Below are 60,948 nucleotides of genomic sequence, written 5' to 3' on the forward strand. Positions count from 1 at the left end.
TAAGGTAGGCCTGGAGCGCCCAGGACCAGTGACGGTGTAAACACGTGTATACTTTACGTGTATGCATGTACAACAGTGCATACTTTATACGTGACAAGTTAGTCTGTCTCACAGTCCCTGAACCACATTATTGTCCCTACTGCCAAGCGTCTCTGCAGTGCTAAAGCCCTAAATAAAGCAAGTCTAGATTTCCTTCAGGTTCTGAATCTCTGGTCTCCCTAGGGCTCCTTTTCAATTTAAATGGGCTTGTTTGTTACTATCAAAATTATATATATTCAGAGACTAAGCGTTAGTCTTGTGACAAGTATAAAATGAATCTAAAGCCATGATAGTGTGGTTCCCATGGCACAGATGATGTCTTCAATCTACACACATCACAGCATGGTAAACTGGCGTTCAGAAGAAAGTACACAGTCACCTGATTCTTTGGTAAAATGTTTTCTTCAAAACAGTATCAATATTTTAAAAAGTGTTTTGATTCTGCCTTGTCACAAACATTGTGCAAGTGTTTCCAAAACACCAGATATTGTACCCAATTACAACATTGCTAGCGACATATTTATGGTTTTAATGGAAATAGTCCCAAAACACCAGGTGTGTACTTTCTTATGAACGTCAGTATATTTTCAGATTTAAGCTATCGCGGAGGGGGCGGTTGTAAATACGTTTACTGCAGGGAGATATATATTATTATAGGATATTTATATAGCGCACATATCCAGGCAACTAGTGCATGCTCAAGGCGCTGTCTATATGTACATATATATGTACATATAGAGAGATATAGCTAAACAATTTGTTGCTTTGAGACCAAGCGGGGAACAGTCGCCAAGTGGTGTGATAAACTATATTATACTACATCCAACGATAAATTATGTTTATTCATATAAGTGATCGTTATACTGACCTTTGGCTCCATTATTTGTCACACGATTAATTTTGACTGACGGAAGCTCTCGACCCTGTACTGGCTTTGTATAGTCGTATAACCCGCCAGGAGATGAACCGCTGAAGCCATGAACAACGTCTTGCTATCATTTACCTAATTTGCGACATGTGACTTTGCTGGTTACATTTCTTTGTATACAATACAGGGGTGTTTGCAACATCTGACTCTCTGGTCTCCCTGGGGCTCCTTTTCAATTTATACGTGTTTGTTTGTTACTATGAAAATTATATATATTCAGAGACTAAGCGTTAGTCTTGCAACATCCCAGCAATATCATGTTGGTGGAGACAAGGAATATCTTCACACACTGTACCCTTAGGGGAATCGAACCCAGGTCTTTAGCGTGACGACTGACGGACTGAGTTTGGTTTTACGCCGCTTTTAGCAATATTCCAGCAACATCACGGCGGGGGACACCAGAAATGGGCTTCACACATTGTACCCATGTGGGGATTCGAACCCGGGTCTTCGGCGTGACGAGCCAACGCTTTAACCACTAGGCTACCCCACCGCCCCTTTAGCGTGACGAGCGAGGCTACACCACTGTCCTTACAGTACTGGAGACACTCGCGCCTCCTGTATACTGTACCTTACAAAACCTCCCCTCCTGTATCCGTCCTAAGACGACCCTTTCCTCTAATCCAATGCTATTTATTCAAAATAATTCACCCCCTGTGAATATATTGAGGATATGTACACTCTATACAAGAAATATACAAAGAATGAGATTTCTGTGTCTTTTTCAGAATTTAGAAGTCTCGCTAGACTGTTTGATAAAACTATTTTGTATTCAGTATTCAACATTTTCATCTGGATCTAAGAGATTTATATAAACGATACTGAAACATGCCCCTTAATGATGTTGAAGTTTGTTGTTAAGAATTCAGAAATGTAAAGTACCCGAATCTGCGTCTCTGTCTCTTTTCATGGACATAGAAAAACGTCAAGTGAGGAGAATAACCAGACTTGATTGTCGCAGAAACACATTCCATCTGGCATAAACGGTAAATTGATATGAAAGTTGGATGAAGGGGCAACTTGAAACCAGCCATGAGACCAGTGTTGGCGAGAAGAGAAAGCAGGTTCTGCAGGTGGCATATTGAAGAATCTGATTTGTTGATGACTACAGCAGACAAGGCGTGGAATGGTATGACATGTTCCTTGGACGGGATCAACCAGCAGTATGAAATTTGCGTCTTGGTGTGTTGTAAACTACCGGACAAAAGAAAGTACTCCCTAAACGATGTCAAGACGCTATCCGGCTTAAACACTGCACACATAGGGCCAAACATAGATATGTCCAATACAGTACTGTTGGATAGTTTTCCTTGTTTGTTTATCACTGTAGCTACCATCAAGCATACGTGTATACCTTATTTTGTCCGGCAGTGTATCTGCAGTAATGATCATGTCGGCAGTGAGAGTAGTTTGGCGTTATGGACTGTACCTTTTATGCATGTTACTGAATAAAGCTATAATGGACCTTTTTCATACAAGGCCTGTTGTTTGGGTCCTGTTTGCACTATATGATCCAAGCAACTGTGCCAACCAAGTGTTTCATCTTAGTCTTTTTCTATTAATTTTCCTAGTGGGGTAGCCTAGTGGTTAACGCGTCAACAACACTACCCCCCCCATCATAAAACTACATACAAGAAGTGGACAGGTTTGGTGGGAAGTGTAATGATGTGGACCGCCATCTCATATACCGGTAGAACGTGGTACATTATTTGGGCACTTTAATGGCCCAACGTTTCACGGATGAAATTCTTCAACCACACTATCTTCCCCATATACAACAAGCAAACATCTTTTTCTAACATGACAATGCCTGACGTCATAGGCTGACAACGGCCTTTTTGAAGAAGCACAACATCCAAGTACTGCCATGGTCCTCAAGGTCTACAGATCTAATCCCCGTCGAAGATTCATGGGATGCTCTTTCTCGACGTCTGCGTCAGCAACAGCCACAGAACCTCCAACAGTTGGCACAAGCACTGGAAGAAGTAGTGAACATTTCCCAGGCTGCAATTCGTAATCTGATTGTCTCCAAGGGACGACAATTTCAGACAGTTCTTCACTCTCATGTGGTCACACAAGATATTGAGAAAAGATGTCCTTCACCTTGACATTCAACTGTTTCATGTGTGCCATGATGAACCAGTGAAAATGACTTGTCGCAGATTTGAACAAATTATTATGATCTGTTGATCATAATTTAATGCATAAATAAATCATCTGAAAACCACTTTTGCGTTTCTATTTTTGCAGAGTATATTTCACATGATTGCATCGCGTTGTTGGTAGCGCTGTACTACAATTGCGACTCGCTGCATCCTGAGCCGATATGTGTTGGTTATATGGACGACCCTACGTATTGGCTACAACACCAAGCAGCACGCAAGGTCACTGCACTCGGGTTCCATCAAGTATTAATAAAGCTGCTGCTCATTGTAGGCGAACTTGTAACATTGCCCTCAATACACTGTATCAATCTGGGTGTTAGGTGAGGGTTTACAATGGACCCTCTCAGTGACTGAGTAGCTCCGGACGTTTATGTACACACTAATTAACAGGACGTGTACAACAGGTGTTCATGCTAGGAGTGTCTGGCCACTGAGAACAGTGAGTGAGTGAGTGAGTGAGTGAGTGAGTGAGTGAGTGAGTGAGTGAGTGAGTGAGTGAGTGAGTGAGTGAGTGAGTGAGTGAGTGAGTGAGTGAGTGAGTGAGTGAGTGAGTGGTGAGTGAGTGAGTGAGTGAGTGAGTGAGAGTGAGTGAGTGAGTGAGTGAGTGAGTGAGTGAGTGAGTGAGTGAGTGAGTGAGTGAGTGAGTGAGTGAGTGAGTGAGTGAGTGAGTGAGTGAGTGAGTGAGTGAGTGAGTGAGTGAGTGAGTGAGTGAGTGAGTGAGTGAGTGAGTGAGTGAGTGAGTGAGTGAGTGAGTGAGTGAGTGAGTGAGTGAGTGAGTGAGTGAGTTGGGCTTTACGCCGCGTTTAGCAATATTCCACCAATATCACGGCGGGGGACACCAGACATGAGCTTCACACATTGTACCCATGTGGAGAATCGAACCGCTGGGAACAGAGCTCGGGTGATATCACATCATGTTAATGTGGAAGCAAAGCTCAGAGTGATACAGGCCTCAGCCTTTCGCCACTTTGGTGAATCCCACGAACATACAAACACAAACAAGACGACCGGATACGAACCCACGTCCAAGGGACGCAACTCTGGACAACTGCGGTATCGAATTATGACAGCATGGCACAAATATATTTCCAGAGTGATTGGTTTCGTATGAGTTTTTCATTAATGCTGCCTAGAAAATACAGAAAAGATGTTTTGATTTGAGAATCAAAATGAGCTGTGTCTTTTTCATCTTCAATTATGATATTTCATGTTTAGATAAACAGCAACAGTACCATTATCAGCAGTGTGGTACATAATGGCAACAGATGTGTCTGAATAACAAATACTGGAGTTTGGAGTCATACAATTCTGTATTTTCAAATATAATGAAATTTTGTTATCATGATTTGAAACGTAATGACAAGTCCCTATAACTAGAAACAGACCGAGATGTTCAGTACACGTGTTGTATTGTGTTAGATCAAGCGTAACGTCGAATGAAATTGGCCGTCATAATGTGAGGCACCGTAGCACGTGAAACACGTGATTCTGTGATATTAACTGTGTACAGGCCAGTCTTGTTAATTTGTGAGGTGAGGTGAGGTGAAATTGGGTTTAACGTCGTGCTTGAGAATATTTCGCTCATATGACGACGTGCATGCGTGTGTATGTGTATGTGCGGCTGCTTGTACTAGCCCAGACTGAAGCTGGTTTTATAGTGCTAGCCCACTGAGATACCATGCCGCAGTGAAGCATGAATACCCCACTCAGACACATTATACTGACTCCGAGCCGACCAGTCCTTGTTGTACCCATTAATGCCGAGCGCCAGACAGGGACCAACAAATACCATATTTTAACGTCTTTTGGTATGACGCGGTCGGGGATCGAACCCGCGACCTTCCTCTCTCCGGGCGGACGCTCTAACCACTACACCACGGAGGCGGTCTGTTAGTTTGTGAACCATGAATATTGATGTAGGCTATAGCTATCGAGGAAGTTTCGGTCTTGCCTGGTCTTGGATCAAAGAGCAATATATTTAATTTGTCTGTTTGATGTTTACCGCCCCACCTCGCAATATTACAGCAATATGGCCACAATCTGTCAACAATCCAACCTGGACACACAATACAATGGTTGGCACCATGACTCATTGTCGTTACTATTGTATAAACAGTGTCAGCCAGCCTGACCACCAGGTTCCTTTAGTTGGTTGGTTCGTTGGCAGCGTCTGTAAATAATCGAGTCTGGACTAGACAATCCAGTGATTAACAGCATGAGCATCAATCTACTCAATTGGAGATCCCTTTAGACGCCTTTTTCGACAAGCATTGGTCAATGAAGACCAAATGTAACCGGATCTTCTCGGGCATGCGTCACATAATGAAGTACAGGGCTGTTCAGAGGTAACTCTCTGTACCAGTGGCATCTCTGTTTGAGTGAGTGAGTGAGTTTAGTTTGACGCCGCACTCAGCAATATTCCAGCTATATGGCGGCGGTCTGTAAATAATCGAGTCTGGACCAGACAATCCAGTGATCAACATGATGAGCATCGATCTACGCAATTGGGAACCGATGACACCCGATGCCGTTAGTCGCCTCTTACGACAAGCATGGGTTACTGAAGATCAATATTCTAACCCGGACCTTCACGAGTCATCCCTGTTTGGACAATACAAACAAGTCGCCCGTCTTTGTCAATGTATCAAAAGTGTTTTTGCAGACTCCACTTCATAACAACGAAAAGACTTGACTTGTTGAGAGTGATTGCGGTTTTACTCCACTTTTAGCAATATCCCACCCAATGTACCCACTGTCAGAATCGAACCGTTGATGGTAGACTGACTGACCGACTGAGTTTGGTTTTACGCCGCTTTTAGCAATATTTCAGCAACATCACGGCGAGGGACACCAGAAATGGGCTTCAAACATTGTACCCATATGCATGTGGGGATTCGAACCCGGGTCTTCGGCGTGACGAGCCAACGCTTTAACCACTAGGCTACCCCACCGCCCTGTTGATGGTAGAAACTTCTGGAGTACGGGTTGGAGAGTGGGTGTTTGTTGTTTAACGCCGCACTCAGCAATATTCCGGCTATATGGCGGCGGTCTGTAAATAGTGATCAATAGCATGAGCATCGAGCTACGCAATTGGGATACGATGACGTGTCAAGCAAGTCAGCAAGCCTGACCACCCGACTGACCACTTCTCTGATACCACGAGTACACGAGTTATGCTGTCGTGTGAGGAAGACACAATCAGCCGAAGACATTGTTAGAACCTGACTCACATTCTAGTCAGCTCTAACTGCAGCAATGGGAAGCCGTAGGTCTATCTCGACCCAGAATGCAAACGCGGAATACACTGACAAAACGATTGACAAAAACAGAACATTCATCTAAAGTATAACTTTATTTGGTCCCTTGTGACAACAGACAACATGTATATCTACAGACAGGTTTAACGCATGTATATCACAGACGACGCCACTCGGAGAAGGGGGTAGGGCAGAATAGCAGCTGCTAGTTGAGGAGACCATACCGATATAAAATTAGAAAAGTGGCCAAAGGCATCACGCCCGAGGCCAGTCGGCAACAACTTGCTCTACATAATGACTAGAAGCCTACACTCGTCCGGATGGTGATCACGAAGCGTCTACGGTTTCCACAAAGCAATATGACGTCACTGACGCTTTTTGCGCCTTTGGGCATCGACCATTATTTCCTGGGAAGGGTCTGAAACTTTTCCGAAATATTCCGACAAGGGGAAATGAAACCAACTTAATTTGCACCTTTTTTACAAGGAATAGCACATCAGAAGCCATTCCTGATATGTATATTAACCGAAGAAAAATGTAAACGACAGAAACCTTGAGGCAAACATTTGGATTAAAAACACTCTTCTTATCCAAATTCCGGTCCCCTGCATTTTTTCAAAAGCGGTCGTTCTTGTTCTTTGAATTGTACTGCAAGCATCGACAGCACAGTATTAAATATTTCTAAAATTTTCAGGAGAGAGTTCTAAAGAAACGAATGACTAAATGCCAGAAAAACATTCAAACACTATTTACAAAATTAGATAGCTGATAATGCCTAATAGGTTTACTGTGACTTACACGACCACGTGGATAGGTTTTGACCCAAAACAAATTATCATAAATTGTGTCAGAGGTGGGTAATAGGGAATCATTGAATGTATTCATGTCTAAAAACACGTGTTAAAAGTCACAAACTACACAGCAAGTGGATTTTCATAGAAACTATTTGTGACACTGAGGCTGGATATTATTTGATAAATCTAAACACACGTGGTGAAGGAAACAAACACCTGCTATACAGGCGCCACTAGATCACACCGTGTACATCATTCTGTGAATTATGCATGATATTTGTTTATACATTAGCCAATGTCCATGAAGAACAGGGTTGGGGACCGGAGATCGCTTCCAGATCATGTCGGAATGGTGTGAATGCTAGTCGTTCTTTTAATGTGGAATGCAGCCATTAAGTAAGAAATACCAGTTTCAAAAGATTTGGTAAGAGGGAATACAAAGAAAAAACAGTATCAACAGTGGACTTAACAAAGGCTTGCTTATCAGACCATTTCATGTTGCTAAGTACGGTGGAGCAGGATATGCTAACCCTTTTTGTCGAATGTAGTTTAATGTCACATAATTTTCATCTCTATTTTACCATTCGTTCCAAATAGAAATCTGTTTCGGAAGATGATCGAGACTGATTGTCTTCCGACGTTGTAGTTCTAAATTCTGTTCACGAAGGCATATACAAATCATTCTGATAAAGAGGTCCTATTCATCAGTCCTGGAAAGCGTTACGATTTGGTGGATAGCGTTCACGAAGGAAGTTTAACAGATACAGATACCGTAGTAGCACTTTCATTAAAGTACACTTCACAGGAAATTAATTTCAAATGCCATTTTGAAGTAAGAGACAATTTGTCTGCAGGGTCCATAGTGCATCATGTCTTGATGTCAGTTCGCCAAGTTTCTTTGTCCATGTTGGTCGGAAATACAAATCTGACAGTGGATATATTATGATGTAATGTTTTAAGTTTAAGATTTAGGTTCAAAGATACGATTCGTAGATGCTTATTAAGCTGCTAGAACCGTCATACTTGTTTGTTCTGTATGTTGAATGAATATTGGTGTTGCTCGACAGCGTTATCATAACCAGTGAACCGGAAGTGACATAATGATTGATTGTGGTTGAATCAAGAAACAAAACACAAAACAAACTCACTTGAATACAATTAACAGAGAAAGATAAATACACATAAATATTTGAATACTAGTATGTTCTTATTCCATGTCATAATGTTAATATATACAATAAAGTCTTTAGCCATTCTACTTTCATTCGAGACAAAACCATATCAGACCAGCTGTCCTGACATCCTATAGAAAAATAACAACTTAATACCATCAAGACTCAAGTCATCTAAGGAATGAACATAGATATCTTTTTTACATTTGTTTAGCCAGCTTCCTTTTTGTACTCGCACTAATCAACTTAAGTTAAGATGTTGTTGTGGCCGAGAGTAGCGAGTACGAAAACGAGGCTCCAATCTGTGTCGCCATTTTACATAGCTGGACCGTCGGGTCTGTTGGATGCGCCACGTGTTTCAGCTTTCAAGGACAGCAGATCAGCCTGAAATAAGGATCGAAGGACATTATGACTACATGCTTCGGTGAGTGAGTGAGTTTAGTTTTACGCCGCATTTAGCTATATTCCAGCAATATCACGACCGGGGACACCAGAAATTGGCTTCAAACATTGTACCCATGTGGGGAATCAATCCTGGGTCTTCGGCGTGACGAGCCAACGCTTTAACCACTAGGCTACCCCAAGGTTCGGTGAGTGAGTGAGTTAATCCACTATTACGACGTGGGCGGTATATAGCTTTACCACAGTGGGGGAGTAATCGACCCTGTCTAACTTTACAAGCGATCTTAGCACCACAAATGTCCTAAAGGATGTGAACGTTACGATAATCAAAGCATTAGATACTTTATGCTAGCGCCCTAGGGTCTCCTTCCACAAAGCAACCCCCACTACGACTGTCGTTGGCCATAATAAAATGTTACTCTTGCAAGCATGGGATCTTCGGTAATTATTAATAATAAGTGTATAATAAAGTGCCCTAAACTCCATTCACTAGGTCACTGCTCATATATAGCGCTAACAATCAAAGCACAGCAGTTGATGAAACACAAACACGAGCCTCTTGGAGTTTGAAATATTACTTCTTGTCCTGAATTTTTATAGTTTTGAAATATATCACATCAAGATAAACGGTAACCATAACTATTAGATATATCGTCAATAATATTCATGTAAATTGTAGCTAATCCTATATACTGTAATATATTACGTTAATTAAGTTAATTCAAAAGTGTGCTCTCGAGCACGCCGGGCAGTTGATGACGTAAATCCTGTAAAATCTGCATAGTAATAATAAACTCTATATTGCTATGGTCATGTATGTGTGATTTACTGTGTTTGGTTTCAGTGAACATGATGCAGGTTCTTAACAATACGATGCAAACTTGTGTCTTTGCTTATAATTTGTGAGACTATGCGCTCTGTACTACATAACTTTTCTTTGGTAGGGGGCGGTTCGGTAGCCAGGTGGTTAAGCGGTCGCTCGTCACGCCGACTACCCAGTTCGATTCCCCACATGGGTACAATGTGTGAAGCCCATTTCAGGTGTCCCCCGCCGTGATATTGCTGGGGTATTGCTAAAGGTGGCGTAAAATTAAACCCACTCAATCACTTTCTTTGGTAGGTCTTTTTTCATTCTTAGTCTTTGCGATATTGCATGAATTACCGTTCAGCTCATCACAGATAGCAGACATGCATCCTTGTGACTGCCATGCAGTGAAAGCTGAACATGAAGTCATCGTTTCAGGATTGAATCAATAAAACACATAGTCGTAGTTAGGTTTTGTGATTACAACCGAATTAGTTTTCAAACAGCCTCCTCTTGTATAAATACATTAACTTGCGTCTCTAGGAACAAATAAGGAAATGGGAAATCATTCAATCAATCCTGTAAGTCCCATGTGTCTGGCTGTGGTCGTCTGCTTGGATTTCTGACTCCAGCAGACGACACTTCATCTTGTGGGCAACTGGTTGTTCTCTTTGTTCTCAAGAGGAAGCTGCGCCGAAAGGCAGTGAAAGTGTAGCCTTTCTTTCAGTCTATATGTAGCTAACTGGCTATATCACTTTACATAATGCACTTATTGACATAGACAATGTATCGTTTGATCCGCAGAGTAGGCCTGGTCAGTCCGAGCAGTAATATTCCCTGTGAAATCGTCGTGATAAGCAAATCTTCCCTTGTATCCCTCGTACCGAACCCCCATTTTGCATAAACGTATACGTTCAAAATAGTTATCGTTCAACAGGTGGGTTTTCTGTATTAACATGGTATACTTGTCTCAGACCCAAATCTCACCCCTGCCCCCTAAAAATCAAATGTTTGCTTCTTTAGAATACTGTATGCATGCCAGTTCAAGACTTAAGGGAATACTATCTAATCAAAGAAATTCCAATTCTTTCTTGTGTGTATCAACCTGTTATAACTGTGTAAAATATTAACTGAAGCATGAAAGTACCCAGATGTCCATAAGCTTACTGATCGGACTCGAGTGAGTGAGTGAGATGGAGTTTACGCCGCTTTAGCAATATTCCAGAAATATCACGGCGGGGAACACCAGAAATGAGCTTCACGACTGGACTAGAGGAAATCCTGAGTGAGATACATCGAAACGCCAAAACGTCCAAGTCTCTTAACCTGATTTATCATCGAAGACGATGTTGGTTTGTGAGTTTGTTGTTGAGTGCCGGATCAATCTTAGATCATGGCTTCCCCGCCTCCCAATGCATGTAAAAGCATAACTGTTTGTTTATGGTGATCTAAAGTCTATGAACTATTTAGTTACAAGAGTTACCTCATTCTTGTCACCCTCCAGTGGCTGTTTCATGAGCACTCTCTGTTTTGTTGGATCGGGTTGGCTGTAATCATTCACAGCAATAACTTTATGAGAGTTCGTCCTGTCCGTGGATTCGTCACTTTCATCATCAACCTCTTCCTCCTCCTCCTCCTTCTCGCCTTCATCTTCCTCGTCGTGACCCTTCTTCCTCCTCGTCAAGGTCGTTTTCCTCCTCTTCTGTGTCACTGTCTTCCTCTTCCCCCTCCTCATCGCCTTCCTGAGCTTCATCCTCCTCAGTGTCATCGCCTGTGTCTTCATCCCCTTCTTGGTTTTCTTCATCCACATCCTCAGTTTCCTCCTCACTTTCATCATCACCATCTGTCTCCTCTTCCTCAGCCTCTTCTGAGTCTTCGTGTGAGTGTTCCTCTTCATCCCCCTCTTCCTCATCTGTCTCTGTCTCCACTTCCGTCGGTCTGTTCTCATCGCTGATGTTCTCTAACTCTTCCTGTTCATGCTCGCCTTCCTCTGAAGCAGCCAGCTTACCTCCGGGAACTCTCCCACCGTCCTTGTTGTAGTCGTAGTAGTAATAATAGTATGGCACCGTACTTTCACTTTCAACGGGATTGTGCAACATATTAGCAGCGATTTCACTCCCGGTCAGATGATGCGGTGGTTTGGTTTTGGGCGAGTCTTGAACGCTCTCCTCTACAGCTGCTTCTGTTGGCATACTGTCAGTTTCGTCATCCTCTTCCTCCGACTTCACTAATGTGTCCGCTTCTTTGCCCTCTTCCCCAGATTTCAATACGTCCTGTGACCTCTTCTCCTCGGATTCGCCCCCTTCCTTTATAACATCCGACTCCTCTTCAGGAGCTATGTCAGTGTTGACAATCTCCGTATCCTGTAGATGGGGCACGTCATCTTCCGGAGCATCAGAATCTACAGGCTGCACGTGAGGCTGTTCCTGGTCAGGTTCCACGATGTCCTCAACCTGCGACTCTTGCTGTTCCTTGTGTTCGGGAAAGAGGGGAAGGCTGTTGATGAAGGGGTTCTCTCGACTGTATTCATCCTGCGCTTGTTGGAGCGCGGCTATGTCAATGGGTCCGCTCTGCTCAGGCTGATCGGGCAGAATATGTATCTGTAATGAAAGTGATAAGCTGATAATGACCAACGTTGCTAAAGAATTCATTGGGTTATATCCATTATTAATGAGGTAAGTTAAATGTGTGTAACGTTTCATCTTAAGACGTGTCTTTGGATGAAAATGCCATAAAATATCCCTACTTTTAAACATCACACACGAAAGCATTGCTATGGGTGAGTGAGTCGTTTGGGCTTAACATCGCTTTGATCAGTATTCTGGTTATACCGCGGGGCGTGAGCTTAATGTTGGGGGACAGTCCGATGACCACAGATCACAGATGTTTACTACTTTGGTTAAACTCACGGTTATTGTGCTGACAAACCTAGACACATAATCGGGATGAAACGGATTCGAACCCACAATCATAGGAACCTGTCGCACCCAAGGGACACAACTCTACGTAGCGAACTGCAAATTGAAGTGCCTATAGACGACTGGGCCAACCGCCCTCGCGATGCTGTGGAAGGTAGATCAAGTGGACACTTGTTTAAACAGTTTGACACATAAGCAGCACTTCGGGTACGACAGATAGATTTCCCTATTGTACTCCTAAACCCTAGACCCGTGAAGATCCGTGTTAGAATTGTTCTTCAGCAACCCTTGCTTGTCGTACCCTTGCTTGTCGTAAGAGACGACTAACGGGATCAGGTGGTCTGGCTCGCTGATCGCAGATCGATGCCATTGCTGTTGATCACTGGATTGTCTGGTCCAGACTCTATTATTTACATTACAGACCGCCGCCATATAGCTGGAATATTGCCGAGAGCGGCGTTAAACAACAAACCAACCAACCTAAATCCTAGTTTCCTGTAATATCCCGCAAGGGTGAAAACATGTAAGCGGACATCTATTGTACAGTTCGGGGACATTCTTTTCGCGTCGTAAAATTACGTACATGCTGAGAAAGCAATCATTGGTTTTTTCAAATATAAACTTTGAATTTCTGATTTTGATTGTACTGTAGTTGATAAAAACCTAATTTGCATTGACAAGTTTCTACCCACGTGATTGCCTGTTCGACCAATGCTCTCATTGCCACAAGGAATTGATCACTAGATCCTACTGCAGCAAAACTTTGTATTTCGCCTCCAGATATTCTCAGCCGATTAATACTTATGGTCGAGAGTGAACTTATTTCTTGTTGCCTGAGGCAGTCAATTGTGTCTGTACCTCATCACAAGTTATTTGGTTTGTGAAGTGAAGTAGATAATCTGACAACAATACTGGTGTATTGGCTGTATATTGTGGTAACAGTGATTGTGTATTGGTCATACATCGTGGTAACAACACGTGATTGTTGGTCACTATCCTTTGGTAACAGTGCCAGTCTACGGTGGTTTGGTAACCGAGCTTATATATTGGTCGTATGTTGTGGTAACAACACGTGATTGTTGGTCAATCTCCTTTGGTAACAGTGCCAGTCTACGGTGGGTAGGTAACCGAGCTTATATATTGGTCGTATGTAGTGGTAACAACACGTGATTGTTGGTCAATCTCCTTTGGTAACAGTGCAAGTCTACGGTGGGTAGGTAACCGAGCTTATATATTGGTCGTATGTTGTGGTAACAACACGTGATTGTTGGTCAGTCTCCTTTGGTAACAGTGCCAGTCTACGGTGGTTAGGTAACCGAGCTTATATATTGGTCATACATCGTGGTAACAACACGTGATTGTTGGTCAGTCTCCTTTGGTAACAGTGCCAGTCTACGGTGGTTTGGTAACCGAGCTTATATATCGGTCGTATGTTGTGGTAACAACACGTGATTGTTGGTCAATCTCCTTTGGTTACAGTGCCAGTCTACGGTGGGTAGGTAACCGAGCTTATATATTGGTCGTATGTAGTGGTAACAACACGTGATTGTTGGTCAGTGTAACAACACGTGATTGTTGGTCAATCTCCTTTGGTAACAGTGCCAGTCTACGGTGGTTTGGTAACCGAGCTTATATATTGGTCGTATGTTGTGGTAACAACACGTGATTGTTGGTCAGTCTCCTTTGGTAACAGTGCCAGTCTACGGTGGTTAGGTAACCGAGCTTATATATTGGTCATACATCGTGGTAACAACACGTGATTGTTGGTCAGTCTCCTTTGGTAACAGTGCCAGTCTACGGTGGTTTGGTAACCGAGCTTATATATCGGTCGTATGTTGTGGTAACAACACGTGATTGTTGGTCAATCTCCTTTGGTTACAGTGCCAGTCTACGGTGGGTAGGTAACCGAGCTTATATATTGGTCGTATGTTGTGGTAACAACACGTGATTGTTGGTCAATCTCCTTTGGTAACAGTGCCAGTCTATGATGGTTTGGTAACCGAGCTTATATATTGGTCGTATGTTGTGGTAACAACACTTATGTGTTGTCACCTTTGGTAACAGTGTTTGTAAATTGGCCGTTTATTGCAGAAACAGTGCTAGTGTGTCTGACGTTCTACTGTGGTGCTAGTCACGTCACTGACGTCGTTCGGCCCACCTCACTCATTGACTGTCCTCACAATAACTGTACACTGTAAGGTCCGTAAGCCCTAATTCCTTGAGCCTTGATTCACCAGGCATCTTCTGTTTACTAACCGTATGCTCCAATTAGTCGCTGATGACGCCAACGCCAGGAATCGATTCCGGGGATTATTATTGTTATCTGGCGTAATTACCCTGGGTCTGCCTGTTCTTGGCCTGTCTGATGTCTGTCCGGTTGTCTGTACCGTTGCACTATGTAGGCCCGAGCAACACGAAAGCAACCATGGTTTAAACAATGTAGGCATGGGCGAGTCTCATCTCTATCATACTCAGGGCCCGCTGGCGTTGTTCGGGTGTCAGTCGTTACATTTCAGTGGTGTTTGTTTCATCATACCCACTGTCTACCGTGCCGTTCGTATCATCTACATACCCTGATTGCATGTATAGTTCCGACAGCCCAAGTAGCTTGGCAACCTTTTGTCAAACTTCCAAAACTAGTAAACCGTATTCGCGAAAATCACACACACAAACATATGTTTGTAAATGTAAATCTGCAATCTAAGTCTATCGTGTGAAGTCATCTTTGGTCAATTAATCTGAACAAGACGCACGAACCTGATCCTCAAGCGTGTCCTGATTGGCGTTGGGCTGTTGTATGACGGGAATGGCGTTACTAAGGTCAGCGTCTGTGGCCTTGACATCACTCACATCGTGGGGGTCGACGAGGGACTTTCCGCTACTGGAACCTCGTTGTTGTGTGATGGTTGTACGGGTGGCCTGGCGTCGTTATTGATACTTCCTGCGGTCATCTGGTTCCTCTCGAATGCATTTCGCATAGGGGACTCTGCAATTTAACGGTATGTTTGTAGGATATCAATCCGCAACAGAAACGTCTTCTTTTAAGCCTATTGCGCATCTGACAATCGAATGACATATTTATGATATTTTGTAAATTGTGACATTTCAACTCATTTATCTCGGTGAGTTAAAGTCAGATCTTTCGTGAGTGTAAAATCATATAAATTTCCCTTGGGTTAATGAAGTCGTATGTAATCTTATCCCATGACTCGACATCGACACTCGGCAAGGCACGTGAAAACCTTTAGCTTTTAGTGTTAGCCCTAAGAAACATTTACTGGAACATCCTAAACCAAACTAAAATAATACATTGTTAACCCTCCAAGACTGAAACATTCAATTTTATGGATGTCTTGTTTCAGCACTGAGCGACGTTTCGATGTAGATTCTTACATCGTTATCAAGCTAAATGTTGTATGTTAAGTTGTATGTTTCATGTTTAACTCACTAGTTTCTAGAATGCCGAGCAAACAATTGTTAACCACCTGTCGGGATGTGATGATCTATGTATATATTGAATTGTAATCTATTCCCCAAATCAGAAGAGAAGTGCATTTTATCGATTAATCTACCTTTTTAAACAGGTTTTGTCGTTTAGGGTTTTCTGATGACAAGATAGGATGCGTTCTGGTTTCTATCAGCCAGTGGTACAAGATTGAGAGGCCACTCGACACGAGCCATACCACCTCAAGGGAACAGCGTTCAGATCGATCTACTGACACTTACTGTAGATAAAACGAGGAAATTCGCCCCCGGCCTTCTTCTCGACTTGCTTCGGGATCTGGAATAAATTGTGGAGCCATACGTTAAATGAAATATTGCTAATTGAGGTCACCGGGGCGGAACGACCAATTGCTTTTGTCATGTTAGGTGAGAGGTCTCGAACCTCGGGGACCTGAAAATGCTTTAAGCTTTTTACCATCAAATTTTAAAAGATCAGAGGAATAATTTCGTTTTAGGTATTTCTGCTTTTTAACACGAATCGTGTACGGAGCTAACCAGCAGTGGTGACGTAATGGCGGTCTCTTTGGAATACGTTTTTCCGGAATTTGTCGTACATGTGTCGAATATGTCAAATTGCTATGAATCGGGGACTTAATTAAGTATAAAGTTTAGTTAGTCAGCACAAAATCGATTCTAGTTACACGAGGTAGGACGGGGAGAAGTGTGCTTTAGACATTTCTGACGAGAACCCTTCGTGACCAGACGTTGTAAAAGGCCGGCTCTTAGGGGTGCGACGCTGTGTTAATCGACGTCCAAGATCCGATGGCAATGTAAAAACATGACGCTTTTATTTTTATGGATCGTCCTATATTCGTGTGAGGTAAAAGGACGCTGGGCTGTTTCAAGAGTAGGGTTACTGGTCGTTTTAAAAGGGGGATTATTGTTACGTGTGAAAAGCTACCTTGTTAGAAGCATAGCAGGGAAGGATTGACACATTTTAAATAAAGCCGTCATGCAAGATGAAGTTGCTTGCAATTAAATCTAATGAAAGTGAGTTAAACTTTAAAATCAGATTCTGTGCTCTTCTGTTCTCACAGGCGAAAATCCCATGACGTCATGTAGAAAGGATTCCGAGTTTATGAGGACGTGGATAGTTTTTCAGTTATATTCACTATTCGAAATTGTTTACCACTTTGGAGTAAGTGAGTGGAGTTTTACACCGCCTTTAGCAATATTCCAGCAATATTGCGGCGGAGGTCACCAGAAATGGACTTCACACATTGTACTCATGCGGGGAATCAAACCGGGTCTGTGGCGTGACGAGCGAACGCTTTAACCACTAGGCTACCGCACGACCCCTTGCCGCTTTGAAGACCCAAGCTGTACTTTGTGGTCTCTAAAGACCAAATATTATAATCGGTGTGAATTCTTGTACGTTATGGACGCAAAATTGAGGCAAGTGAGTTTAAGGGATTAAACGCTGTTATGGATATTATTTCATAGTTTAATGTTTAAAGAGAGCTAGAATTGGTACAGGACTTCCATGTTTACCACTTATGGTGCAGACAAACCAAGAAATATAAACATGAAGATCTGAGATTCGAACCACGTTGATACGATTTAGACACGTAAACTCAGTATACAGAACCGCGGCACCTTCCACGACTTGTCCGGACGTCCCCCATCCGCTTCAGCGAAGGTTATGTCCATTATCACTCTCCTACCCAGAGTTCAATGCGGCCAGCCAGCATAGTACCTCTGCCACAGGCCAGACAATTCGTGACATCTTGCACAGTCCATTCAATATATTGTACGTAATTCGTAACTCTTTTATTTTTGACGAGTCTACACATCTAATTAAACATCTTTGATAGAACGGTTTAGTTTCACTGAGAAAATATCCTAAAACATGTAACACTATTTCGATTGCGTAGCGATCCTTTGTTTACATAGGTTGTACGGCTCCACGTGCTGTCATCGAAGCCGATGGAGAGCAAACGATGCAGCCAATTTGATATCTAAATATGTACTGTCATAAACCTTACTGTCGCAGTTGTGGAAGAATACATATGTAACAATGTAAAACATTGTGAAGAGCGCGCCGAAAAGCTTAAGTAAGGCCAGTCTCTTCTTATTACGAATATGCGCGTTTGTTTACAAACAAGAGAAAAGTCCGGTCACATGATATGCAAATTAGCCTGTGGCAGTGATGTTATGCTAAGTCATCACTGCGCCGGAGTGCGGTCCATTATATTACTGTCTGATATCATTCAGACACATGGTGGTTAACCGTAGTCTGCGGTAATTAGAATTCACAGATAACCAGTTTGTACCTATCAACGCCATGTCAGGGATGAACACTACCCGGGGATTTATTCCAAGTATTCCTGTAAAGCTAAAGGCGGCCTCCGTGGTCTAGTGGCTGGAGCGTCTGTCTGAGAGCTGACGGTCGGTGTTTGATGCCCGGTGGTGTGTTACCAAAAGACTCTAACATATGGTATTTGTTGTTCTGATGTCTGGGGATCGGCATTCAGCGGATAAAACAAAGCGTCAGGATAAGTCGTCTCAGAGGGTATGTCAAAATGCGCCATGATATCTAGTGGGCTAGCACTATCACTGACATTAATCTAGATCATTACAAGTGCGCGCACGCACACGCATACATGTTATATAAGTGTAATCCTCTTGACCGCGACATGAAACGACATTTCATGTCATGACCTCGCTGTATTAAGACGCAGACATTTTGCTGTGGTGGATATCTAACGAGCCAGGTGTCAGCTTCATTGGCGGCACGTTGCTTTCCAACATCGTGATCGTCTACATGATAGTTTCCTACAGGCTTGGGTCGATACAACTCAACGAGATCTGTGTCAACACTCTCCTCGTGGTGACTCACTCACCTTGGTCAGCTGCGGGCTAGGTTCCTGGAAGGCGGAAGGGCGCTGTTATCACTGTCGTCAGCTAGCGGGTGCCCTAGAAGTTTCTCACCTTCCTCTGAAACAGAAGTGAGTGAGTTAATAAGGTGGAACTCTGTGTTGTGCAATATTCAAGCATTTCATAGATTTTAAGCACGGGAATCCCTTATGGGTGTGAGCGTGCGTGTGTCAGTGTGCGTGTGTCTGCGCGTGTGTATGTATCAGTGCGTGCAGTATTGTGTACGTGTATGCGTGGAAGTTGGGTGGATGTGCGTGCATGCTTGTGAGTACATGTGTGCCTGAGTGTTGCGCAAACCACCCTTCTGATAACAAAAACCAAGTAGCCTGTACAGCCACTGCCACAGGAATCAGAACTAGAAAATACGGACAGTTGCACCAATGCAAATATTTTTACAGATTAATTTTTGTAATAATTTGTACATCAAACTATTGATATAACACTGTTTTAACGTGGATGGTTCCCCCTATTAATCAATATTAACTACGGCCTTGATCTCACACAACATGTCGATGTACAAGTAAACACACGCAGTATACAGTCATACAGCATTCCCCTTTCTGAAGACTGGTGTGATAACATAACCTGCCGCAACAAGACTCGGGATCCCAGGTGTATATGATTTGTGTCTGCAGAGTGAAATGTGTTATTTAAGAGATATGCAGAAGACTTGCAACTTGTTTTGTCGGTTATAGCTCCGGCTTGATAGCATCCCTTGATCAAGAATCCTGGACTGATCTATCGATATTGCGCATGGGTGATGGATGGTGCTGCACAAAATGAGATTTAACAAACAACAGCAGTCCACTGTATCAAGTGACACAAAGAATGATATGTTTTGGAATGCAAAAACAATTCACCTTCTCTGAACAAAGTGGATGTATAACAATGGTCGCTTTACGTTAAAAATATGTTCTCACTGACTGGTCCCTAAAGACGTATGGCGGATGTTATGTCTGCGATCCAAGATCCATTTGAAACTGGCAACGGAGTTAGAAATAATCTGGTTTTTTAATCGCGTGATCTACAGTGCTGTTGACATGTGGGAAATGTATATTAAAGAAAACTATGTTCTCCGCTGGCATTTGCCGTATGTAATCTACTTTGAGCCAGAAATCAATGCTCCGTCAGACTTTTGGCGACTTGCAACTGTACTTGTACATGCAGAATAGAAACTGCAAGTCACATTAATGTGATTAGGCTCACCTGCGATATGCAAGCAGTCGCTCAATGAAGTACCAAATGACGTTAACAGTTACGTCTGACAGATGCTTGTAATGCAATAGCCGCATTCAATAGCATTAATGTCCTATACAGTTTACGGTAAAGGTCAGGGGAAGGCTGATGGGCACCTGTCACCGGGTGACGTGGAGGATGCAGGATGTCAGGGCGGTAAGAGTACTGCAGGGGAGTGGGGGAAGGTTGTGCTGGGGGTGGGATCATTGGCAAGGCTAGGTAGGAATGTTCAGGTGTGTCTCTTGGGTCAGTGGCAGCGTTCATTCTGGATGGGTCCAGTCATTGAGCATTAATCAAGGTCATGATCAGGCATAGTGAGTGAGTGAGTGAGTGAGTTTAGTTTTACGCCGCACTCAGCAATATTCCAGCTATATGGCGGCGGTCTGTAAATAATCGAGTCTGGACTAGACAATCCAGTGATCAACAACATGAGCATCCATCTACGCAAATGGGAACCGATGACAATGTGTCAACCAAGCCAGCGAGCCTGACCACCCGATCCCGTTAGACGCCTCTTACGACAAGCATGGGTTACTGAAGGTTCATTTTAACCCGGACCTTCACGGGTTAATCAGGCATAGTAGCCGGTTATTATGGAAGGACGAGCGTGGAGCTAATTGTCATGTCCTAGACTGCCCCGGAGTGTGCCCCGGGGAACTTTCATTTCCTAGACACCCCTCATGACCAACTGAAACATATTCCAGCTCTAATCATTAAGTTGCTCTGGACAAAATATTAAATGTTTCCAATCGGATTGTGGACGATAGATGCCACTTGCCACATGTTTGTGAAACTAAATTTCATTAAAAGTGTAATGGTCGTCCGATTTGCTATCCGCAGATCGATGGTCATGCTGTTGATTACTGGATTGTTTGGCCCAGTCTCGATTATTTACAGACCGCCGCCATATAGCTGGAATATTGCTGAGTGTGGCGTAAAACTAAACTCACTCACTCACTGATTTGCTATCGTTAGACGTCTCAAAGGCGAACGTATGGACACGTTTGAACATCAGTACCCCGTTTCAATACTCTACGTCTTATAATGTGAAAAGATGTGATATCATTACATGAGAGTGCACTGTACACTTAATGTGTTTTAAAGCAGCAGTTAGGCATTTACTTTCAATGATGTCTTCCACGATCTCAGGATGTTGTTTGAGACTGTGGAGGAACACTCGCAGAACGCTCTTGACGTCCTGATCCGCGGCTTCAAGGTTGTCGGACAACCCATCAAGGTCTTCCCCATGGGGGTCGACATCCTCAGCGCTCACTCTTTCAGACCGCTTGACTTCCGGTTCAACATAGTTGTCGACAATCTCTTTTTCTTCGTTTGAAATGACAGCCTCGTTCTCGCCATGCTCACTGATTGGTTGGTTTTGTTGGTGGACCCCCTGCAGCTCCAGTTCTAATGGGTCTGAAAGAGTCTGAAACAGCAAGTAGCAATGGTCAGACCTCCTTTGATGTATCGAAGTCAGAGTAGACCCAACATGTCTCTTAGACGATTAATGGTTGAGGAACGAGGCGAATTTTAAAGTACCTTAAGATGGATTAAATGTCTGCTTTGTTCGATGAAGAATGAATTAGGCTTACGTAAACGATTGACAACCTTAGGGAACTTTCTCGTACACGGGAAAGCAATCAGTCAATGTCTGATGTTTTTTTGTGCTTAGAATATTTGAATTTATATTTCAAAACATGAATAAAGTGAGCTAGTGAAAGTTCAGTTGAAGTGTATCTAACACAAGCCAGGTGTGTGAAGTAGTGGTAAAGTAACCTGTATTCACAATAGTTTCCACGCTCTGGTTGTAAATGTTAAGTGAAGAGCATTACACAGTCAATTGATTCTTCTAAGTGTCAATATAACCCAGTCAGCTCAACTTCATCCAATAAACACGTTGAATGAATGTTTCAGCTTTTAAGCACGAGATCAATATTGTTTCTTGAGAGTGTAAATTTGTGCTCGTGAACTAAAACCAATATCAAACGATCGTGAGCAAGTAGAGAACGTTTATGAAACATTAATCTATGGAATATCAATATGGTATGGATTAACAGCTTTTATTGAAGGTATGCAAGATTCATAAACAATACGGTGAATTTGGAGGATTAACAACCACCATGGAAGCTAGACAGGATTAACAACCACCATAGAAGGTAGACAGGATTAACAGCCACCATGGAAGCCAGGACAGGGTTAACAACCACCATGGAAGGTAGACAGGATTAACAACCACCATGGAAGGTAGACAGGATTAACAACCACCATGGAAGGTAGACAGGATTAACAACCACCATGGAAGGCAGGCAGGATTAACAACCACCATAGAAGGCAGGCAGGGTTAACAACCACCATGGAAGGCAGGCAGGATTAACAACCACCATGGAAGGCAGGCAGGATTAACAACCACCATGGAAGGTAGACAGGATTAACAACCACCATGGAAGGTAGACAGGATTAACAACCACCAGGATTAACAACCACCATGGAAGGTAGACAGGATTAACAACCACCATGGAAGGTAGACAGCAGGCAGGGTTAACAACCACCATGGAAGGCAGGCAGGATTAACAACCACCCACCACCAAGGTAGACCAGGATTAACAACCACCATGGAAGGAAGGAGCAGGATTAACAACCACCATGGAAGGCAGGCAGGATTAACAACCACCATGGAAGGCAGGCATGGAAGGTAGACAGGATTAACAACCACCATTAGGCAGGATTAACAACCACCATGGAAGGTAGACAGGATTAACAACCACCATGGAAGGTAGACAGGATTAACAACCACCATGGAAGGTAGACAGGATTAACAACCACCATGGAAGGTAGACAGGATTAACAACCACCATGGAAAGGATTAACAACCACCATAGAAGGCAGGCAGGGTTAGGCAGGCAGGATTAACAACCACCATGGAAGGTAGACAGGATTAACAACCACCATGGAAGGTAGACAGGATTAACAACCACCATGGAAGGTAGACAGGATTAACAACCACCATGGAAGGCAGGCACCATGGAAGGCAGGCAGGATTAACAACCACCATGGAAGGTAGACAGGATTAACAACCACCATGGAAGGTAGACAGGATTAACAACCACCATGGAAGGCAGGCAGGATTAACAACCACCATGGAAGGTAGAGCAGGATTAACAACCACCATGGAAGGTAGACAGGATTAACAACCACCATGGAAGGTAGACAGGATTAACAACCACCATGGAAGATTAACAACCACCATGGGACAGGATTAACAACCACCATGGAAGGTAGACAGGATTAACAACCACCATGGAAGGTAGAAGGGATTAACAACCACCATTGGGGTCGGGACTTGCAATTAAAATGGAAAATGAACAGGGTTAACAACCAGCAGGGCAGGGAGACATCTAAACGTGACCAGTCTAAATAAAGGAATACAATACGAAAATTCAAAACAATGTAATTCTGAGAGTAACACAATTTAACGTGGTAGATGTTAAAGTACATATATAATAGTGGACCTACCCCAATAATACCAATAACAGACCTAACCCCGAGACAATTTAACCATATATAATAGTGGACCTACCCCAATAATACCAATAACAGACCTAACCCCGAGACAGTACTCGATATTTTGTCCTCTCGATTCATTGCGGTTTATAACGACATCATCTCCTCTAGAATCAACATCCCCTTAATGGCTGTTCAATGCGGTCCAGTCGCCCCTCTCGACGTATTACGTGCAGCTGGTCCTCCTCAGACAAGACTGCACACGAACGTTCATTGGTAACGACACGCGCAGCACGAGACGGCGATAGGAGCTGCACGATTTGAGGCACGTTTCCCTCTTTGATGCAGCCGAGGCCGAATCGACAGCAGGACATCAAAAGGATCATGGTTACCAAAAGAAGTATGGTGCCACTCTACTTCAACATGAATATACTGTTTTAGCCCCTCGGTGTCATACGTGGTGAGACCGGTAAGGGTATAGACAGTTTTCATTTTTAGTCTTTACGGGTGTATGACGTGACGAACTGCCAAACGAACGCTGTACTTTTCACAGGACGTAGTTTGTGTGAGACCACATAGCTACTGGCATTGTGGTAAACATTGTAAATGAACGCATCATGTTTATAAGGAGGTTTATATGTTGAGACTCTCTTAACGTCTTGTACCGCGGCGGGGTGGTGGAGTGGCCTAGTTTTAACTCTCGCTCGACACGTTAAAGACCCGGGTTTGATTCCCCACATGGGTACAATGTGTGAAGCCCATTTCTGGTGTCCCCCGCCGTGATGTTGCTGGAATGTTGCTCAATATTGCTAAAACCACACTCAATCATTCTTATACCGCGATGAACTTTATAAACAAATACGTCATTTTTATTAGAAACATGTTGAGTCACTCCTGCTTGTGTTGTGACCTACTTTATACACGAACGAACCACTTTTATTAGGAGTATGTGTTGTGTTGAACTTTATCAATTAACACATCACCTTTGTCAGAACACAGGTCATTTGAAACGCTTAATGCAGAGCTTTTATTTGTGCATGACTCGAGAGAACTATTGATAATTAACTCATCATTGTAACAGAAGCTCTGTAATATACTCTGATTGGCCAATCAAAACAGAACATTCTGTCAAGTCACGGTAGAATGTTTAATTGATTATGGGAAGCTACTGACAATAGGATCCATCACGTTAACACATCTACAACAGAACGAGCCTCGGGCAGAGTCTCTGTTAACGATGCCGAGGGATGTATATATGTTATGGGTAGTGGGCGTTGATCTAATTAGGACGTCCCCTGCACACATCGAAAGTTGAGGAGAAATGGCTGGATTATGAGAGTTTACTGACACACAAACGAAGTAACCGTTCTCGGCGTCGTAAATGGGGCCGCCATCTATATTTCATGGTGTGCAGAGATCGCATGATAGGCTCCAGTACAATGTATGGTTGTCTACATCTGGGTCTAAAACATGAATAATGTACTGTAGCATCCTAAGTTAACAGATTAACGACGTTACTGATCCTAGCTTCCCAATTCCCATCCACCCGTCCGTCCATCCATACATCCATCCATCACCTATCCACCCGTCTGTTTTTCCATTCATCCATCTGCCCATCCATCCGTCCGTCCTACCGTCCATCCATCCATCTGCCCATCCATCCGTCTTTTCGTCCATCCATCCATCTGCCCATCCATCCGTCCGTCCATCCATCCATCTGCCCATCCATCCGTCTTTTCGTCCATCCATATATCCAACACGAACTTTAAGCTCTTTACACTAAACCATTATTCTAATGGAAACACTGAAACGCTATTCAAACATTAGAACTATTCAATACTTGTTACCACGATTCCCATCATTTAACGTAACTGGTGATGTTTTGTTTTATCAACAGTAGGAGTCCCCTTGTAAATACATTTACAGAGATAATAAGCCATTAGAGCCTTCATATTGTCGACCATGGAGGAATCATTCACACCAGGTGGCGCTATCTACGCCATTTCCGCCTCTCTGCAGCACGTAAATGCAGCACTTCGTTACCCATTAACTTCATCCTCGCAGCTCCTTTTCAACTATCGCCTAATTAGCATGTTTCAATATCTAATTAGTAATGATATGTATTTTGGGAAAAAAGGATAAACTGTCTTCAAGAAACTACTGGAGTCCTTATTTTTCTCGATTTTCTCGTGGTCGCATATCCACCAGCTACGTCATTAGTTTACCGTTAGTCGAATGGCAATGATTATGCAGTTTGTTGTTTCCCTGGTAACCGGTTATTGCCAGTTTGAACCAGATTTCTGAAGTGGATGTTGCAGAATGAATCATAATGATGACATTAAAAGAGCCAAATGTATTTTCATAATCATTTATTAAAAAACGTCATAGGCGTAGAATTTCAATCATTGGTTATCTGAGTTCTTTGGAAGAAGAAGTCAAAACGGTGATGTTCGCGAAAGGATATTTTAAGCATGCCCTGTTCATGAAGTAGTGTCCATTGGACGATTCCGACTGCATCAAATAGTGACGATACCAGGTGGTAGATGGAATGTGAGCGTATCCTGCCCCATCGGTGACACTCGTCACAAACACATGCAAAGGCAAGACAGTTATTCATTTGAAAACAACCCAGGAACATATGGTCATACACATACGTGTCACCTGGGATTTGCGTGAAGCGTCCTTATTGTTACTGATGTGTGGAGGTTGGAAATGTCAACCTGCCTACCATGTTTGTGGCGGTGCTACTTGAGGGACACTAATACGCTCACCTTTTCGCGGACACCCGGTGTCATCACTATTTGATCGTGATTCACAAACACGTGCTTATGGTGCAATTAGAATCTACAATCGATTCGGGGAATAGCGGAGAATAATTGCATCTGAGGAAAGGTTTTTTTTCGCTTTAATCACCCTACAACTGTTTGAAATCTTTGAATGGTGTAACCTGATCAGAACAGAATCCTGGCATCAACGACTGTGACTTTTGTTTTAAAATCGTGTGTCTATACTGAATTTCCTCTTGGTAAATGTATCGATGACTACCTGTCTGTTCCTGCCCAACAGATACTGCCAGAAAAAGACCAATCAGAAACAATCAGCCCTATGCGGATCTAACTAAGCCATTCAAGATGGCCACTAAAGGCACACTTCAACATTTAACGTTAATGATTCGAGAGCCCAAGCCATAAGGTCAGGAAGCAAGAGGTCCGTTTAAAGAAGGCCAATTCATTCAACTAAGTGACATTGATTTCACTCGTCTAGCAAAAGTCTCTCAATCTTCAAGTCAGTCTCTTACGCCTGAGATCGATAGGTCACGGTGACCTACGCATACGTCTCTAACCCATCCTCAGACGGAACTGGAACGTTTATCGGACCATCTTGCCATGATGTTTGTTGAACGCTCTCAGACTTCAGGGTGCCAAGCTTGTATAGGGAAACCATTCTTTGTCATCCAAAATTGCTTGGTTCCCTAACCGATTTCCATCATTACTCAGGGTTGAATTTACTACTGGTCTTGTGAGGAGGACTATGTAGGTGAAAGTGTCAAATCATTGCAGATGTATGTTTAAGCAGAACATATTTCAATCTCTTCTTCAAGTCTCAAACAGGTTCGAATGAAAAGGTTTATAAGCCGTTATGCACATCTAACGTCTGTAAAGTCTGCGTCTTATCCTTAAAGTGTTCAGATAGTGGTTAAATATATTCCTTACACAGTATGATGTATCATTGGTCCATGGCAATATTCTTGGCATGGTGTTAAAGACGTATTCTGACTTAAGGCCAACGTCCCTAATCACGGTTTATGTAACCAAACCCGGTTAAAACGTTGTCCACGAAACAGTGCTTTGATCAAGGGGCGTCTAACCTCTTTAGCAGGAATTAACTATAAGCTTCTTTACCAGCAGAGTGAACCCGAATATAGCTTAGACGTTTACAGGAAGCTGTCTCCCGACTTAACAACCCTCTGTGGTGAGCAGAGGGAGACTGGCTGATCCAGCTTGTGGTGACTTCAGAGCCTAAGAACACCGCTGTAGTTTCACGCGGTGCAGTCTGAGAGGGATTATATCTCCCTGAGATACCATATTCTGCTTGGAACGAACAACAGATGTAGACCAACTGGAATTGATGCTGCTGCTCAAGAGAAAACTTATTGATTACAAGAACGAGGAAAACAGGAACTTGAGACCCATTTGAAAACCTGCCAGAAGCTAAAATAATTGATTCATGGAAAAGGTTTGCACTAAACTTGGGCAAAAAAGATTAATTTGCTAAAAGTACCCAGATGAATTCAAAGGCACACTCAGATCAATCGCCTAAAGATAGAGAACAACAACATATGCAGTGTCCTTTACTCGTAGACAGTTGTCTTTGTGCAGCTGGTATTACCACAAGAATAGGCAACGCGAGATACCGTGCCGTGATTGTAAGGAAACTTATCTCTTGGGAGAGACATATAGGGTAATAGAGGTGATTTCGTGTTTTTGCACTATACAGATCGTGATGTTCTATTTTATCTTTTAGGGATGCAGAGTATGTTTCATGAATCTTCCTTTACGACACATGGATATCTTCATTGTCTTTGGCAGACCGAACCAAGCACCAAATTCTACTATGCTGAATACTTATCATATATCCTTTTCATTAAAATCTTGAACCTTTGTCAGTTATTACAAAATTAATATTGATTATCAAATGAACAAACAGCATTCCCTGGCAGAGACATGAAAAATGCAAAACAGGAATAGATAATACATGGTATAATCGAAATTTGCATTCGGTATGTTTCGTTATTGGTGCGTCAAACTTTTAAATGTCATCTACTTGGTTACCCTGTGTTTGTCGCAGGTGTCATCGGTGGAGCAGGATACGCTAACCATTTCGATATTACTATTTGATATTGATTCATAAACATAATTATGCTTATGACACAGTCGGAATTGTACAATCAAATCTGCTTTTAGCGAGACTTCTTGTGTTTGCGGTCATGGCCATTATTACATGTTTGAAAGCGTTACAATGCCTTGACTATTGTAGCTCTGATCAGAATGAAAACATGATATCTGGCAAAGGCTGTGACCCCTCAAAACAGACCTTTGTTTTGATATCCAATCGAATAAATTTAATGAGGAATATGTGCAGAATTTCTGCGTGCTTCGGCCAGTTTGTATTACTAAAATAATGAGTGAGTGAGTTTAGTTTTACGCCGCTTGTAGCAATATTCCAGCAATATTAAGGCGGGGGACACCATAAATGGACTTCACACACTGTACCCATGTTGGATCGAACCCGGGTCTTCAAAAGTCCAGTTTTGAAGCTTGACCACTGGTGCAGTAAGGTGAATAGTATTATAACTGACCATATTTCTATTAACGCTGCTCCTGTACTTTGTACTGCCATTGTGTCCCGTCATTTTGTTGTTGACTGCTATTGTAATTCCTTTGCAAGAATCTGTTTGGGTTGTTTGAATGTGTGAATGTTTGAACAGTAATTCTTTATAATTCAGAATCCTCTCGTGTTATACAAATTATACTCTAGATCAACATGTGTGACGTCACATACTTCATCAACAGCATCCAGCCACATACATCTTGACACGTGGACCCCATCCCTGTGGCTGTACTTTAGGGATACAGGTGCAATACTATTACTGAAGTCTGACAATACACGCATGAAAGCAATCGATAATCTTTTATTTAGTGCGAAGGTTCACCGTCCAGGATTGTGCTGATTCTATTCTGAGTATAGATGCTTATGTTTGTTCATAATTTCGATTTTTAGGCTATGAAGATGTTGAGACTGAATCGTCCGTCTCAGCCTCAAGGGCGTTGCCGTTATTTCAAAGTAGTTGTAAGCAAGTAGCCTCCATTAGGCATCATAAGAACGTAAGCTGGGCCCCGTCTCGCATATCGCAATGTACGAACGTTAGCGCGCGCAAAGGGAGCCGGGAACCAGCTTACATAAGAACGTAGATATAGGTCATTATGATATCAGCAAAAGAACAGAAATCAGTCTGTGTAGTATCAACACAAGGGTAGATACAGGTCTAAATGACAACATTCCAAGGATTTAGACATTCGTCTATGTAATACTTGAAGTATTAATACTGTATACCATCACCCAGATGACTTAGCTATAGGTCTATATAACAGGATCAATACAAATAACACCACTCCGTGGACGAGGGTATAGATCTTTATAACAGCATTGGAGTAACAACCAGAACCATCTTTTCACATCTTCAGGTAAGACGCGACCTGGTGCTCGAATCACAGACCTTCCAATCTCGGGGTCAGGCGCTCATCCATGGGGAGGGCGTGTCACATAAAGTATTTGTTGTGATGTACATCTCCGAGTTAAAGATGATTGGGTTTTTCTCTCTTTATATTTATGCAGTCGAATTCCGCATTCGCTCTTTAGTACTTTTGCCAACCACCCAAGGTGCGTCAACTCAGGTTTATACTCAAGTTTCGAAAATGTTGCAAGTCTCAGTTCTAATACAATGTATAAATACTCAAACCAAAAACCCTTCGTGAAGCCATATTTAATTCTACTTCTAATATTGCATCACCTACCGAGTACCCATTCAACCAGTTACTTCATCAACACCCTAAGCTGTGACTGGCGAACGATGGGTAACAATGTCGTCGTTGGGTGTCATGTTAGGACACCTCGGGTACAACTCCACGGTGTCCCCGTGGGGTGTGAGTCGTCCAGGTGGAGACAATGTAATTAAAGACAACATGGAGTTGGGGTGTTTGATTGAATTGTGTAGACGTGTGCCGTGAACGCCATCACGGGAATTGGAGTTGTTGAGTGAGTATTTTGCGCCGCTTTTTGCAAAATTTAAACAGTATTTCTGTGGGCGACCAAGAAAATGGGTTCACACATTGTGCGCACGTGGGGCATCGAAAATAGTCACGTGGGGCGATTAGCAAACACTTTAACCACAAGCTACCCTGAACTACTGGAACAATTTATTTTTTTAAAATTGCGTAAAAGAGAAATATATTATTGCAAAAACTACCTTAAGAAATGCTTAGACTGCAGTTATATGTCAACAGAGAGATTACTTCTGTTGGAAGTGTCAATGTTTTTAAATGTTCTCTCAGTTTAACATGACCGCATACGAAAGTTGTCTGTTTAAATCTTAAAATGGTCCTATAATCAATCCCATGTCGACAACTGTTGTGAAATAACACAGTGTGGGGGTGGACAATGATGGAAGACAGTGGTGATGAATTTTGACAAGGACGGAACTGAAGGGCAAATAAATATAACAGTGCGTATAAACCATCAGCCTCACCACCAGGTCTGATTCTCCGAGGGCCATTAACAACGCCAGCAGCGCTAGGGGAACACGTGTCCTCCACGCAGTAACACCCAATTACATACATCACGATTCAGCCTCGTAACGTCTGACATAACTGTTGTGATGGCGATGATATCGTCGGCGGCAGCCTAACGGTCAGTGGTAAATGTTTACCTTCCATTTTGTCAGGGTTGGATCATTACCGCCGATAAGGTGACCTTCACCTTTGTCACTACTGGGAGTTGGTTGGGGCACAGATGCATCGGATTTTTATGTTAGTTTCAGATAATCCCAGTTTTAAATGACGAGGACATATAGTGTGGACACAGTTAATGAGTTTCTTTGGGCCAGGTTAGAGTCTGGGAGGGGGATGCTACGTGGCTGTTCTATACACGTCGCTTCCAATGACTTCATTTTTCAGCCATGTGGCGGCAGTCTGTAAATAATCGAGTCTGGACCAGACAATCCAGTGATCAACAGCATGAGCATCGATCTACGCAACTGGAATACGATGACATGCGTCAACCAATTCAGCGAGCCTGACCACAGACATCTAGTAACATCAGTTACCTTTTCAAAATTAGCCACAGTCCAGTAGCCCAAATCAGCATGTTAGGAGCCCAAATCAGCAGGCCAACAGGTAAAGAAACTTCTTTACTAATTGTTTGTTGATCTGGCAGTGAAGTCTGTTCACTGTACCGTTTACCTGCGTGAAATTGTATTACCGCTGAATGGATAATCACTTTATCATATGATCTAGTCGGTGTTGGTGAACACAGGCTGGTCACAGTCCTGTTGGTCAACACAGCCTTGTTCCAGTTGTGGGGCGGTGGGGTAGCCTAGTGGTTAAAGCGTTGGCTCGTCACGCCGAAGACCCGGGTTCGATTCCCCACATGGGCACAATGTGTGAAGCCCATTTCTGGTGTCCCCCGCCGTGATATTGCTGAAATATTGCTAAAAGCGGCGTAAAACTAAACTCAGTCAGTCAGTTGTTCCAGTTGATAATAATAATAATAATAATAGTCCATTTATATTGCGCATTTATCCATGCACATTGCATGCTCAAAGCGCTGACATATTACCCCTGGTCAACGAGTACAGAACACTCCCTGTGGAGAATACAACCGGTCGCCTGTCAGGCCCTCAAGGTTCAAATTCAGACTACCATCGTATCATACCAGGTACCCAATTTTACTGCTGGGTGGACAGAGGCAAGTTTGAACAAACTCACTTGCCTAAGGTGAGACCACATGTATCACATATGCTTCGTTGTGGGGCAGGACTGAAGTCCTAGATACTCTCAGGAGTCAAGCTGCCAAACACGGTCACCCATCCGAGGACTGTCCGCGACCACCGTTGCTTAACTTCAACTGATTGTGACCTGAGCTCTACGCAAAGGACCACACACCGTTGATGTTGGTAAACATAGGCTGACCATAGTCGAGTTGGTGAACACAGGCTGACCCCCGTGTATATTGGTAAACACATCAAACAGACTTCATACTGGTGCTGGTGGACGGATGTAAGTTAGCCATGACCACGCCGGTATCGGTTTATACAGTCAAGCGATATATTCAAGTATTTGGAGAGAAGGATCATGATATATTCAAGTATTTGGAGAGAAGGATCATGATTGTCAGGAAAGATTTGGCCTGCCACGCGCCACCGGTAGTCTTGCAAGTCCTCCAATATCCAATGTCAAACGATTTTTCCGGAAGGTCAGTTTTTCGCAAAGGGGAGGATTTAGCCTGTCAGAGGATGATTTGATGAAAACGGTCTGAATGATACCGCGTCACATGTTCCGCAATCACCATGAATTTCCCGTGAAATCACGCCAGACATATCGACAAATTATAACTTTAGATTAGGTATTATGACAAAGCGGTATTATTAAATGTCCATATCCGTTTTGTACTTTACTAAGAGGGGCATTAAACTATCAGCACCGCAGTAATGTCAAGAACAAGCACAAGTTTTTAGGTGTGAGTGAGTGAGTGATAGTGGATTCACGCCGCAATTAGCAATATTCAAAACATGACACGCCACCCGAGATAGCATTCAGACGTTGGCCCAACATTGGCAATGGTTTTGCCAACATTGCCAACGTTGGGCCAACGTCCGAATGCTATCTGGGACGTGAACACCAAAAATGGGCTCTGATATTGTACTCCTACTGGGAATCGAACCCCAGTCCTCAGCAGGACGAGTCAACCACATGCCTACTCTACCGCTCTAAAACATCCGAGTCCAATTGTTAACTAGATGGATGAACAGAGGTGAATGACGAAGGTGACAAAAGACAAATTGTGTCCTTGTTGTGGAATCGTCAGTGATGACCACAAAACCAATGCTTATTACCGAGTCTTATGGTAATACCACGGAATAATCCACACACGATTACATGACGTAATAACCAATAGTTCACGTGATGAGGATGTGAGTGTGGATAATGACGACTTGTCGATTGCCAGCGCTGGTTACACAACTCGTGCCATAGGTATGATGTATGGAAATATACCGGCCAGTCTTCCATCATGACGCTATTCACTGAGAACAAAAGGCCATGATGAACCATCACGTGTACTTGCAATTGTCTCCATACATCCATAGACAATGGTACTCACACACAGTCAAATGCTTGATTTATTGGTGGAGGCCAAAGCATGTACTTTGTTCATACACGAGTTTGACTCAAGGGACAGTGTCCAACATATACAGATCTCTAACGATGACCAATGGAGAATCAAAGGGCATTGGATCAATTAGTCCTGTGAATGGAATGGACACCGCTGTCGGTATTGATCACGAGTTACCTGGGGACAAGTCGGCTTCTGGTATATACAACCCCGGGACATATATGGTCCAAGTAATTAGTGTGTGTTTATCAACAACCATCTTTCCTCCGCCCATTGTTCCGCTATCACACTCGCTGATTGAAACATCCACAGAGACGATGAGTCGGAGAGCGTGACAAACAGCGTCGTCTCGAGCATCCGACACAAATCGATACTCGTGGCTACGCGATCACTTCTTTGAGTGCAATGGACGCCTTAATTACACAATATGTGCAATATAAACCCACCACAGCTGAAACATGGTTAAGGAAATATTCAGTGGATGTTCACTGATAATTTGAGTACATTTTCATCGAGAGGCGAGAAGTGCCAACATTGATCGATTTCACTGCAGGATGTGCAATGTTGTCGGTTTTGAGTTTTGTATTTGCTGTTTTTGTTTGAAACGCTTTGACTGACATTTTGAGATAATTGTATGAACGTCATTCAACACAGCGCGTATTTACTTTTACTTATTATCTCTGCGCCGACCATTAAAACACACAGTACAAAATATGGAATCAAACATAAACGATAAAACACTAAATGACAAATGTCATTGTCATACAAGAATGTTTTGTTTGTCAAAGAAAAAAACATTGTAACTATCGAAGATATATGTTATTATTGTTATAATAACATAATGTCTAAAAGTAAATATAAGATTGCGGGTTGGATAAAATCGAAAGGAACTGAGAGGCTATCACTTCCCAAAGAAAAAGACAGTAATGAACATGTCATCAGAGATACGTAACATGTCATCAGAGATACGTAACATGTCATCAGAGATAAGTAACATGTCATCAGAGATACGTAACATGTCATCAGAGATACGTAACATGTCATCAGAGATACGTAACATGTCATCAGAGATAAGTAACATGTCATCAGAGATAGATAAGTAACATGTCATCAGTGATACGTAACATGTCATCAGAGATACGTAACATGTCATCAGAGATACGTAACATGTCATCAGAGATACGTAACATGTCATCAGAGATACGTAACATGTCATCAGAGATAAGTAACATGTCATCAGAGATACGTAACATGTCATCAGAGATAAGTAACATGTCATCAGAGATAAGTAACATGTCATCAGTGATACGTAACATGTCATCAGAGATACGTAACATGTCATCAGAGATACGTAACATGTCATCAGAGATACGTAACATAGCATCCGCGACATACCCTACCAAACCTCTGAGTCATAATGCTTGTCAATTTATCAGAGCAGCTCCTACTACAAGCAAAACGTGTGGTTAGAACAATATCTGTACCCCATCGAGTAATAATAACCGAGACATAAAACGTTAACACCAGCCATTAGTCAGGTGTCGGCAACACGAACTTGGGAAATGGAGTAAGGATAGCGATTGCTGTTCTCTGAACATGTTTAAAGAAAAGATGCAATTTGTGTTGACTGTAAAATGTCTCAGAGGTGAGGTGAGGTGAAATTGGATTTAACGTCGTGCTTGAGAATATTTCGCTCATATGACGACGTGCATGCGTGTGTATGTGTAAGTGCGGCTGCTTGTACTAGCCCAGACTGAAGCTGGTTTTATAGTGCTAGCCCACTGAGATACCATGCCGCAGTGAAGCACGAATACCCCACTCAGACACATTATACTGACTCCGAGCCAACCAGTCCTTGTTGTACCCATTAATGCCGAGCGCCAGGCAGGGACCAAGAAGTACCATATTTTAACGTCTTTTGGTATGACGCGGTCGGGGATCGAACCCGTGACCTTCCGCTCTCCGGGCTGACGCTCTAACCACTACACCACGGAGGCGGTCAAAATGTCTCAGAGAATAAGTTCAAGATGACTACTACTTTAAGCAAATGCCAATGGGTCAGTAGGTAGCAGACTGAAGGGGAGGTTGTTCCCTTGTTACGCCAGAGACGAGTTCTGTTTCTCACAATGCGGCAATGTGTATACCATTGTGCATCAGCTGTGTGCCCATAGTTAGAATATTGCGTAAGTACTATGAACAAACCAAACATACAAACCAACGGGCGTGCCAGTATCACATCGTCAATAGCAACCATTGAGGACATCTTGACCTCGTCACTGGCGTGAATGAATCTGTACGATGGATATCTATTGCCACATATACACTCTGCACCATCACACAACTTAACCTAACGATATCGGTAAAAATACACAAGTAAGCAAATAATGAGAATGGTTATTTCAATCTGAAAAAATGGGATAGTAACTTGATCACTTTACGGTACTTTAACCAGTAACCATACCAGCGAGATAGAGTCCACTATTGCGGTTGCAGCGCCCTCTAGCGGCAGGTGCAGAGTAGGCCTGCGATCACCCCAGACAACTCCGGAAGGACGTAGAAGAGCGATACTCCCTTTGTTGGGGCAACCTTCCTACCGATCTGAGCAATACGATCATAACAAATTGAGTTTCGAAGATGCAAGGCTTCGTTTCTACAGCTAATTTACGTCGTTATTAGTCTAGATAGCGTCGTTAGCATTTGATTTGATGTGTGTTTTATTACTGTCATCAACGCGTCTGTAATGATGACGCTAAATGGATTATGTTCTAATCAACCACACGACGTAACAGGCGGGAGTCGTTCTGACCCTAAGTGAAATTCATCAACATCTAGCTCGCCCATCGTTATCCTCTCATCTAGCCGGATAGAACGGCTTTTTGCACTTAATGGGTATCGATCTGAGGTTTCGAAAACGATCGTCTTCACCTACTGAATGCTGATCTCTATATAAGCGTAGAATGGTCTTGATGAGATGGAAAATCTACAAGTTAAGGAATGAAACGAGTTGACGAGCCCTTAATTCTCCCTTATGATGTAACCAGAGCGTCTCTCGACCAGGGGACATCTCAAGGGGCACCTGGAGAATAGTGTGTAATTACCCCCATCTGTACTCTTGTATAGATGACTGGGTAACTTTGACTTAATGTTGCTTTGACAACTATTTTAGTTATATTATAGGGTGCCATTTTGATGTGGTAGAAAGCCCATTAATGGCATAGATGGCGATTACCATGGGAAAAGGAAGAGCGACAAAAGCCTTTCCAGAATCATAGGGAATATGTTCTAAAAGAGTCCTCTGAAGTCAATTGTTTACCTGACATATACGAGAACAGATGGTACGAAGGTAAGATGGGTATAGATTAGATTAATACTCATGGTCGGAGAAAGTCCAGATTCGAATCAGCGTATCATTGTACAAGCAAGGGAGGCAACTTTCAACAGAGAGTTAGATGACAGATCCTCCCATGCCCAAACGTAAATAACACTTCCAGGGGTTGCATTACATCACCCATACTCAGTACTATCTATTACACATGACGTCCTTTGTATCTAAGAGTAACATTATCCACAATAACATGACCCTGGTTATAAGCCATCATGAATGACGTCATGCTATTGTTCTTGCAGTTTATTCTGAGCCAGGAATTTACATTTTAAACAAGCAAAGCTGACGAAACCAGATATCCCTACAAAAAAACAAAGACATCATCAAAGTCAGGTCAAATCGGGCGAATGTGTTGTTAAAACTTCTTGGGGTCAACAGATTCTCTCAGTTTCCCCATTACATAATTCTACGCGAATGAAGAGCATTTGCACATTCATGAGCCAGGGCAGGAGATGTAGCCAAAATCCCATCGGTGTAACAATGCCAGCGCTATTTCTGTACTTGTATGCCTCAAATGTTGTTCAACTTCTCACAAATATTCCATGAACAGTTATCCGGCCTGAACGGCCGTGGTGTACAGTATTATTGATCTCTGACAGCGACTCAATACCGAGATCGACGTTTCAGGACGCTGTGAACCTTTGATTATGAAACGAATTCCATCAAACGACTTCGTGTTCAAACTCTGGAAGAGTTATCAATCTTGTTATTGACATCAAACGGAAACAATACCCCATTCACCGATGAAAAGTTTTCTTTTAACCATAGGCAGACCCAAAACATTAGTTTGGAGCTACACTAGAATTCAATGGTTGGCCATCTGTTGATTTGTTAAGGCAAAATAATTTAAGAATATTTATGAATGAATTGCCAAGTCATTTGAACGAGTCGATGGAGTCTCAAAACCAGCTACAGGTCTTACAGGACTATTTCAAAAGCCCAAAGTTAAAATCATTTAAAATGTCAAAAATTTATAAGGGTGAAAGAAAAATCAACGTAGTGCAAAAAGATCGAGCAAAGATTTTGACAGCTCTTGAGATTACAGGATCCCGGCGGAAGAATTTATAACGAAGTAGTCCCACCGGAAATTGAGCTGCCCGCGGCTTGAGAACGGGTGAAGAGCCGGGCGTCCGGAACTGGTCGATCTGATGGACATTAAGCTTGTGACAGGGGGCCTTTTAACTACCAGAACGCTTATCACCGACTATAAAAGCTGTTATCTGTGATTTGCAAACAATTAAAGTAATTGTTCGACCTTGAGTACGAGGACGCGGGCAGGTTTGCTGTAAGGTTTTAATGCTGTAACCAAGGGTGTGTAGATTTCACGACAAACACAACACTCTAACTTAATCCTTCCACCCTCGAAATAGTGTACAATCTTTATATTTTACACATTATTCTTTATTTGATATAGTCACTCATTTCTCCAGGAAAAGTTACTATTCGTGTTGGGAGCGGTGGGGTAGCCTAGTGGTTAAAGCGTTCGCTTGTCACACCGAAGACCCGGGTTCGATTCCCCACATGCATACAATGATTGAAATTTATTTCTGGTGTCCCCGCCGCGATGTTCTGGAATATTGCTAAAGGCGGCGTAAAACTAAACACACTCACTCATTTTCGTCTTGAGTAATGCTGCCATTGAATCGATTATCAATTACTGTTTCGGTTTTACATTCAGAGTGCGAGTGTGTGTCGGTGTCGTGGAGTGAGTGACTGACTGTGTGGACGGAAGAGTACTGAATGTAGGGATGTACTGGATGAAGCACTAGTATTACTGCCAACATAGCCCTGACAGAGATCCAAGGTTAACGAGAATCCGAGACTTAACCCGAGATAAGCAGACTGTGTTTAAGACAAAGGTCACCATTTTATGTTCACATCAAGTATGGTATCAGACGATGTGATCGAGTGGTACGGAGCACAACTAAGAATACCCACAATACATGCAAAATACAACTCCAGCAAAACCAATTCCAGTCTGTTGCTACGGAAACTATATGTTGTTATTGATTGGAGAGAGAGACAGATTTAGACAAATGTTTAGGTTATATACGTGAAGTAAACAGTGTTTGATTAGTGATATACAACATGTTCAAACATGTATGTGTTTGAGGCAATGCTGATATGGAAGAATAGTTCAATCGGTTTAGGTGAGAAAAGATATTTCTTCGATACGGAAATAACGCTTCAGTTCCTATATCTGAATTCTGTTTGCGATGACACCTAATAGAGATACAGGGGTTCAGGAGCAGTTAAAGACCAACCGATATGCCATTGACATTAGTATTGAATGAATATCGCTTTTAGCAATATTCCAGCGATATCACGGCGGGGGACCCCAGAAATGGGCTTCACACACTGAACCATTGTGAGGAATCAAACCCGGGCCTTCGGCGTGACGAGCGAACGCTATAACCTCTAGGCCCTTAAAATTAGTAAGGATGCGATATTGCTTTATATTAACAAAGTAATATAGTAATATAAAAATAATATACTCAGACAAATCTCTAAATGATACTTGGTAAAAAATCACCTGATGTTAATCCAAAGGAAGGTCGGTACTCACGTTTTTCGAGGCAGCGTTGAGCTTGGCGGCGTGGCGAGGATCGACAGCAGGTGCAGACAGGACTGAAACAACACAGCAATGTTGTTATGACATATATAACTATAGTTTTGTTACACAAGACCAACAACACAGCAATGTTTTTATGACATATATAACTATAGTTTTGTTACACAAGACCAACAACACAGCAATGTTGTTATGACATATATAACTATAGTTTTGTTACACAGGACTGAAACAACACAGCAATGTTGTTATGACATATATAACTATAGTTTTGTTACACAAGACCAACAACACAGCAATGTTTTTATGACATATATAACTATAGTTTTGTTACACAAGACCAACAACACAGCAATGTTGTTATGACATATATAACTATAGTTTTGTTACACAGGACTGAAACAACACAGCAATGTTGTTATGACATATATAACTATAGTTTTGTTACACAAGACCAACAACACTGCAATGTTGTTATGACATATATCACCAGAGCCTAAACCAGAAATGAAAAACACAGAAACGTCTGTTGAATATATGTTTCAAACTTCAGTTGGTAACCTGTACCGTAATGTCGTTGTTTCCATGTAGACTTCGGCTAATTATGTCTGAAGGTATTTACAATGTATAAATTATACAATATATAACATTCACGATAAAGCGTTTCCATTAGGCGTAAAAGGCAAATGACTGAAAACTATAGAATGGGTAGCTAAAACAGAGATGACACCGGGTGTTCGCGAATAGGGTAAGCAAGTGATGTCCCATTGGTAGCACCATGCAGTCACACAAATTGCCTACAAACGCAATTGGTTGTAGCCTAACGCAGCACAGCATTAGTCTTGCAATGTAACGGCGGGCTGTAAACAAATCAGACAATCAAGTGATTACACGTTGTAACATCCATAACACGTGTTGTCCTTGGGAAATATGGTTTTACTAAAAACAAAGAAACCTGTGAAAACACAAGTTATAACACATTGTTACATCAAAAACACGTGTTGTGCTTGTGAAAGATGGCTTTCTTAAGGACAGAGAAACCGTTTGAAAACACAATTCATAACACGTTGTAACAGCAATAACACGTGTTGTCCCAGGAAAGTATGGCTTTACTAAGTACAAAAAAACTGCGAAAACATATAATTTATTATGAGACTGGGCAGTAAATACAAATGCTGTTCAATGTGACGGCAACGGTGTTGGCAACGTCGGCCTGTAAATAGTCTGTGTGTCGAATAGACCAGCTAGTGACCAGACGGACGGGATTAACAATGACCCTCTCTATTGGGTCATGATGACTCCATGTGAACGAATTCTGGTCAAACCTGACATTGGAGTTTTAAACTTGTTTCGACTCGTGTTGATATATTTGGCTTAAAATGACCCGACGGAGAAATTCTAAATGTTTCATGCACAGATCTAGATTTAAAAGGGACGAGGAGTTTGACTGGTTTAAGTGAGTGAGTGAGTTTAGGTTAACGCCACACTCAGCAATATTCCAGCTATATGGCGGCTGTAATATAATATATGTCTGTAAATAATCGGTACCCCACCAGACAAGCCAGTGATCAACAGCATGAGCATCGATCTACGCCACTGGCATACGACGACGTGCGTCAACCAAATCAGCGAGCCCGACCACCCGATCCTGTTAGTCGCCTCTTACGACAAGCATGGGCTCTAGTTCATGTTGATAAACTTGTACCGTTGAATCAGTGTAAGGGAAGTGGCTGTATGACATTTTTTATCGATATCAGATGAAAGATATAGGCTTTTAAATTGAACTTCCTGGGCCCTGCTTTGATTTTGTAAATCCACGCAGAATTTCCTATTTATTTTGCTAAAAAAACATATCAGATTGGATATGAGTTTAGTTAGTGCCCACAGGGATGCTTATTTCTTGTCTAAAGACCCATCCCCTTAATTTCACATAGATGTTATCTCTTTGGATATTAATTGTCTCTGCCATCACGACAAAGGACGGCCCACAGGCATGTGACCGTTAAACTGGTCTCGCGGAGCAGGTGCTCTCTTCAGCCCCTGTCAGCTTCATCAGAGAAACTCATTTACAAACACGCCACACTGCTTCTGTATTCCCGTGGCACGCTTACAAAACACTAATGGTTCCTTTAATCCGATTGTGGAGATGGATCATGGACATTTTGTTTCTTATCCTGTAATTTGACGGCAGACGTTTTTATCGTGTTACAGTGATTTCCATTCTTTACACATACAAGCTGAGCTTCTGTTCACCATTGTCGACCGACGGATTGCGGGACTTTAAGTGTATTGGCTTTTATGAGACTTTACTTGCAGTATCAGCTGATGGATAAAACAATGAAATAAAATTGATACTGTGTCCCAAAGGTGCTTTTGACATCCTATATTTCATCAAACGGAACGTTAATCAAATCTGTTTTATGGCACACGCGAGTGTAATTCGATAGTGGTGACGTTGTATTTGGTCGTCATCTTCTCTGATATCCCGTATGATACTGCTATGGCGTCGGTGTAGGCGTTGGTGTCGGTGTCGATTTTGGAGTCGGTGTTGGTGTCGATGTTATTGTCGGTGTCGGCGTATGTTCTGATATGTTATTACACATATGATTATATTTATACTTATGATTATGCAACTCGGAATCTTTCATTGTTTTTGTACTTATGTCGTATCAGATACGTATTGAGTAAACACATCTCGAGACACAACATCTTAACACACACAATTAAAATCAATCAATCCATTCACAAATATTCGAAATCTGATAAAATGGGAACACCCCGCGCTCAACTAATCAAACGAGATGCCTTTTTGACTGTCCTTGTAAGTCGAAAGATACTACTGTTAATCTGAATCTATTGTGACCCGTGAAGATCCGGGTTAGAAATGATCTTCAGCAACCCATTCTTGTCGTAAGAGGCTACTAACGGGATCGGGTGGTCAGGCTCGCTGACTTGGTAGACAAATGCCGTCGTATCCCAATTGCGTAGATCGATGCTCATGCTGTTGATCACTGTATTGTCTGGTCCAGACTTGATTATTTACAGACCGCCGCCATATAGCTGGAATATTGCTGAGTGCGGCGTAAAACTAAACTCACTCACTGAGTCCATTGGGCACCACAAATACGCATGAACAGAGGTCAACGAGAGAAACTCATACCTTGCCCCAGATGCACCAGCAGATCAAACATGTCCTACATATTCAAGTAGTTTAAATGATCGTAAGATAATCACACATTCATCGACCAAATGCAAACCATGAAAAATGATCGCGTAAATGCAACCGATCAAGACAAGGTCTAAAACTTGGTCTCCTTCAAAGACAGAACCCAGTTCTTTGTTCAATGGCGAATTACTCTTCAATAACTGTACTCAAGGACTCGTGAACCTATAACTTCGCGGTCGATGACAAAGTAGCAATCCTTGAACCAGAGCCGCATATATTGTATATGATTAATACGAAGGGACATATAGTTTTACAATATCCAAATGATCTTGCCTTCGGGGAGGAAGCACTTCATTAATACCATATATAACGGGCTCTTTGACCCGCCTGGCCGGGAGTGACGTCCCTGCTGACGTCGCGTGGTTGACAGTAATGAAGATGCGCGCGGCACGTCAGGCGCGATGACGTGTCTACTGGAACCGAAGACATTGCGCGCCACGGTGTGGGGAGCGATAAAGCCGACATTTGATTATAGAACTCGTCTGAGTGGTTCTGCAGACATTCATGAGATATTGAGATATATGAGACGTTTGATTTTGAAAATGTTATGAATATACAAAAGTAAGTTGTTCCATGTGTTCTTGAATGTGAATACGGGGAATAAAACATTGAAACTACAATATAGAGTATAATGTGATCGGATTTTGTGTGAGTGAGTGAGTTGGGTTTTACGCCACTTTGAACATTATTTCAGATAAATCACCTTTTCAATTTTGGTGTAACCCATGAGAACGGGTATAGTCCTGACTGACCTAGAAACACCCGATCACCGAACACCCCATCATCGGAACCTGGCGTAACCAAGGGACGCAACTCTGCAAAGTGACTTAAATAACTTAAACGACGGGACCACCGTTTTCCGTTTTGTAAGAGAATATATGTAGTTTCAAATAGGGGGGCCGTATGCAGCAATGCTGTACCGGGAATCAGTCATGCTCTTGCGATTTGAAACTTCTTAAAGTTGAACAATGAAAGTTAACTATTTCTAAAATTAATTAAAATGAATTATGACTCATGGTTTCAACGTTTTGAATGATTTGTACACATGCGTCAAACCAACCCTTAAAACACGCAAATACGTTCTTTGTATAGCGCTATACATGATGGTTCCTGTGTTTGAGTTTTGTCTCAGCAGGAACCGTTGTACAATCACGAACTCGTCAAACCAAACAGTTCTCATCCAGTAGAACATTTGCATGGAAAATTAAGGTCAGTTTGCAGAAGCACTCTCGAGCATCTCGCATTACACAAACATAGAGGAAAAGCCTTTCGAGCACTTAACTGTACACGGGGCAATATTCCTTCTTTGGATCTCGCCATGATACTTTAACGTATTGCTATCAATTCCTTTGTCAACTTGGCTGTACAACAAAAGCAGATTATGCGCCCAATCTTCTCCAGCACATGTCTGTGCCTTGTTTGATATAACGCCATACAGCAAACATCCCACATCCTACATCCTTATGCCCTACACGATACAACATCGTATACGAACATAAACATCCCACATCTTTGTGCCTCACTCGATATAACCGCACACAACCAAACATCCCACATCTTTGTGCCTCACTCGATATAACCGCACACAACCAAACATCCCACATCTTTGTGCCTCACTCGATATAACCGCACACAACCAAACATCCCACATCTTTGTGCCTCACTCGATATAACCGCACACAACCAAACATCCCACATCTTTGTGCCTCACTCGATATAACCGCACACAACCAAACATCCCACATCTTTGTGCCTCACTCGATATAACCGCACACAACCAAACATCCCACATCTTTGTGCCTCACTCGATATAACCGCACACAACCAAACATCCCACATCTTTGTGCCCTACTCGATATAACCGCACACAACCAAACATCCCACATCTTTGTGCCCTACTCGATATAGCGCCATGCAGGCAAATCCCACATCTTTGTGCCCTACTCGACATAACGTCATTCACGCAAACATCCCACATCTTTGTGCCCTACTCGACATAACGTCATACACGCAAACATCCCTGTGCCCTATGCGATATAACCAACATATACAGGCAGGACCAGTGTTAACAGTGTGGAGTAAACCTCTGGGTGATTGCATTGAAAGGAAGCTTGGCAATGGAAGCAATTACCGCCGTGCTCTGCCTGCGTGTAGTGATAGCTGGGGCTGTGGTTATTTCAATATTGAAGTTGGTTCCACAGAGGGCTGGGGTAATTTGGGGGTTGGACGGCAGCGAGGATCACGTGACGACTTTGATCGAATAATATTTCTTGATGAGCGATCGTAATATACTTCAGATTGTGTTTATGATGGTGATTAATTAGATAACGGTATTTAGGTAATGAACGAAAATAGTCCTGATGTGAAGATAGGTCATCATCATCATCGCCATGGACATCGTCGTCGTCATCGTCATCATCATCGTCGTCGTCATCAACATCATCATCATCAACACTGTCACAGTCGCCATCATCAGTATCTTCACGGGGCGGTGGGGTAGCCAAGTGGTTAAAGCGTTGGCTCGTCACGCTGAAGACCCGGGTTCGAATTCCCACAAGGGTACAATGTGTGAAGCCCATTTCTGGTGTTCCCCGCCGTGATGTTGCTGGAATATTGCTAAAAGGGGCGTAAAACCAAACTCAGTCAGTCAGTATCATCACTATCATCATTCTCATAATGAACATACATCATCGACGTCGACAACATCGCCATCATCATAGCTGTAGTAGCAGCAGTTTTCATTGTGAGGGCAATTCATGAACTGAAGCACAGTCTCGGAGGCAATTGCTTCACAAGCCAAGTCCTAATAAGCACCATTACCTCAAAGCCGGTATTGATTATATATGGATTAAATCCGATAACAAGACCAATTGACATACACAGGCTTCCTTTTGTTGCTGGACCCATGGAATACATATCTTGGCAGCCTTATAATTGTATTTCCGTCAGATCGGCCGGGGTTCAAGTACAAGGTCGGCCGTGCGTAACCAACACAAGACCTGCTTCTTGAGAACTCCAAACAGCCAATCTTACCGGAGCGGTAGTTTCTATGACGTCCTATTTGGTTTATAATGGAACCAATTCTAAGACTGTTAGCATTGATCCGAGAACGGCCCTTATCTGATATTGGAATAAAATTGGTATTATTTATAGTCTGGGTGACAGCAATCACGGCTGTAATTGTGATGCCGGACACTTCCAATATTGCAGGTGTGTTCCTCAAGTCTGAAGACCATGGGTTAATTATACAGGGCTATTAGACTCTGCTCATATCGTATGTTAAATACCCTGAGTTGGCCTTGCATAACGCAAAAATATTCTGGTTATAAAACTATATGTGGGAGACTCGTAAGTGAGTGAGTGAGTTTAGTTTTACGCCGTTTTTAGCATTATTCCAGCAATATCACGGCGGGGGACACCAGAAATGGGCTTCAAACATTGTGTCCATGTGGGCATCGAACACGGCTCTTCGGCGTGACGAGCGAACGCTTTAACCACTAGGCTACACCACCGCCCCTCGGAGACTCGTGAAGAACTTCCACGGTGATGAGATGAAGAGGGACTTCCTTCAATACGAGTTTGTGTCATTTTCTCAGTGTATCGTTGCAGGGACTCGTAATGCACAATGGCACAGATTTACTGTTCACTGCTCACCAAACCTCCAGACATCATTCATCTGATGTATTTATCAGGTTAATCATTGGGCGCAGAAAGATTATGTTAGTATTTTTTCTTGCCTGGTAATCAGTGTTTAAATATTTCGAATTCAAAGTGCTCCAGCTAACATATTGAAAATGACATTTTCATGACTGTAAATGAATGAGACGCTGTCACATACCCAGCCCTAGATATGACAAAGCGCCTATACAAATCGCATCAGCCATGTTTGCTCTTAAACAACCCACATGATTGCATTTTGCCGTTGGCTGGAAACAGTTGCTTGGCTTTTCAGCCACAACATATCACGGTTGTTTCATATGGCTAGGGAGGACTAGAAGTATTAACCACAATCTGTCATTTCATGAAACAGCCTCTATTGCCCTTTAGAAATCCCTACAACTTTCAGGTGCCAACATATACTCTAGTCTAATTTCTTCATTGAAACGTATGGTCAATGTCCAGCTTATCGTAAGCCACACGTCCACGCATGTCCGCAATAGCCGCACAACTTTGCATTCCCAAAACACATGTGATATATTTTCTATTTTTATCTTACAAAAGTCACGTCCTCATCACTGAGATGGTACATTTGTTTCTCCAAATAGACAAGATCGTGATAAATGATCAAGCATGGTACAAAAGTACAAAAAGCAACCCACTGCTAACAAACCAGGGGAAAACCTGTCAAGTCCATGCAAGTTTTGTATAGAAACAGTGCTAGATCCAGTGCTTGTGGTCTGATACTTTTTACGGGCGTTAACGTTTGGTTTATGCCTGTGGAAGGAAGGACATTAATGTGTACATGGCATCGACTTGTCTCTACAGAGATTCTGTAAAACGCTTCCAGCATATCATGTGTTGTATGTGGATGGGATCAGCTGAAGTAGGTGATGTTATTGTATGGGATCGTTATTGATTCTTAATCCACATCTGTATTGAAGTAGTAGATGTGTTGCATAATGGATGTGTTTTCATTAAATAGTTGTAATATTTCGCCTTACATTGGACTAGGTACGTGTGCATCCGTACGGGTAGTGCATCCATCTCTCTCTCTCTCTCTCTCTCTCTCTCTCTCTCTCTCTCTCTCTCTCTCTCTCTCTCTCTCTCTCTCTCACACACACACACACACACTCAGGGCACGTGCACGCATACACTGGGACATGCACGCCCGCGCACGCACACACTCACACACCAAGGCCCACACCTGGGGCGCACACTTACACGCATCTGGAAAACACAAATATATACATCGGTCACACTACGTTAGTTCAGCCCGTGGAATCGTTTAGCATGTCGATATGGGGAGGATACATTAGACATTCCAACTCTCCTTGTTAACACCATCGAGAAGACCTTCCGGAAAGAAGGCAACTACAGCCAAAACCGTTAACAGAAACAACACAAATTATGTTTAAATGTTTTAAAACTATTCGATCATTTCAGAGGCAAAACTGACACTGTTAATCTTGAAAATACCCCCTCTATCTGTCTCTCGTATCTACAAGCAGCAAACCCTTGGATATACTGCACTCAACATTGGTAGGTTGCATGTACGGACAGCGATATGCATCTAATCTTTGTTCATCGACTCAACAACGTGATCCAAGCAATAATGTTGTCTCAGCGGGACCCGATCAATCACTGACTGCTTTAGATGGAGAAATTCTCCCTGTAATGACTCCTGTCACTGTAATGGAACTATAGCCCTGGTTTCACGATTATTCATTTGGACACGAAGAAAGATTATCTAACGTTCGGTGCATCTGCTCCTGCGGCTAAATTTGAATATTAAACGTCCATGTCAGGGAATAATAAGTCTCGTTTATCTGCCGGAACAGATTCCATGTGGCGTTACGTCAAAACACTGGTGATATTAGTGACGACAGTAGATGTCCTCGAAAATGGTAAGCTTGTCTTTGCTAGGGACACGATGTTCAGACCAACACGTTTGTATGTGTACCATGAAAACCTTTTCATTCCGGCCGACGTCTGTCAAGGTCGCTACAGACAATAGCAGTGGACATTACTCAGGGTCAGTAATACGTTAAAGGTCACATGCAACCAAAACATCAAACATAATTAAAACACAATTATCACTTATTCATGACATATAATATACATTGCTGGTTACGAAAAAGTATATAAACAAAATTATAAGCGTACAATCGCAAATCGAAAGTGCAAAATTGTGTACTTGGGTTTACTTCCCAAGAAACGAAGCAGCCGGGATACCGAACCCAGTCAGAGCGGGTGGGTGTGCACTCAAGTGTAACGGCTGGTTCATTTGCAGATGCCTTCACGGCTAATTGTGCGTATATATATAGACAGATGTTGGGTTTTGTAAATACATGCTCATTTTTTGTGTATAACATTTTGCAATCAACAGACATCAGAACATGTCATGTGTTCAAGTATCACACCTGCCTGTCTGTGTAATTACATAATGTGACAGAGACGGAACTCGGGCCATAAATCAATGCATTTTGTTTATGGTGTATAGCCTGATTGGTGTTAAGTTCAAATTATATATATATATATTTATTTCCGGTACTGAAAGGCCACAGGCCTGTAGTACAATGCATTTATAAATCAATATTTACACGCACGGATAATATACATGAAGAAGGGAAAATAATCAACTTTAGGTTACATTGTGTTCTGAGATATATTCTGTCCTAAACAACATGGCATAGTAAACAAACATGGACAAGTTTTGAAGTATAGTATGGGTTTTGTTATTCAACAATGCTGAGAATTTATAAAGGTTTGGATGGGCACAATAATATTTCTTAATATACAACTTTCTGATGGAATTATAAGCAGGGCAAATTAAAAGAAAATGATATTCATCTTCTATTTGGTTAAGATCACATAGTTTGCAAGTTCTATTTTCTTTTTGACATTTTTAAATCTTCCACTTTCGATAGATAAATCACGTGAAGAACATCTCAATCTGCTTAACGCTATCCTATACTTTTTACGTTTAGACATGAAAGATAAGTTTCGGAGTCAAAAGTACATTTAAACACCTTATAATACAGACATTTACTGGAAAGTGATATCTTTTCAAACCATTCTTGCAAGTAGATATCTTTTAATCTTTGTGTTAGTTCTAAAATAAACTTACCCTCAGAATCAACATACTGATCGTTCCATACAAAACCAAACCCTTTCGAGAATAGAAAATGTCTAACAGCAGAAACCCAATTTGTGTGTCCATTTTTATCGAATAGCATCATCATATTGTAACATTTCTAAGTTCTAAGTTCAAATTGCATGTGGTCAGTGATAGCAGCTGTGTATTGAATATTGTCATTAGCAGACAGGCAGGCAGACACACAGGTGTCAATAAAACAAGACATTGAGTTTTGTCTGTGACAACGACATATCTATATCACAGTTAGAAATTGTGTCAACGCTAAATAATGACATTGCTTTTAAGTATCGAACTGAGAAAGTGTCTCGGTAAGAAGAACGTGTGGTGAAATAGACAAATGAAATTATATAAACAGTTAATTTACTGTCATAACATATAAAAAGCTCGCGCCTGTGAGATATCAACAAAACATTAGAAAAATAGCTCACACCAAAGCCTTCACTGAGTATTCACCCGACAACCCGCTTCCAAGCTGCGCGAACCTATTTACTTGCGCACGTGCTATGAGCGCAGCCCAGCTGTTGAAACCCGTTTTCCCCAGAAAAGTCTGGGGAAAATTAGTGAAACGTTTGAACTCCGATTTCGCGCGGTTTTTTTCATCGTGTTATTTTTCAACTTTATAAGTTGAATTTGCATTTTTGACGATTTGTTTCGGTATGTCCATACCGAAGGTATCAGAATCTGCAAAGTTGTGTTTTACGTTGCATGTGACCTTTAACTTTGAACTTCATACTCCGTTCGATACTGTATCGTCTGTATTAAAGGAGTTCAACTGTTTAATGTAACTTATAGGGAGTGTCTCTACTGAAGCTAAAGAGCGGGTAGTTTTTTCATGTAAATGAGGCTTGGACAAATCCGCAGCCCATGAAAACATGTACGCACGAACGCAAGCACACACACACACACACTCTATCTTTCTCTCTCTCTCTCACACTCTCTCTCTCTCTCTCTCTCTCTCACACACACACACACACACACACACACACACACACACACACACATACATACATACATACACACATTCATGCGCGTGCTGGTTGATGCACGCTGCTATGTAAGTGCAACAAAAACGAATGATTGGTAATCAAAACAATTTCCCCCGTAAGCCACTAATCTGAAAGTCTCGGCCATGTCTGGAAATATACATTCATTACCATACCTCGGGATACTAACTGTGAGCGTACATCTGTAACTTCGGTTAAAAATTCGTTTCAGAAATAGTCGCAGTTGCAAGTGCCACCATTAAAGCGTAAAGTGCAGGTGGAGGCTCAGTCTAGCTGAATATCAGTGTTGACTGAAACTGCGTTTCTGTCTATTTTATTAAAGTAGATTAAATCTGGCTTAAAGCCGTGTTGAACTCAACAAGACAGTATGCCATCCGCGTATTGTGTCATTGTAGGTTTTCTTAGGCTGCTAATGGTGTTAACACAAACATATACCTCACTTGTGAGGCTTTTAACACGGCGCAGTCCAGGCCATCACACGTTACATTTAATGATGATGATACATTTATGTCTACGTGTGTCTAGGATGTGATTAGTTGCAATATGAGCAAAGGTTTCAGCTTTTTTTAGTGAAAGTGAGGGGACAGCCAAACTTCTCAAACTTCTAGTCATCGTGATCCTTCACGTTTAACCTGCGTGTAAGGGGAGACAAGGGATTACTGAATCAAGCCACTATGTATCCACCCTGGCACCAAGTACGAATTCAGCCCACTGGGTTTTATCAATTTAATTTAAGAAATTAAAAGATTAAAGATCTAAGGTGGCGAGTAGGGTAACAAAGAGGAGATTAGCTTATCACGTGTTAGTTCAACGTAAGAGAAAATACAAAGTGATATCCATTTTCGACGTTTCCACAAACAAACAAAACAAAATACACGGTTATGGTGAGGGCAGATCGACGAATCTTCGATCCCGTGATAATCGAATTCTGGCACTTCTAAGGTACATGACTCTTACCAGCCTTACTATGCCTTAACCCTTTTCCCGGTCCTAATTCTGATATACAGATTCATTTAACATATTTTGCATGTTTGGGGGATCAAATACAAAATATAAATCCTGGTATGGCTGATCTTAAAATAAATAAACACGATATGACAAATCAGAAATAATCAACTATTCTAGATAGCTCAATTTAAAACCCTTTTCAAAATCATATTAAATCTCTGCAAAATCTATTGAACGGTTGTGACGATATTATAAACATCTGTCTACAAGTCCCGCAGGTAGGATCTTTTACAAACACGTCCAAAGTCTTGGCAATCATCACGTGTTGACCGGTGCATAGAATGGTATTGCTGGGTGGGTGTTTCGAAATACGTCTTGCTTAAAAATCCGGGTTATTTTGTCTGTAACATGAGTTTTGAAGAAAGGGCTTTTTTTCAAATCAGATAATGCAGAGCGTCTACGATTAATAACAAGGTGACATGGGAATGGTTCAGGGTTTGTTTATTGTTGCGTGTGGGAAGGGGGCATTACAAAAATATTATATAGAAATATCAACTGAGACCTTTTGAGTACCTAAATATGATGCTAATTATTAGTCGTATATGTCTACTGAGTTTTTACCATCTTAGTCATTTCTATTTATGAAATGTAAAAGCCTTTAACATTTCAGAGTATTGATTGAATCTAGACCCTAGATTATCAACAAACGTATAGGCATCTAAATGTAAAGTATGAACCGTCAACGCAAAGGAATAATACAAATTAAATAGCCGATTCAAAAGGTAGAGGCAAAATAAGCTGTGAAAATTATATAATTAGATCACTGAAAATCAGTGATTGTACCGAGTGATCATAAAAAGGCAAGCACACATTGCTGTTGAGATATAGCCCGCAAAAACACCAATTTGATTAAATACAATAAGTGTGTGCTTGTCGGAAGCGAACTTTCCTGCTATGCAGCGCTGGTCCCGTTACAAACGTCACTAACCACTTACAGACCAGAAGTGAGTGAGTATGGTTTTACGCCGCTTTTAGCAATATTCCAGCAACATCCTGGTTAGGGGACACCAGAAATGGGATTCACAAAGTGTAGCTTACACATGTGGGGAATCGAACCCGGGCCTTCAGAGTGACGAGCGGACACAACCATTAGGCTACCCCACCGCCCCCTTACAGACCAGAAGGTACAGTGACTCGAAAAAACCTATTCAGAGATTCTGGTTATTGCGACAATAACCAAAATCTCTGATACCACTTACACATAAGTATTGCACATGCCCAGTAATCAGATGAACGCGTTAGTGACATTACTCAACATAGTTCCCGCTATTGTCGGACAGTAAGCAATATAACCCTTCCTGCCATCTGCTAAAAGCAGAGTCCTTTGAACGAATCCGGCTGAGCTGGTGTTTGAATCAGCTTTAATCAGAAATAATGCTTTTGTAACCGGTTTTTAAATCATTTCTTAATATTAGTCGTTTACTTTTTATGGTCATAAAGAACGACAAAAACACAGAAAAAAATTACAGCTTCATCCTTCCTCTAAATTACTCGTCGAAGGAACTAATCGATTCTTGTAATATCGTATCATTCTAAACTGCTAAAGTTTTCGATTCCTACAATCTTTCCACAAATACACTAATTCCTTAACTCCAGACTCGAATGTTTTCATAAACATTGGAAAAATGAAATAAACGAAAGGTTAAACGTATCATATGCAAGTGATCTGAATTTAAATTTATTTGGTTTCATGATTAATGAAATTCATTTAGAAAAGTCGAAACTCACTCCTTGTTAGTGAAACAAAAAACTGAAATAATGATTAATTCCTGTGGTAAACACGACACTTCAAGCAAGCGTTCTTCGATAGCAGAGAGTGGTGCTGAACCTCAAGATGCACTTGACTATAACGGTACATGAAGCCAGGGTTATAGCACAGCGAATGAGGAACCCTATATCCTTGACATTTATTGAACATATGGAAAACATGGTATTTTATAGCCTCTGATTCAGTATAATAAGGAGCCAGCCTCCTCAGCTTCATGTTTACTGATAATAAACAGATTTATGGTTTTTACCTGAAGGTGATGTTTTATCACTAACGTTAATCAACGAAGAACGTCAGAGAGTAACACAGTTATACCCTTCATGTTAAATGCAATAATGTAGAATCTCCTCCATGTCTGATGCAGTTAGTACTGATACTTCGGTTACTAATTGATGTGACTGATAAATGAGTGAGTGAGTGAGTGAGTTGAGTTTTGCGCCGCACTCAGCAATATTCCAGCTATATGGTGGCGGTCTGCAAATAATCGAGTCTGGACCAGACAATCCAGTGATCAACAGAATGAGCATCGATCTGCGAAATTGAGAACTGATGACATGTGTCAACCACGTCAGCAAGCCTGACCATTGAATTTGCATTGAATATTATCTTAATTTGTTGCTTTAATTTGAAACCTTTGTTCACCCAACAGTCATATCTATCCTTAATCTCCCTTGAAATAAAACGTATTTGTCTGATCAAACAATTTCTTTAAAGATGCTTTCTTATAACTATCATCATCTGCATTAAAACATAGCAATTAGTACAATCTATAAGGAAGTGGGTGTGTTTGAATTTTAAATATAAACAACAAATCCCTTACCACAGGCTAGCACACCACTGACGGGTAAAAACAGTGTATGATTCCGATTTTATTATGAGTATATAATTATGAATCACTATGAAATAGTAACGACACCGGGTGTCATTTCAGGTGTCATTCAGCTGTCACTCACTATGTGAATGTAACTGAAGGTAAAACATCAGCGATAATTTACCACCGGTATAAGAATTTTCTCCTAAAACACAATCCATTGCACGATTCAAACTATTTCACGAGCATCAGTTAATGAATTACACAAACATTTAAAAGACATGGCAATATTCTCTTATCGTGTTTCTAAAATCTGACCTTGACTTCACTAGTATTGTTATTAACAACAGTGCTGACTGACAGTCATGAATATTCATGGCACAATAGCTATGCTTAGGTTCATGAATAGTCATGAGACAGTGACCGTGCTGGTGTGAATGTCTGTACCCGTGGGGTTCCTCCTGGGAGTCGACACATACGTCATAAGTAAATGAATAACGTTATCGACCCACTAAGTGCATGGTGTTTTTTTACATGCTGAGACGCGCGTTTTTTATTATGAATTGTTGTCAACAACATGGATAATATATTATTTACCAACATTAATCCAAATACGTTTGTACACACGCAGATATAATTAAAAGAACATTTAAGGTAATATATTCCAAATATAGAAACCTTTAAGAGAAACAATGATAGAATTACAATCTGGATGACGTCATAGTCGAAGACAAAAAACACCAATGAGTCATTGGGTGTATTTAGAAACCTCTCAATGTCTATCAACAATATATCAATAACAAGAAGAAACATAAGGCATGTCAAAACAACAAAACGATAAATAGCAAATCGAAGAGTATAATTTCAGTACATTTTTAGCTTCAAGACATCTAGCGATTGGATGCAGTAAAACGCAATGAGGAAAGATGCCACGTGAGTTAGATGACATTATGGCTGAAATCCTGTGACAAAACATGACACCTCGACTGTATCCTGGAATATACAGAGTCTATTGTAGACTGTTTCCCATTGATTGTTGTAAGGCCGTCACACAAAAGATCCAAGTACTGTATATATTATTCAGATGTTATTCTCGGCGCACTGAACTGGCACAGAATCACACTCAGTGATAAGACTACTCAGTGCTTCAAGAACAAGTTCATCGTCAGCCAGACCACATAGCTCCAAACAACACCAAACCAGATTAAATTAATTGAATTTGCTTTCTGCTGAATTAAAAAGAAAATAATAGTCCTAAAACCAATAATCTACATCCTCTGATATCATTTGATATCAAAACGTCTTTATAAGAACTTTTTGTGAAAGTAGTAAAGATATATATACATTCCTCTTTAGGAAAGAAGATTCGAATTCGAAGAACAAAGAATTCATTCTTTCTGTGAGGTGATGGACATTACTGGAAAAGAATCAGAAAACTTGAAGTTGTACAAGTACACTTATCCACTGATATTCCATCATTTGATATCAAAACGTCTTTATAAGAACTTTTTTGTGACAGTAGTAAAGATATATATACATTCCTCTTTAGGAAAGAAGATTCGAATTCGAAGAATAAAGAAATTCATTCTTTCTGTGAGGTGATGGACATTACTGGAAAAGAATCAGAAAACTTGAAGTTGTACAAGTACACTTATCCACTGATATTCCATCATTTGATATCAAAACGTCTTTATAAGAACTTTTTTGTGACAGTAGTAAAGATATATATACATTCCTCTTTAGGAAAGAAGATTCGAATTCGAAGAATAAAGAAATTCATTCTTTCTGTGAGGTGATGGACATTACTGGAAAAGAAATTCAGAGAACTTGAAGTTGTACAAGTACACTTTTCCTTCTAATGTGTAGATATAATGGACCTTCGCAGCATATATATGTAAAGAATGCGAACGGTCTAAATACACATTGCCACGATATATCACTGACTGAGACCATATCTGAACAAATTCATTTCGAATTTTATAGTAAAGCTTACTTTTGAAGGTTGAGAAAAAGAAGTAGCAAAAATATAACATTTTTCAATTTTTAAGAGTATCAAAGCACATGGAAGTGGGAAGAACCAACATCAGGCACTAGACATTATCGCTGTATCTGATCAAACTCAGCTACCACTATCCAATTAAAAACATTGGTTTCTAGGTTGGAAAGAAGGGGATGTTATCGTTGTTATCACCCAGAGATCACACATCCTCATCCCATTCTGTAGAAGCTGGGCCCACAAAGCGATCGACCCACTAAGCAATCTGAGCCCTAAATGATAATAAAACCCACGTTCTGTCAAAAGTTGAAGCTGTAAAATCGCACTGTGGAACGGAGCTCTGGAACTATAGCATTAGAAAGGAAAGCACGTCACAAACTACCCTTCAATAGTAGCTGAGATCATGGGGTGGATCACTGAGGTTTTTTTGACTGAACTGGAGAACGGATTAATATAGATCTATAAGTGTCTCGCGGGATTGTGTAAATGCGGGTTTATTTGGAGAGCAAATGGACCACTTAACGTCCAGATTAGCTTATTACTTCTCCGTGATTACATTAAGTACAACAGACTGACTTCATAACGCCATACGTCATGACACACGAGAACAATACCGCATGTTTACATATTTACATACCGCACCGGGTGTTTTCAACAGTCGCCTACGTACATGCATCTTTTAATATACTGTAAAGAGCTGCTAAGTCAAGTTACTCCGTACCGTTTGGAGGACTGAACGATGGAGCTCAATAATGTAATTTCGAAATAGCTTTTGAAGAGTGATAACGATTAGTGTTTCTATATTAGGAAGTCACACAACAGGTCAACAACGTGATTCCAGACAGCTTATATTTAGAAAAGGTGATAAAAATCACCTATTTCTAGCACGAATGAGCATGTATTATATAATATGTGTTCCAAACATGTAGTGTATGTGCATTAGAGTCCTGCAGTTTCACATAATAACCGTTGTTAAAACGTCTTGGTATTACATTTGTCACTATTATTGGTGGAAAGCATTCTGTGAAGACATCTCAGTACACGCAAGATCGTTAAATAGAAAAGTTGCATTGATTTCATACTTGCCTAATACTCTACAATAACAACAACAATGATGATGATGATGATATTTGAAGCAGTTAAAAAGTCGACTTTGTAATATCTTTATAAGAATTCATAATAAAGACAACAGCCAGTATCCACAAGGAAATACTCTTCAATAACTTAACAATTTGTCAGTCTGCATTATGACGCGATTGAAAAAACCCGAGTTTTTACAGAAAACGTACTTTTAATGACAAGAAAAATACATAGTTTACCTAGGTAAAGAAACCCGGGTATACTCGTATTGGATAAATAATTTTGTCCAGGACTTCATCCCGTTTGTGTCCATTATTTATTTCATAGGCTGCATATGTTTAAATGTTGAGATCAAACCTACATTGAAAATCAATCAATCAATCAATGCTTTATTGCACAAAAGTCCATAGGCCCATATACAATAGAGTTACATGTATATATCAATATAGGAATATACATAGTTTGAACAAAAATATAATTCAATTAACAAAACGAAGATCGGCGTAAGATTAAAGCATTTTGTGTATATAAGGCAATATGAAATTGGGCTGTAGGATTTCTGCAAGATAACAGCTTCTTAAAATTATGTGTGGATATGAAATTAGATGTAGGGAAATAGCATACGTCAGTAGTTACACTGACGAACAAAAGAAAGTAACACTGTGTCGGTGACTTGTAAGTCATAATCAAAACGCTTTTTAAAATATTTACCTTTTCTTTTACAAGAATATCCCAAAGCGCCAAGTGGGTATTTAGTTTAGTTCCCGATTTTCAAAAATATAATAATTCTACAGGCAGCGAACGAGACATCTCCACGATCAGTTTTGCTGCTAATAAGTTGTAAATCTATAGGAAAAAATGCTGGAACCATTTGTCAGGCCCAGTGAGAAATCAGTCTATTTAAAACCCGATTTCTAAGAACTGTTGAAAGCTGGTAATGATTGATTACATCAGGTTGTGTAATTGAGCAACACATTTCAAGCATAGCGCTGTCATTTGAATCTGTGGAAATTAGACCCTAATTACTTTTGCTATAGGTGATGATTACTTGTGTTACGTTAATGTTTGGTTAGTGGGCACAGAGTAATAATGTTTGGTTAGAGGATGAAAGAAATAATGATTGATTAGTGCATACAATGTACTAACGTTTGGTTAGAGGATGAAAAAAGAAAGTTTGGTTAGAACATACGATTTAATAACGTTTTGTTAGAGGTTAAAAAAAGAATAATATTTGATAAGAGAATACAATGTTATAACGTTTGGTTGGAGGGCACCAATTAGAGGCCGCTTGTTAGTTTAGTTAGGAGATCAATCAATATTACCTGTGGATGTAACCAAATAACTAAATTTGGAACCGAAAGCACACACAAACTAAGTGTGGCACTGTATATGCTTAAACATATTTTTTAGAAGTCGTTGTACTTAACTCGCACTTAAGATGGGTTTTGAAAAAATATAGCTTTGCAAGATTTCGTTGTACACCGCGTTGTTACCATGGTAAGTTCACTGCCAGCAATACTGACTGACTGACTGAGTTTGGTTTTACGCCGCTTTCAGCAATATTCCAGCAACATCACGGCGGGGGACACCAGAAATGGGCTTCACACATTGTACCCATGTGGGGATTCGAACCCGGGTGTTCGGAGTGACGAGCCAACGCTTTAACCACTAGGCTACCCCACCGCCCCACTGCCAGCAATAAGAGTCTACATACACCTAAGATACATAACAGCATGGATCGGTTATACCATCAGAATACACACCACCCACAGGTGCATTACATGACATTGATTCTTGGTAGCACACTGTTTCCATGGTCTCTAGAAATAATACTCACAAAGTATTAATCTCTACGATTTAAAAAACATTCTTGATAGTTGTATTTTAAAAGTTTAACGATGCCCTACGGTACTCCAGCCATTTGAGAGCAACCTGTAATTAATCTAGTCTGGACAGACAAACCATTGATTAATATTTCCAGTCTCTGTGGGGAACCTAGACTCACAGTCAAGCATGGCACCATAACTCGGTACCACAGGCATAGTACACTTGTGTGATGGGTGATATTCTCATTTGGGCTAGTTACACGGTTGGTATTGATCCTGTTGTATAGTCACTGTAGCTATAGAGCGAGCATTTCGTCTTCACCGCGTTCATTTGGGTCTATTCTCTGTACATTGTGATGATATTTATATCTGGCGCAATCTCACATTGACAGGCATATTATAACAGATGACATTGTAGGAAAATAGGCAAGTTGTATTTTAATATCAATCAAACAATTGATGGCATTCAGACCAGAATCCAACAAATTTGGTAAAATTACAAGAAGAGATGGCATGTGTACCACAGGCATTTATAAGAACCTAGACACACAATCAACCATGGCACCATAACTTGGTGCCACAGGCATAGTACACTTGTGTTATGGGTTTATTCTCATTTGGGCCGGTTCTACATGGTTGATATTGATTTGATTGTGTAACCACTGTAGCCATAGAGCAAGCCTTGCGTCTTCACCGCGTTCATTCGGGTCTAACTCTCTGTATACACGGTGTATATTGTGATGATATTTATATCTTCATGATATAAGATATATTCATCATCTTACGTCATGATATGACAGATTCAACATCTGATACCATTTTGTTACAAATGTCATGAGATATATATTGTCTTCCGTCATAATGTTATAATGCCACAATGGTATAAATGATATAACGTACATAGTCTTATGTCATAATGGTATATATATCAAGAGATATACATTGACTTACGTCATAATGTTATAATTTTCATGAAATATACATCGTTTTACGTCATAATGGTATAAATGATATAACATACATCGCCTTACGTCATAATGGTATAAATGCCATGCGAAATATGAATGACATGACGGTATAAGTGTCATGACATCCATCATATTAAGCCAATATAGTACGATGTACCACTTTCTGTATCGCCAGACATAAACACAACTATTGTCATGTCACATGACATGCTAATTAAACAAAACATTTCTATCTGAATTACCCAGAGCAAGGAAATCAGATACTTGTTTTCCATGCAATGAAACGTATAATGTATGGTTCCACTGACATGGAACTCATTATTAATCAAATTATTAATCATACATCGACCTGCATTGTATCAATCACAAAAGAATGGTTCTCAAACAGCCTCCCTGAACATGCAACATGAAACTAGCATGCATTTTGAATGAATGATCAACACGTGCTTATATTGGCTAGATAAATTCATGGTATATTTCAGTTGTCCCGAAACTGGGCCAGACTTGTTTTAAAACTCACCGGTTTGTGCACAACACACAAGAGCTAGGACAGTGGTCAGCTGCATGGTTGTCTACTGCAGGCACCACGTACAATATCTCCGTAGTCAACGCCGTGGACTGTTGTTGCTGCTGTTGCTGGAATTACTCCGCCAGATACTCACTGTCGGGAGAATGGACGATGTAACATAGCTCATACAGCAGAGTGATGGGGATCCCACGACAACCATTGGACTCACAGATCGGACGAGTCTATTATCAAAGGGGCTTAGGCCTGGTGCCAGTTATAATTATTGCTAATTCAATTCAAGATGGCCAAGTAAATCGACATCGATTTTGAAGCAAATCATCCAATGTGTATGAATGAAGTCTGCATGACATCGTTTCTGGTAATGGACAATGAATGTGGTTCTATCGACCAGTCTGAGTTTTCTCTCACCGCG

General features: G+C 41.4%; 2 protein-coding genes across 2 annotated transcripts; both read right to left on the reverse strand.

The window, feature by feature from the left end:
- Nucleotides 1-6,471: 6,471 nt before the first annotated feature.
- Nucleotides 6,472-15,408, reverse strand: LOC124270911 (glutamic acid-rich protein-like; the record flags this gene model as incomplete). The annotated part of the gene is made up of 3 exons (XM_046705972.1): nucleotides 6,472-8,739; nucleotides 11,046-12,162; nucleotides 15,238-15,408. Coding segments are annotated over 2 exons (1,125 nt in total), but the record flags the coding sequence as incomplete, so codon positions are not given.
- LOC124270945 lies at nucleotides 15,333-60,723 on the reverse strand. Its single transcript, XM_046706010.1, has 6 exons — nucleotides 60,528-60,723; nucleotides 39,498-39,559; nucleotides 21,220-21,523; nucleotides 18,828-18,921; nucleotides 16,207-16,261; nucleotides 15,333-15,466 (listed from the first exon to the last, which is right to left on the reverse strand). The coding sequence occupies exons 1-4, from the start codon at nucleotides 60,571-60,573 to the stop codon at nucleotides 18,833-18,835; spliced, it is 501 nt and encodes a 166-aa protein (XP_046561966.1). The 5' UTR covers nucleotides 60,574-60,723; the 3' UTR covers nucleotides 15,333-15,466; nucleotides 16,207-16,261; nucleotides 18,828-18,832.
- Between the last annotated feature and the right edge of the window lie 225 nt (nucleotides 60,724-60,948).

Source organism: Haliotis rubra, unplaced genomic scaffold, assembly GCF_003918875.1.
Source record: "Haliotis rubra isolate DU_JTF1 unplaced genomic scaffold, ASM391887v1 Scf156, whole genome shotgun sequence".
Taxonomy (NCBI): domain Eukaryota; kingdom Metazoa; phylum Mollusca; class Gastropoda; order Lepetellida; family Haliotidae; genus Haliotis; species Haliotis rubra.

Coding starts and splice junctions, on each gene's coding strand:
- LOC124270945 (XM_046706010.1), bottom strand. CDS start 60,573: ATGCAGCTGACCACTGTCCTAGCTCTTGTGTGTTGTGCACAAACCG. Junction 21,524..39,497: donor TCAACGCTGCCTCGAAAAAC/GTGAGTACCGAC, acceptor TTGCTGTTTCAG/ACTCTTTCAGACCCATTAGA. Junction 18,922..21,219: donor CGTGGAAGACATCATTGAAA/GTAAATGCCTAA, acceptor CTTCTGTTTCAG/AGGAAGGTGAGAAACTTCTA.